This window comes from Eptatretus burgeri, chromosome 1 (genome assembly GCF_056783735.1).
Source record: "Eptatretus burgeri isolate ZD-2024b chromosome 1, Ebu_testis_v1, whole genome shotgun sequence".
Taxonomy (NCBI): Eukaryota; Metazoa; Chordata; class Myxini; order Myxiniformes; family Myxinidae; genus Eptatretus; species Eptatretus burgeri.
In genome coordinates this window covers 57,508,133-57,580,221 of record NC_140961.1, presented here as the reverse complement: position 1 = coordinate 57,580,221, position 72,089 = coordinate 57,508,133, and the positions used below count along the sequence as shown (strand labels likewise).

The 72,089-nt window shown below is 39.3% G+C and overlaps 2 long non-coding RNA genes across 3 annotated transcripts in view; both read right to left on the bottom strand.

Annotated features, from left to right (window-relative positions):
* Window positions 1–26,512, bottom strand: part of LOC147034551 (uncharacterized) — a 58,077-nt gene extending 31,565 nt beyond the window's left edge. Inside the window, exons 1-3 of one of the 2 annotated variants that reach the window (XR_015060171.1) lie at window positions 26,381–26,512; window positions 16,593–16,663; window positions 13,732–13,826 (exon numbers count right to left, since the gene is read on the bottom strand). This is a non-coding gene — a long non-coding RNA (uncharacterized LOC147034551). The remainder of the gene's footprint in view (window positions 1–13,731; window positions 13,827–16,592; window positions 16,664–26,380) is intronic. The other variant, XR_015060178.1, reaches the window with a different exon arrangement.
* Window positions 26,513–49,196: 22,684 nt separating this feature from the next.
* Window positions 49,197–53,734, bottom strand: LOC147034550 (uncharacterized). Its single transcript, XR_015060164.1, has 3 exons — window positions 53,586–53,734; window positions 52,160–52,300; window positions 49,197–51,226 (listed from the first exon to the last, which is right to left on the bottom strand). It is a non-coding gene; the product is annotated as an uncharacterized LOC147034550 (long non-coding RNA).
* Between the last annotated feature and the right edge of the window lie 18,355 nt (window positions 53,735–72,089).

Sequence of the window (72,089 nt, the reverse complement as noted above, 5' to 3'; positions counted from 1 at the left end):
GTAATTTTGACCGATGGCCATGACCCCCAAAACTTCGGACCCTACTGATCTTCACAAATATGCATTTTTCACTACAGGAATGGGTAGGATTATAAGTGACAAATAGAATAAGGTTCACTATAAGCTTAGTTTCATGTAAATCAGATCATTTTTGACGAAGTTATGAGCGAAAAACGATTTTGATCTTTTCGTGACCTTGACCTTTGATCCAATTGGACCCAAAAGTTAATGGGGTCGTCCAAGGTTCATTGCCCACCTGTGGATTAAATTTGATAGTGTTTGCTAAAGCCGTTTTGCCATAAAGTTGCTAACAGACAGACAGACAAACAAACAGACAAACAAACCGGACGATTACAATATCCAGCTCCCTCCCTCGGGAGGGGGCGGGATAATAACTTATTGCAAATTTAGCCGTCGTTAACGTTGACGTGGTCCAGGGTCGACGACAACGACGTAAAGCAACTCCCACCCCGACACAAAGTTAAAACTCAAACTATGACCAGGCATGGAAAATAATGGAGCCAGCATGTTTACAAACCAAATAATTATTTAACTACTGAACGTGGATGGACTAATGCAAACAGAATTCCCATGTGAGACCATTCAGTTATTCATTCAAAGTCAAAGCATGCTGATGTTTACTTCTGCAAAACCACAGTTTATATGGTTACACATCCATGCAAGGATTACAAGCACTTCATTTTAATGTCACAGGAAATCAGAAAAACATAGCTTTATACTAAGTGTCTGCATCGAAAAATGTGCACATGAAAAGACAAAAGACACAGATGTACAAGCACACTGACAAATTGCCAGTCTGTGAGACTTTAAACCATATCTATCCAACAATGCCAGCAAAAGGTATGTATGTGTGAGGCAGAATTCATGGTTTCTTCAACAAAATGTAACAAAGTACTCGTTCTTGGTGGTCCCTTAAACTGGCAGCTCATGAGCCACAGATGGATTACCTTCTAAGAGCCCCCAACATGGTGATTAAAGCTACATGCAGAGCACAGCATCCTCCAGACTGCTACTGTAGGAGCATCTGCTCACACCCTTGGATTTAGGTGGTTCAAAATGTATGTCCTCTGTTGTCATGTAAATGCATGATGGAGAGAACATTCCAACAATGCCAGACTCGAACCTCAGCTCCAACATTCATCAACTCATCCTCAGCACCATATGATTCCAAGTACCTGCCTATGTATTTCTGTCTGTGTTTTATAGCAAAATGGCTAGCCTGATACAGTCCCTTTCAGCACCAGACAACCTGGAGCAGCAACCTCTCCTGACAGGTGTAGTTCCTTTTCGCTCGGTCAAAAGACCCTTCAAGACCATTGCATCACTTCTTCCTCCCCACCATATCACATGACTCTTGCATGATGGGAATGTTCCATGTGGAGAGAGCCACCAGTGTGTTTTTATCAGTCGCTAAATAGGTTTTTATTAAATCTTCAGGAACTGTTTATGCAGCTATTGGGAAATAATGAATGGGATATTTCAAATTTCAAAATTACATTCCAGATGCGCATCATAATATCGAGATAAAGGACAATGATGAGATAAAAGTATATTTTAATCTCATTCAGTAAACATCTAAAGTAAATTCCACAAAGTAAAATCTATTGTCTACATGCTATGTACAAAATTATTAAATCAGATCACACATAATATCAAACTCCGAAGCTCGTAAAACTGTATGGGAAAAAAATTGGAAAAACAGAAAAAAACTTTGGTCCTCTGTATCTCTGAAACCCACCAAGGAAAAAATTGAAACTTGGCACATTGCAAGCAGTCCTCTTGGGGAATGTGTGATTTTTTTAAAAATGACGTCATAGATGCCTTCTTTATAATGTCATAATTGAAGATGTAGAATGCTACTACATCCGATAAGTATGAACATTTTTGAGGGTCAACTTGAGATAAAATAGTCCACAATTTTTTTTTATGACATCATCCGTCACATGATTCAGCAGCCACATTGTTTAAAAAAAATAATCTTCTCTGAAATGGCTGAACCAGTCACCACTGCCAGCAGTTATAAAGTGGAGGTTTTAATTATGTCTCATTAACGCAACACAACAGTACACAAATTCCACACAAAATAAATCACACAAAAGTCTTGACAAGGGTCTGCAATCTCTGATTGCTCTTTTTCTTGTTCGTTTGTCTGTTTGTTTGTTTGTCCACAAAGAACTTTTGTGTTTTCCTCTGCAATCACTTGCAGATCGAGCTGAAATTTTCTCCATAGGCGCAACTACTCACACAGAATGTTTTCATAATAATTATGACATTATAGGTCATGCGGTGTGGCAGCCATGTTGGAAAAAATAGAAAAAAACTTTGACCTTTATTTTTGAAATCGCACTAAAGAAAAAATTGGAACTTGGCACATGGCAAGTACTCCTCATGGGGAATAAGCCTGATTTTTTGATGAGATCATAGGTGCCTTTGCTATGACGTCATAATTGCATATGTAGACGCTACATCTGATCAGTATGCACATTTTGAGGGTCATCTCGGGATAAAATGGTCCATAGAAAAAAAAAAAAACATAATCGGTCACGAGATTTGGCAGCCATATTGTTTTTGTTTTTTTTTAAAACAACAACCTTCAAATACCTTCTTCTCTGAAGTGGCTGATCAGATTGAGGCAAAAAAAAAAAACTTTCCACGCATGACCCCCTATCCATGAGGAACAAAAGATTCACACATATGATGTCATAAGTCACATGGTTTGGCAGCCATATTGGATTTACACGAATACCGATAATTATACACCACTCAAAAGAAGTCCTGGCGCGGGTCTGCCATCTCTGATTGCTCTTTTTCTTGTTTGTTTTTTCATGAAAATGTCTGAATGATGATGCTTCATGAAAATGTCTGAAGAGACTTCATGCAGTTGTTGCAAAATTGTCAAATGGTTCAGCCTTTCATGATGGAAATGCATTTGTCACATACATGATTGCAATGATATTTGAGTGGTCAGTGTGATGAATTAAAGGATGTGACGCATGATCGCGTGTTGCGCGGCTCGCACACGAGACAGATAAAACCGTGATGCCGCGCGGTTGGTGGGATTGTCCCTGGGGCATTGTCATTTACGGCGGTGGTTCACTTGGTGCTCGTTGAATGGTGAGAATTGAGAGTATACTGGACACCGTGCTTATGCTGGCTAATTGCTGATTTATTTTGCGGTGATCGACTGCACGTGTATTCCTTGCTGCACATGTATTACTTTATGTGCCTGTAGAATCAGCTTCAATCAAGTGAAATAAAGCCTACACTCCGAAGGTTTTTCCCTCGTATTCACTTCAGTCAGAATGATGCATTTTATCGTCATAGTTATTGTTTAATTTCTCAACAAAGAGCAATAATATTACTCGATATACTGATGAGTGAACAGTTATCATCTGCTTCATTTTAGAGAATTAACTTGGACTTGGAAAATAAAGGAGGCAATCGAACACGCAAATCATATTTAACGAAAAGTGCAGCCCTCAATTCACCATCATATTACTCAAAAGTAGGATTTTATTAAATGTTTTTGCTTTGGGATAAAGGCAACATGAGATCTCTAGCTCACATATTGTGTTATAGTGGGGCAACTTAGCATAACAATTGTGCATTTTGTGATGAAAGCACCAAATTTGGCACACTAGTAGCCTATCATATTATGAACAGATTTGGATATTGGGCCTTCTCAAATTTTTGATGGCAGTGGAAAATGGCTGCCACAGCCATCAGCGGCTGAATTTGAGATGGCTCAATATCCAAATCTGTTCATAATATGATAGGCTACTAGTGTTCCAAATTTGGTGCTTTCCTCGCAAAATGCACAATCGTTATGCTATATTTAGCTAAGTTGCCCCACTATTACCTTTGCTGTGAATAAGCTCCACACATGGTGATAAATTTCCAATAATAATTCCTCTTGAAAGTTGACTAATTAAAAGCTTCTAGCATAGCTCACCAATGTACTTTAAATGTATATGTTTTCAAGTGAAAGTAAAGGTTCTCTTCTGGCTGTCTGTAGTGTCTGACCTTGTATTCCTATAAATAATACTGAGCAGCAGTTCATCAGGAAATGTCATTGAGAGTTTCAAAATAAATAACTTTTAAAACTCTTAAAATATTTATATTATTCCTATATTCCAATGCATGATTTGAGGCAACTAACAAAATGAAGCAGATGAATCTAAACAGAGATATTGCAGTGGTTGTCTGTTTTTCAGAGTTGGTCCAGATGCTATTAAAATTAGTAATTTATATTGCCTTGTTGGTATGAAAAGAAAATGGTCTCACAGTTGTGGTCAGTGGTTGCAAGCCTAAAGTAAGAACTTTAGTAGATACTAAGTGGATGATTGACTGATATTTTGACTGCAAGGATCATCAGCTGAGCACCGTTCTTTTCTATCCGTTCTGTCCAGAATATTTTCAAACGTTTGGTCCAAAATCGGAAAAAACACACACACACACACACACACACACACACACACACACACACACACACACACACACACACACACACACACACACACACACACACACACACACACACACACACACACACACACACACACACACACACACACACACACCTGAAGTATTCCCATCTGAAACCCTCACTTGTAATGTTTGGAAACCAGGTTAAAATGCCACATATCAATTGTTTGTGGGTTGTTTACTAATGTAATGTGTTCTTGTAATTTATGTTAAAGTCTGGTGATAATTAAAATTTGATGTCCAGCATTTTTTTTAATATTTAAGATCATTTATCAGCTTGAGATCACTCTAACCAATTTATATCTATTTTTTGTTGTGGGATGGAGCCAACCACAATGTTTTGTACTTCATTGTGATGTGCTGCACACCATTACCTAGTAAAGCCAATTTATGCGGGCAGCTCTGGGACCTTACAACCTTGAGACAATTGTGCATGTCAAGTGAGTAATGGGAGAGAGCCAGTCAAACCTTGGACACCAGACCACACTCTTTATTTCTCGTGTAATTTGGAGACCACGAACCAATTTGATTTTCATTCCATTCTCCCCATCAAAGTAAGGGGGAGATTCGTATAGATGAGTGTACATTGAGGTCATTTACTGTTTAAGGAAGGTCCAATGTTCCTCTCATACAACCAATGAGATTCAGGAATAAGAAAGTCGCTCTTGCTGATTTTTGCATGGTTCATGGCAGTTTTCACTGTTTATACTGACAAAATAGATTGCACTTTCTATTTTGTGTGAATTACCAAAGATTGCTAAGATAAGCACTGCCTGCATTGCCATCCAATGTATCAAGACTAGTGAGCAAGATTAATCTTGTGCATGGAGATGCCCAATAGCCATATCTAATGACACTATATGAAGGAAAGGCATTGCATGTTACTTTCTGATGAAAGAAAACGTGCTTTCATACATTGACGTGAACTGTCTTACCTTCGTAAGGCTAAGGTCACATTGGTAGTGCTTAGAAGTTTGATGACAGAGCCATTATTTTCCAGTAAATAGCCCAGGCCTATCACATTACTGCAGATTTGAAATACACATAAAGAATAATGTGGTGAGAATGAATAGATTTTGGGAAGTTCTGAATGTAAAACCATTGCAAATGTTACAGCATTGAAATGAAAATTGACTTTGCATGGACATACACTGCATTGTAACATTTGCCATAAAAAAAACCTATTCAGCATTGCTTTCATCCTGAAGGATGAACAGAGTTGGTTTTAGTCAAATTCTATGTTGCCTTTTTTAACAGGCAGTATAAACACGTGGCCTCGAGTGGTATGAAAGTCTTCCTTACAAATGCATTATATCCACAGCAAATATGCAGGCTTCACAAAGAACTGCTTGATTTCACAATGATTTCCATCATATGAAAGAGCCTGAGCTCCAGTTTGAGGTTCATTCTTTTGCCATCATACATGCATGTGAAATTTAATAAAGCTCTATATTTTGTTAAAAGGGATTTTGGCATCGTACTTTGAATGGAATTTATTTCTGTATCTTCAAAATTCTTAATAACATAAAAAAGTGTGTTTTGAATACAATTATATAATTCAGTTTAAATATTGAGATGTAAACATGCTCCTCACCTCGCTGGACATGTCTGGAGATAATGAGCTACAGGTGAAGTGTCGTCAGTGTCACACTTACAGACTGGATCAACTTCAGGAAGTCTAATAAATTACAAAATAATAATAATATTAATAGTAATTGTAGGAATAATGATATTAACTCTGGGAAAGTCAATGGCATGCCAAGGCAAATCCCCACTGTTCCCACCAAAAGCCAAGTTTAAAGATGGCAAAAAGTTCCCAATGTCAAATTTTGAGTTATAAAAAACCCCTGTGACCCCAAGTCCCCACCCCCTGGGGCATGAACTTGGGGGTAAATTCCAAAATGTCGTTACATATTTCATGTGTGTCTCCTAATGTTAAGTGCATATATAAAGTAAATGAAATTGTTGCAGAGAATGTAAATCTTTTGGTGTTGTAGAATGTAAATCATATGTGAATAATTGTGGTAACTTCAGTGTGCTTGACATCAGATAATCCATTGTCAACGGGAGATTTCATCAATGTTTACATCTTATCAATACTGTACATGTATATTTTGTCATGAGACTGAAAGTCTTTTGAGTTGTTCACAAATGCTATTGGTTGACAATAAATAAGCATTGGCCAAGTTTCAAATTTGGTTTCAACAACAACATAATCCTGACTTTCTCTTGTTTTTTTTTAATGAACTTTTATTTCTATCTTGTGAGAAAACTTCTCTGCTAATCTCACTTCCTTGACTCACTTGAAATCACTGCCATTCAAGTCTCAGAGCAAGTAAATATCAGCTAAAAAGCAAAAATACAAAACAGCATAATACTAAATTGTCTGACACTGCAATGGAGGAATAATACCTCATTTTTAAACAAACAGGATTCCAATTATTGATTTGATACATCAGTTTGATAGATCATAATAAACTCAGTGATTAGAGCTAAAAGTTTTAATGGGGGGAAAAAACCTCAAAACGGACCAAGTTCCTAATATTATTTTTTACACAAAATGTAAGATCACCCTTTAAACTTTCATAAATCAACATAAACAGCTTGTGCTACACTACTTTTCATTACAGCATTTAGGTAAAACGGCTGCTACTGGCTTTTATGGAAAAAAAAAAATCCACGACATATTGCTATTTCAATGATTACAATATCTAACCATGATCTGACAATCTTTCTGGCAGTTCATGTCATCTTTTTGATAAACCACCTAAGTAGACAATGTAAATGTATAATGGAGATTCACCTACTCAGCTCTGGTCTTCAGCATATCAAATATGCTGCTATCAGCTTTGCCTTTTGTTTTGCCTTGAAGCACTATCAGGAATTGATGTACAGTGGCCAGCAAAAGTATTCACCCCAGACCAATATTGCCACATTTATATGAATTACAAATTATGTCAAACCAATTTTTCCAAATTAACTTTTTAATTCACAACTGAAGAGATCGAACTAAACACTGTTATAGTTGAAAGAGGTTACATGTCAGGAATACCTGCAAAAAACATGTATAAATCAAAATTCACTGGTTGTAAAAGTATTCAGCCCCTGAGGTCAATACTTGGTAGAAGCATCTTTTGCAGCAATGACTGTTATGAGTCCTTTTGGGTAGGTCTCTACCAGCTTTGCAGAGTGAGATGGTGAAATCTTTTCCCATTCTTCATGTGAAAATTGTTATAGTTCTGCCAAGTGTGATGGGGATCATTGATGGACTGCAATCTTCAAGTCTCGGCAGAAATGTTCAATTGGGTTCAAGTCAGGACTTTGGACGACTCAAGAACATTAATTTTTTTCTTATTCAGCCACTGTGTAGTGCTATCTTTGTAATAATAATAATTATTAGGTGGGCCGATTATGCCTCTGTCAAATCAAAAATTTAGTGACATGGGCGAAACACGCCAGCAAACAATGTCATAAAGATACTTGATCGAAAAGATGGTACTTTCTGGAATGTTTAATGAATGATATATGTGCTTGGGGTGTAAAAACACCTCAAAAGGACAGCATGAAGGTTAAGAAAGCAATGGGCCAGGCAGTAACCAAATCAGCTCCCTTGAAGACAAAGATGGGGTGATCATCACTGAACCTAGCAACCAGTTGGACAGATGGGTTGAGCATTACCTCAAACTTTAGGCAATTATGAATGTTGTCACTGAATAAATCTCAGCACCATTCCAGACTTGCCATGGAGGAGCCATATTGTGAGGCCACCAAAGAAGAGCTCAACAACATTGACCATATCACAAGGAGTAAACCCCAGAAAATGATGGCATATCACCTGAAGCCATCAAAAGTGGAAAACCAGCACTGCTGCAGCATTGCCATGAATCCCGTATCTCCGTTGCAAGGAAATATCTGTGCCTCAAGACATGCCTAATGGAAATATAATCACCTTGCATATAAACAAGATTTGGGTTAACGGGAGTCACAGTGACTGGAGGAATTACTGAGGCATCTCCTTTCTCAGTATTGTGGTGAAGATCTTTGCTCATGTCTGTCTGACCAGATTGCAGACCTTAGCATCATGCATCTATCCTGCATCTCATTGCTGTTTCAGAGCTGGCAGATCAACAGTTGACATGATTTTCTCACTTCGGCAGTGACAGGAGAAGCGTCGTTAACAGCGCAGCCCACTTTACATTACCATGATAGACCTCACAGAGGCTTATGATTTCATAAGCCAAGATGGACTTTTTAAACTGCTGTGGAAAATAGATGCCTTCCTGGACTTCAGGGAATCATTTCCATAAGAACATGCACAGTCATATGTCTTACATCAATATGTCTTACATATGTCATATGTCTTACATATGATTACATCAATCATAACAAACCAAAATCATATGCTTTCAAGATCAGCAATGGGGTAAAGCAGGGCTGCATCCGCATGCAAACTTTCTTTGGCATATTATTCTCGATGCAGCCATCATATACTTTTGGCGACTCAAATGAGAGTGTCTACCTGCATAGCAGAGTTGAAGACAAGCTGTTCAACTTGGCAAGACTGCTTGCCAAGATAAAAGTGCAAAAAGTCCGAGTCCATGAGATGCTGTTTGCTGATGATGCTGCACTGGCATGCCAAACTGAGATTCTTTCTTGCAGCAGCATATAGATTGGTTCTCCCAGGCCTGCAAGGAGTTTGGACTGACAATCAGACTCCACCATCCATCAACAATGACAACCTCACTCTGGAGATTGTCAACAGCTTTACATAGCTTGATTTACCAATTACCAGTAACGTGTCCCTTGATTCCGAAATCAGCACCAGAATTGCCAAAGCCACAGCTGTCAAATCAAAGGTGAGAAAGAGAGTGTGGACCAACCGCAGACTAACTGAAAAGACAGCATTGTCCAGGCTTGTGTTCTCAGCACCCTTCTTTACAGCAGCAAGGTATGGACAACTTATGCAAGTCAAGAAAAACGTCTGAACAGCTTTCACTTCCACTACTTCAGACAAATACTGGGCATTTCATGACAGGGCAGAGTAGAGGAATCTGAAAGTATATCAATGTGCAGGGTTCCCCAGCATGTTTGCTCTCTTGAGTTAGCGGCGACTTTGCTGGGCACCGAATGGATGATGGTGCATTCCCAAAGACATGCTGTATGGTGAGCTTGCTATTGGCGTGAGACAAACAGGTCACTGACGTCCTGACATCTGTGATACAAGGATGTCTGTGAGCGAGATCTGAAGTTGACCGAGATTGGAGTCGATGCATGGGAAGTCCTTCCTGATGATCGCAGTGCCTGTAGACAAGAAGTGAGGTAGGCTGTGGAAAAGCGACCATGTGGCAAAAAAGAGAGCATGGCAGAAGGAAAAAACATCATTTGACCTCGGGCCAACGTTTTTCATCTGTGAGAGCTGTGGAAAGGATTGCCACTCTTGCGTTTGCTTCTACAGCCACAAAAGACAATGCTCAACACTGAAGTGGCATACACCTAGGGTGCAGTCCATTATATACCAAGACAGACAGATGCTTATCTATCTTAACAAAGAGCATTTAAATCATTTGTTTGAACTACATTTATTTGAGTATGAAGCACATCTAGTATGAAGTACAAATTTTCATGAACTATATACAGGAGGGAAATGGGGACTGATCCAATGAAAAACAATTTTACCACAAATCATAGTTTCATTATGTGATTGTATGGATTCCATCACCTGACACACAATGTTGGGTCTATTTTTAATTGTGTTTGTACATACAGTACAATGAGGAATGTAGGTAGACCTTTAAGCATTGAATTGGTCACGATGCTTGATATAAAATGGACAGGTGCTGTAATGCAGAAATTGGGCCTGTTTATTGGTTGGCCTTTTCTTGTCACCATCTGAACTGATGGCTTACGATGCAGAGAATGCAGTTTGAAATCCCATATATCATGTTTGTCTACTATTCACTAAGCCCATGCAATTCATGCAAAATGACACTGAGGTCCACTCGTGTCAATTTTTCATGCATGTGACTTGTGTGCAAGTTCCTCCACCAGCCATAGAAAAATCTGTCTCACCACAAATCGGATGAGTTAAGGCACAATAATTTAACAACACTACATTTTCATTGCTGTAAAATAAGTGAAGCTAAGAAAAGGTTAGATCATCCATCACAACAGATAAAGCAGGTTTCTAAACATACTGGGAAACCACTGAATCGACAAAGCAGCAACACAAACAAAAACGTGTGAAACTATCTATCTTAAACCCAGCGGAGATTAAAATGGAGACAATTTCTGCATCAGCAGGAGGTGGTATGAAAGCATATGTTACTTGCATGCCATTTATTCTTTCATAGATGCACACAACAGATTTAAGTGTGTTGCCTTCGAGTCTCCATGATCTTGTCACTCTGCCAGAGCAATGTGCATCTTATTGTGTTTCTTGATGATATATTTAATGCAATATTATGCAGAACAAAGAAGAGGAAGAATTTTTTTTTAAAACTCCTTTCACGTTTTCAGACACATGGGGTTTCCGAGACAGTTTTTCATTGGCTGGGGGCACAATCTTGGATGGGTCACCACTCAGACATAAGATATAGAGCACAAAGAAAGTTGTAAAATGAACTGTATGTCATAGTGCTCCCGTAACTGAATGGTTGATATATATATATATATATATATATATATATATATATATATATATATATATATATATATATATATATATATATACAGTATATATAAAACAATGGATCGGTTTACACAACAAAATAAAGCAAGCTTCATGGAAGGTTGAGCCAAGTAGTCCCTTCTTGGCTGAGATCCATGTATCTATCCATCCATCCATCCATCCACTGAAACCATACCCTGTGCAGAGTATTGGTGCTGCCAAAGCAGTTTCCTGGGCTATTGGGCACAATCCTGGACTCCAACATCGGATACCTGCAAGCTGGCGCTCATTTTGCCAACCTCAGAAGGATGACAGGCAGAGTCAACAACACCTGGAATTAATTCAACAAAGTGGGATTTGAACTCAGGATGCTTGGATCCCAAGCTCACTATCCTAACCATTAAGCCAACACCAGGCATATTGGCTGAAATAAGTTACCGAATTTGTCACAACATTGCGAATTGTGATCATGAGCTCAAACGGGGGATGGATATGAGTAAGTCTGAATGAGTTAAGTTTTAGTCTTTGAGAGTCTGATTTATTAGGTATCAAGCCCAAGTACAAGTCGGTCATACTTCAAATCCAAGTAAATGTCCAGATCATATTTTTAAAAATAGAAATAAGCCATGCATTTAGACATATATGAACTCAATTTAGATGATCCACATATTGGTGATGAGGTAACTTATTTGCATTCTTCTTCAAAAAATTAATGAAAGATGCAAATAAGGTTTGGTGTTATATGATAATGATGGTATTTATTCATCAAATATTTTGAGTCTCATGGAAGAACTGGAGGACCAAGTGACAGGCAAATGCTTTGACAATGAAGCCTAAAGGGAAACCTGCAGACAAGGGAAGACCAGACAAATGGCAGTGCAGACATAAAGCTGCAAGCAAATCCCGGATCGGATCAGTAAGGATAAAAAAAGGTCGGGAATGGATATGGGGATGTCAGAAAATGGTGATGGCTGCCATATCCAAGAAGAAGGGATGGAGAGTGAGAGACTAAATAGACTCAATGAAGTAATTCCACAGAAAAGATAAGAGAAGGGAGTATCATTGAGCAGTAAGCATATATTTCAGGATGGTAATATGTAGTGTGGAACTGTATGAGAACATTTGATCAGTTGTGGCTGGATAAGGTGGAAAGGCATCAGATAAGGTGGCAATGCAGGTGTAAAGCAGGCATGAGTAGAGGAAGGGGTAGGATCATCCTCACTGGCCTTTGATTGCACATCCTCCAAGGATGCAAGATGGGATGTTGCCATAGCCCATATTAAAGAGACACATTCTGTGACACTTGAGTATGAACATGCACATTGTTATGAGCTAAGCAATATCAAGAAATGATGTGACTCTGTGAATTACTCCAAGTGAAGCCCAACCTATTGACATGATCGCCAAAGCAGTTGATGGTGGAATGTAAGGTGAAATAGCCATAATTAATGTAGAGGTTAATCAAAATGGTGAATTAAACGGTTTACAACATGATATTAATGTAAAAATTATTGGTCTAAATGTGGGAATTGCCAGCATGAAGTGACATCGAACACAGCAACTCGGTGGTCGACCAGGTAAAAAAAAAAGTTTATAACCAGGCTGACAAACATATATGCAGCTGCATGCTATTTACCATCACAATGTGGAGTCATCTGCAATGTGGTATAAAATATTTTAGAGAAAAGCAATGATATCATTTACATAAATCAGGAAAAAAAATGACATAGGATACTTGCTTGGATGACACCAGCCTTCAAGCATAAATTATAGAAAAATTATGTTAGTCAAGGCAACATGCTGCTTGTGTGCATGGAGAAAATCTGTCAGCACAGGAGGAGAACTTGGACTCTACTGTCTCTCACCAACTGATCTTCTAACTCGACAACGGTTCTTAAACATGATCTCAAGGTAGTCTTACTGGACATATCCAAAGAAAATTGACATTTTCTGGCATCTTGTCTTACTCATTAACCTGTTAATTCACTCACTCTGAAGGCCTGTCAGAGGAGAGGAATGTTCATATTCATAGCATCAAGAGATGTAAATTTGAACCAGTCATATTGCATAAAAATGAAAACTATGGGAAAGCCACAAAGTAATGGAAGAACACTGACTCCGACTCCGACACGGGAATGCATTTTTTGATTATATACAGCAAAATCATTCAATTTAAAATGCAAGTATAATATACTGGCAGGAACCCGTGGAAATTACAAGTAATGTAAAATATGACTTCAAGTCTTCATCTCTCCCCACTCCCTCACAAACCCCAAGTCCTAAACCTATGCCTCCCAACCTCAAGTCCTCACCCTTCCACTCCCAACACTGAGGCATCAATTCTCTCCCCATTCGAAGACTTCACCATCCCTCCCCACCCATCACAGATGCCAGTCCAAATTCTAATTGCACATACTTTATACATGCACTGATGCACTCACATTCTAATTGTACATATATCTCATATGCAAAGCTCATTCTAACCACAAACTGACTGACTGACTGACTGACTGACTGAATGACTCATGGACTGATTGAATGATGTGAATGTTCGTTACCTTTCGGGTGATGTATAAAGCCGGAATTTTGCCTACCAACGGACATCGAAGCTGAGAGTACACTGGGAAAAAATCACAAAACCAGCAGAAAGCATCTGGAAATGAAAATATCCGAAAATAAGTGCAGCCTTATTGTGCTCACTGCAGGTGAGTGACCGAAAACAATGGGATATATATATATATATATATATATATATATATATATATATATATATATATATATTTACACACACACATTATTATATAGATGCATTTATCAGTTAATTAAGATAAATCATAGAGCCTGGGAGGAGATCTTAGAAGTATTCATACTCGTCTTCAAGCTGTCTCACCTGGGCTTACTTGGGATCCGAGGGTCCTGAGTTCGAGCCCCGTTGGCTGCTGAATTAATACCAGGTGGGGTTGACTCAGCCTGTCATCCTTCCGAGGTCAGCAAAATGAGTACCAGTGTAATGGTAATAGGGACACTGCATCAGCGGCATAGCCGCATCCCTAACCAATGATGCAACCAACAGCCATAAGGCTGCACTCGAAAGAGAGAGACCTAGGTTTGAAACTCAACCCAGCATTAAACTTTCTGTCACCCTCTTCTTTCCATTGCAGGACAATGCATCAATGTATATGCCATACATCAAAATGATGTTAAGCTGGTGGACCCATCTGTCAGAACTGGTTGTTGCTTGCATATTATTCAATTATGCCACCTGGCATATGGAGCTTATTATGAGCTTTCATCACTTTTTTCTGTCTTGGGCTCATGTTCTGATTCCATTGCCGGGGTATGTTCAGTTACCAAGTTTCTTGTAGAGTGCTCACCAAGTAGCATAAACACTAAAGCAACCACTCAATTTGAAACCGTTGATAATGGAATGGCTAGCTTGGTAAGTGTTAACTAGCTGCTTAGTAAATGAACACATACCTTGTCTCTCTTGGTCATCCAACCCTTCTCTTCCCATCAACTGCCCAGCATATTGCTCTTTGCAGTATATCTACACATCCTCCATGTCCATGGAGGATGTGTAGATATCTATCAAACAATGTGACACATGACCAATTCATCTCTACCTGATAATTTTGATCTCATGGATGATGTTTCTCCTCCCTGTTAGAACTTTCAACTTCTGTCTTACAAGCCATGTCGGGCTAGAAGATTTTCAAGATTTTTTTGTGGCTGCTGCAGATGAAAGAAGGGAATCTCTACCCTAACAGTTCCCAAATGAGAATGGCGCATGTAAATAAGGCAAATTAAACTAAAAACAAAACACTACTTGATCATCCCCACCCACTTCCTTTGTTGTTTTTAGATCCTCGTGGAGGATCTCTAAGTCTTACTCATGTTGTTGTTCTTCATCTTCTTCTTGTGGACTTTTTTGTTTCACAACCTACAGTTTTCATCGAAACTTCCTGAAACTTGGCATATATATATATATATATATATATATATATATATATATATATATATATATATATATATATGTATATATAAAAATACCCTTCACAGACAGTAACCATCTCCGATTTCGAAAATTCCTCCTAGAAAAAAAAGTTGACGTCAAAATATCTCCGCTAATGGAAATCGCCTAAAAAATTATCTCCGAAACTAGGCAAGCTTTTTGAATTGTGTTTGCGGGAATCGAACAGGGCATTCACAGAGATGAATTACCACACATATGATACATCACTCTGACGTCATATCAATTTTTATGACGTCATTCATATTTTTGACATTTTTTGTTTTACAACCCAGAGTTTTCATCGGGTCTTCATGAAACTTGCCATGTATATGCAGAAAGCCCACGTGCAGGCAGTAACCATCTCTGATTTTGGAAATTCTTCCTCGAAAAAAGTTGACGTCATAATATCGACTCTAATGGAAATCGCCTATACCATTATCTCCGAAACTCGGCAAGCTGTTTGAATTGTGTTTGCGGGAATCAAGCCGGGCATTAGCACAGATAATTTATCGCAAACCTGATACATCACAATGATGTCATTTTCGTTTTTGTGACGTCATCATTAAGAGGACGAGGATCTTAGCTCATTTGAGCTTGTTGGTGGATGTTAAGGAACTATTGTTGTCTTTTGTGACGAGTAGAGGAGTTATCGAAGACACAATGACTAAATTCCAAATTAAAGACTACAGTCTAAAGGTTTGAGTCTTGGTTCCTGTCAAGCTTTTGGCCTCCAGATTTTCTAATTGATTTGTTGGTTGTAAAGAATGACACTAGAGTCTGAATAGAGTCGCAATGACTCAAGTACTACAGACATGTTAAGTACGAGGTACTTACACACATCTTTTAGCCTTTTATATAGTACATATAAAATAATTGTTTGGATTTACACATCTTCATTGAACCATCGCTGCCATTTAAGCTCCAAAGCTAAAATAGTTACTGTTGAAGCACCACTACACCAGGGTCGATGACATTATAGCATTTGGCCCTACATACTCAAAATAAATGGACTACAAACATAATTATGGGGGAATCCAATGCCTTTCATTTTTACAAAGAAAATCTACAACTGCTCCTTTATTGGGAGTTGGAAACCTGAACAACAAAGTTTCTTCGAGAACCATCAGCATTTTCTAGTGGATTGTGTAGTAAAAGGTCGTGATAAATAGAAATGGAGAGACACTCTATTGAGAAACGGCCCAATTGTGGTGCCCCTCTCTCCTACAATGATGTCATGAGTTGATTGCCAACAGATTGCCGACGTGGAATTTCAAAAGCCACACTTATCTACCAGCCTGCTATATTTAAGAGTTTCTAAAGAAATGGCATTTAGATTTTATCACTAAATATCATCCTTTGAAACATTATTCTTTCAAATTGCCTGAGAAAAAAAGTTTTGTATCTGACCTTTCAAGTGTGTTTTGAGAGGTGGTAGAAAATGGGTTCCAATACTCCTAGATCAAGCCACAACCCAGCATCTGCATATGAGCATTTTAGAAAGATATTTCTCAATAAATATGCCTGCTTTAAAATATACATTTCTCAATAATTACATATATAAAATGCACAAAAGTAACATAGACATGTTGAATAGGGATGTATATGGAGTGTGATATAAAATCGTGCATATAGCATTCATCAGAATATGGCGACAATGTTACTTGCATGTAAAAGAGGTGAAAACAGAGAAAAAGATTGCACAGTTTGAAGGTAAATAGAACATCCATAAGTTGTACATCAAAATGTAAAGTTAAATGTGGTGCAAAAGGCTCATTATCCTTGTTAAAGCTACAAATTTAACATTTCTCATTAGATAAAACATGTATAAATTTGAAATAATGAAGAAGGCATGTAAATTTGTGATAGTAAAAGCCATTGTAGAATCTTATAGTGGGGCAACATTGCTAAATATAGCATAACAATTGTGCATTTTGTGAGGAAAGCACCAAATTTGGCACACGAGTAGCCTAACCTATTGTGAACAGATTTGGATATTGGGCCATCTCAAATTCAGCTGCTGATGGCTGTGGCAGCCATTTTCCACTGCCATCAAAAATTTTGAGATGGCCCAATATCCAAATCTGTTCATAATATGATAGGCTACTCGTGTGCCAAATTTGGTGCTTTCCTCACAAAATGCACAATTGTTATCCTAAGTTGCCCCACTATTATATTATGAACAGATATATTCGATGCACTTATCATTGCATCAAAATTCCATTACACCAGAATTTACTTTCAGCACTCAGTCCCTACCATCCCCCCCCCTTTCATCCCCATCCACTAAATTCACCCCAAGTGCACCTTTTCAAAAAAGCATGCCCCCAAGGATTCATGATACTTTTGCATGACGTACTGCCATGGCACTGTCAATGGTGCAGTTTTAACCCACCTTTCCTGACAAAATGTGTCAAGGCAACACAGTTCAAACTAGAATGGCACTCGGTAGATTTTTCAGTCATGAAACATCAAAAGAAATGGATTGTATTCTTGCTTTCAGGAATAATTTGGTGATTCATACTTTTTGAAAGAAAATTAATTTGTTTTGAGGGTGGGCAATAAACAGCAAATGGTTGATGTGCATAAAGCAAAAAGAAGAAAGTGTGAGAAATTATACAACATATTGTGTGAAATGTATGTTCACAACTGGTGTAGAAAATAAAATGACTCTCAAGTGTTACGAAGGATTTTGTGAATGGAAGAATTGGGGACAGATGCGTAATCTCAAAAGTTAGATTAATGAAGCATTGTGAATTAGGGATAAAATCCCATGCCGGGAGAATGGGAGTAGAGGCTCATACATGAGTTCATAAAAAATTGTGAACGTTTCCATGTCTAAGAATAAATCATGATCAAATTGTTGCTCAAGGCAAATGTGATACAAAAGAAATTTCGGCTAAAAATATATAAGAATACAACCCACAACACTGATGGTAATGAACCATAGCTTTATGTCTGGATCTGATAATTATATAATTTCAAAAGCTGTTTTTCATAATAATTGAGAGATAGGGCCAAAAACGATAATATAGCAAGATATTTCAAAAGTTGTGGATGGGTTATGACAAAACTTGGTGGATGAGTTGGAAAGGTGACAAGAACAAGCTGATTAGATATTTGGTTAAGATCCGGATCCAGATCCAGCCCATCATTAGGATACAAAAAAGTAAACTTCAGATTGGCCGAGGTATGTGCTCTTCCGAGTGCCATTCTAGTTCTACCTTTGACATGCTGCTTCAACTCTCCAAACAATGGATAGAAGGCTTCATTCTCAGACATGAGATCATGGCCATCTCTATTAACATATCTCGAGCACTTGAAACAGGCTGGCATCACGTCTTGATCTCCAAACTCTTTGCTTATGCCATCCAAGGCCACCTGCTGTAATGGAGCATTGACCTCATCCACTCCTGTATTCAGCATGTAGATCTAAACAGTATTCTCTCATCTACTCTCCCTGTCAAGGCTGGAGTGCCCCAAAGTAGTGTCTTGGGTCTAGTCTTGTTCGTCATCTCCATCAAGGATTTTTCTCATTCCCGGGAAAATCCTGCCTATGTCTTTGCTGATGATTCCACCCTCTGCCCTATATTTTCTCATCCGTCAGACAGGCAGACAGCAACCGCTTCCCTCTCTGCAGACCTTGATCAAATTATGAGCTGGTCCAACACTTGGAATGTCTTTCAACCTTGACAAATCCTACACATTCACCACGTCTCTCCAAAAGGACATGTGGAAAACCCTTCAACCTACTTCTTAAACAAACCACTTGAAAGAGGTTAAGTCACTCAAACTTTTGGACCTCACTATCAGCCATGATCTTTCTTGTGCTGACCATATTTCCAAGATGGCTTCCAAAGCCAGACACTGAATGGACATCCTCCAATGTACATCTTTCCTTGGCCAATCTTAACCTTTGACAACCTACAAGGACTTTAATCACAGCTTTATGGAGAACTGCACTCCCCTTTGGGCTGGCACCCTGCCTCACACCTTTCCCTTCTTGATGCCATGGAAAGCAAGGCCTTCAAAATCATTGGATCTCCCGTAATGAAGCTGAGTGTGTCAGCCTGTTACTTTCACATCACAAGGTTGGTGGCCTTTTTGTACTCTACTGCCTCCTTTTTGGTCTTGTGCTCTCTTCCCTCTATGGGCTCTGTTATTCTCGGATTTCTGCAGGGCGCACATGGTCTGCCAGTAACCCTCTCCTTGTTAAACTCAAAAAATTCAGGCTCAATGCTCACCTCCACTCATTGGTTCCTCTTTTCTCTCACCTGTAGAACAAAGTTCCCCAGGCTGTTCAGTGTCATTCTTCCCTACAGGACTTCAAGACAGCTGTTCACGATTATGTGAGATCTAACCCCATCCATACTAATGATCTCTTCTGCCCCAAATAACCTAGTCCCAAGCACTCCATTTTTCTAGGTTATTGTGACCACCGCCCCCCCTCCCCCTCACCTCTTTTCGTTTATTCGTTGTCAGTTGGTTTGTTCCTTTTTCTGTTTTATTCCTACTTCCCCCTTCCTCCTCTGGCTGTGTTTCATTCAGCTTTTATGAAGTTTATTCACCCCACGTGTCCTCCCCCACCCCCCCTTATTCGCTCTCACACACTTTTTCTCTGCTGTTGTTTTTTTTTCTCCTTTCCATTTTGTTCCCTTCCATCCTGCTCTAATCTTGCACTAGCCTCGACCATGGAAACAACAAAAAGAAGAAAAAAAAAAAAAAGATAATATGCATTTGAACATAAATTTAGAGGTGAGAAGGCAGATGGAAATAAAAAGGTTGAGGGTTATTAAATATGTAAATTCACATAATGTATGCATTGTTTAAAGGATGTAAACATAAACAGAGTGCAACATGAAATGAACCTGAACTCGAGACAGAACTGATGCTCGGAGAATGTTATGGATTGCTTTCAGGTAGAAAGAGAAGCGGAATATGAAAGTAATGCATCAGATATGAATCGACGGGTGGAAATGTGATGCAAATGGAAAGGCTTTTAATTTGTTATCTTGTGGGCACATACAGGCAGAAAGCAGGGGGCTTCCCCAATGATGGGTAGTGGCTAAAGAAAACATAAGTGGTTATGCTAGATGCAGGGAATGGAAGGAAACTAACTTTAAAAGCAGTGTGACATGAATGAAAAACTGCAGGAAGAATAATTGTAGCAAGGATTAACTTGGCAAGTATGACTGAATGTAAGGATGCATGGAACATATTTCATGATTGCTAGAACTTTGACTCAAAATATAAAATAATTTGAATGCATGGTGTGCAATGACAAATGAAATATAGCTGCGGTAAGAAATGTGGTGCAAAAAACAATGATTTGGGAATCGTTTGGAATGGTGTAACTTGTATAGAAAAGATAAAACAGAAAAAAGAAGGAATTTCATTGTCGTCATACGAATGATTCAGGTGATAAATAGAAAGAGATGATTTTAGCAAGTTATTTGACATTCAAATACTGCGTGGATTGAGGAAAATTATCACAAAAATAGGAGCCAGGATAGAAAGATGCAGAACTAAATAGGAGCAGCACAAAAGAAATGCAAAGTATTGATTTCAGGGGTTTCAAATAAATCAGCCATTGATTGGCTTGCAGTACAGCATGAAGGGGTTCACACAGGATCTATGTAAGTAATTCAAGACTGTTACTTATTTCAGTTTTTAAAATGGCTTCAATGAGGAATTTGTTCTTAATTTATCTGACTCAATTGGGCTGTGCATGTGGATGTGAGAAAGCACTTCAGTTTCATAGTCAAAAACATTGCTGGAGGTGCAGTTCTATGAAAGTTGGTTGAAGGTGTTACCAGCATTAGAGGATAGATAATATGATTGTTCCTTGATTTTATATAAGTGCATGAAAGCGTCTTCAATTCACATCTTTATGGTGGCCGTTTTGGAACTTTGGCCAAGGAACCAGGATTATTCCTCCATCTTGGCCTCCTGCTGAACAAAAATGACCATTCATTGCTTAACTGCAAGTGGAAGTAGTGACATGAGAGACTAGGTGTGGAGGAAAACATCCTTTATTTATCCTTTGACACCACTATCTTTGCTGCATTGCAGTGATTCGGAACAATTAAAGGATTTGAGACGTGCAAATAATCACGTAAGATCGTAGAAGCTAAGTGGCATTATGAGCCCAGTTATTACTCAGATGGAAGACCTCCAGGCTCAATGGAAAGATGGGTGTTCAAGGTTGAGAGACGGCAGGTTAGCTCAGTTGGTAGTATGCTCACATCTGATATACCTCGTCATTGGTTTGTTCTTCTGTGGAGTCAAACAATAAAACTTCCATCTTAGAGAGGTATCTGCAGGGGGTTCTTCAATCTCAGAACATGCCATCTTTCTGATGTGGATGTATGCCCACCTGTCCCATCTCACTGAAGGGTATATACTGCTAATCAGATCATAAATATGTTCCTGTGTCTTCTGGTTCATACTTACTTGTCCCTATTGTATCAATTTCAACTTCATGTTTGTTTAAACCTCAGCGAAGCCATGTGATTGTGACTCTTAAGTCTTAAATATTTTCTCCATCAGTATCCTTTTCTTCTGCCCTTTAATGCTTCCATTTATCAAGCTCAATTTTATTATCCTTCTCAGTTCTCACCTTTTCACTCAAAACGCTAAAAAAAAAGAATTATCCAACAAATACTTCCAACAACCCGCCTCCTGCCCCTCAAATCATTCATCTGTAATTCTTCCTTTCCTCCCTTTTCATTATCCATCACTCTTTTATCATGCAAAACTTTTCTTACAACTCAAAATGTCTTTTAAATGCAATTTAAAATGTATCATTTCTCTGTATTGTCATTCCCAAATGGCCCCCTTAAATACAGCTTCTTCTTCTTCTTCTTCTTCTTCCATATCACCTGGATATCACCCATGGCCCATGTTTTGGATTTATACCGTTCTACTTTATTCATGTTTTAATCAACTCTCCATCCACCATGAATGCAATGTTTTTGTTCGTTAAGCTGAACTTGGGATCCAAAAACGAACACAATTTGTAGATAATGTGGGACCTCAGGGGTGGGTGCAGAAATTATTTTAGGGGGGGTTCACTTAAGGTTAAGATGTTCTCATTTTGTGAAATATACCACCAAGCCTTATTCAAGTCAATGTAATTACTGCTACAGCTTCAGACATTATACGTTTAACACAATCGTGTTTCTCATTCGATGTCTCCAATTCGTTTGTATCTCTTCCTGGCTATTCTCCTTTCTGTTTCTTTCATGTTTCTTTCACGAGCAGTGGTGTTGCTGTTTATGTCAATAACTCCATTCCTCACTGTCCGCTGTCCAAACAAACCCCTCCTCCACCCCCTGGAATACCTCTCGCTGCATATATCTCTCTGCAACCACCAATTTTGTGTAGTGCACCATAGACTCAATGAAGAGGACTCCATATATTTGACAAATAGGAATATGGATCAACTTGTAACCATCCATTCCAACTCTCTGTTCCTTATTTGTGGAACCGGCAACTGAAACATGCAAGCTGGATGGGTGATAACTCTGCAATAACCAGCCATGACATTGCAACTAAGGATTTTTGTGACTCTGTGGGTCTGGAGGGGGTACATTCACTTTCATGATATGGGGATTTACCTACACACAACTCATTCATATACCTTATAAGTTGGGTCACCTGGTTCACATCGGGTTATCTAGACTTTCGCAAACCATCAGTAAGATTGGTATTTGGAGGTGTCGAAAAAAAAATTAACCCAGGCATGCAACATGGCAATGATGGGCCAAATGGCCTCATTTCCTTGTTTGAGGTCATACAGGATCATGCGATGACGATTTGCACTCGGTGTAGTCCCATGGAGTCTGTGGGACCTTTGTATATTTATTTTCATTCTGCATATGGAATAGAAATACTGTGCTTAACCATGGTCCTACCAACATGGGATCATTTTGTACCCTGACACAAAAACAACTCGATTTCACTAAATCTGGCAAAGTTTCATATCAATGACTATAAACATGGTGTTATTTTGATAAAGTCAAAAAACAAAAAAATAAGTAAATAAATAAATAAATATAAATTCGAAAATTAACCTTCCAACTGGGGAATTTTATGACCCCAACTCAGAATCACTAACTTTCATTCAATCTGCTGAAGTTCAACATCAATGAGGAAACATCATTATTTTCATTGGATAATGTTTTAGTGTTAAGTAAACAAACATAAGCAGAAAAAAAAATTGGAGGACTTGCTCACGACAAATATTTTATGAAGTAATCATGGATGCAAAAAAAATGAACAAAACCAACTGGGGTCGTTTTGGACCCCAGAGAGGATTTGCTTGTAACTCTGTGCATCAAGTAGTCTAGTTGCCAGGTTGAGTACCTTGTTGTTGCGAGAAGTGTATTGTTTTTTGATGGTTTCGTACTCGCATGGGTATATAGAAAAAATTTAGCTTGGTTGCCGGAGTGGCAAAGTTGGGGAACTCCGATAATTTGCATAAATCCAAGATGGCAACCGCGGACGGAGGTGGAAAATAACTTTTCAACCAATCAACCTACAATCACGTGTGATACATTTTTTTTCCGTATAATTTCGAGGTGAGGAATCGATTTCTGAGGTCAGTTGTGTGTGTGATTCGGGGGTCAAATTCAGGGTCAAAGGTCAAGTTCAATGTCATTTTTGGACTAATGAGGGGTTTAAAACGCTTTGACCTCTGCATCAACTGCAGATCACTCCTACTCGATAGTTGATGAACGATCCTATTGATTCTAATCTCACCTCTTCTTCTTTTCAGAGAAACGTATGATGGCTGACTCAAGGTGTCTTCACCCAGTGTGTCACGGAGAAGAAACGAAATTCACTGAGATCGGGATCAAGAAGCTCATCTCGTGCGCCAAATCCCGTGGAGATGGGGACCAGCAGGCTAAGCTACAGAACATTATTGATGTTGGTGGAGATGCGGCAAGCATATCCTGCCACAAAGGTTGCTACTGTACTTGTACATCAAAAGAGAAAATTGAGGGAGTGAGAAAGTCACAGAAAAGAAAGGCTGAAGATGAGGGTGTAAGGACAACTACAAGGCCTCAAACAAAGGTAGCTGACAAAGGTGTGTTTGAATACAAACGTGATTGTATGTTCTGTAGTGAGGAATGTTTACCCATTGATGATAGACACCCAGAAAGATGGGACCGCATTCGTGAATGTATGACCAAAGAACGTTTTGACACAGAACGTAACCCACTCCCAACTATGAAAGATATGCTCCCTGATGTTGCTGAGCAGCGTAATGATGATGTCGCGAGAAGGGTCAAGTTGCACCTTGCTTTTGTTCCTGATCTACCTTCTGCTGAGTGCAAGTACCACGTCCGCTGCTGTAACAGTTTCACGAAAGTCCCCACATATGCCGATTTGCCAACTGGTAGTGCAGATGAAAATGCTCTGAAGGAAGTCGTTGAGTACATGAACCGAGACAGGTCCAGAATATGGAATAGTGTTGAACTGCATTCCCTGTACTTGGATCGAGGTGGCAAGCTCGCTCGACGTGACATGTTAAGCAAGTTGACTGACTGCATGAGTAAGGATGTTATCGTTGTTCGGGTAGATGGCTGTGCTGCGATTGTTGGTTTCTGTGAGTCCGTTGCTAAAAGTCTCAAGATAGTTAAGGTAGATGATACGGATGAGAGGAGCATTGCTTCCGTGGTGAGGCAGATCAAGCATGAGGCACGGTCGGTCAAGTACAGCAGTGCCAATTATGACTATCAGAGTTTACACAGGCCAACACAATCAAGGCGACCAGCCCAAGTTTGTTGAAGTTGGTTTCGGACGTGGTCTCCGGTGGTAAAGTGACCAAGAAATCTCTGAGCCTGAGCCAGTCAACTCAGAGTCACATTACAGGAACTAGAAATCAGACAACATTAGGAATGGCCATCAAACTGTTGCACCGGCACGGCAGTTCCGAACTTCTCAAACCCCTTCATGAACATGGCTTCACGACCTCATGCGATGAGGCCCTGAGATTCCGAAAATTGGCCGCTCGTCTACTGGGTGACAATGCACAGGTTCTCCACCAGTTCATGGGGTTGTGTAGAACCGTCAGCACCATCTTCGCGTGGTTTGACAACTTCAATCTCCAGGTATTCACACCCAATGGTCGACGCACTACCCATGTCCTCTCACATGAATTCCAGCAACCTCATCCCACAGGTATGCTGGAGTATGGCCACGCTAAGCCAGGGATGCATACCATACTTGCAAAATCTGCTGACGAGCAGGCTCCACCTGAACTTGACATCACGAAGTATGGGTGGGAAATAAAAGATGGCACCCCAGTACCAGCAACCTCCGATCAGCCCCCAGGACCCCAAGATCTCATGGATGTAGTGCGGTGCGGCTGTAAGGCGGCGGTGAAGGCGTACGGCACTGAACGTTGCAGCTGTCACCATGGAAAGATATCATGCACTGTGTATTGCGCTTGTGTTTGTCATGACGCCTGCTTCAACCCATTCAAGACAGGAGACGAAGACCAAGATGAAATGGAAGAGGAAGGAGAAGCAGATGTGGAAGATGAAGAGGAAACTGAACATCTTGATCTTGCATTTGGCTCTGATGATGAATGGGAGTGATCGACGTTACTGAATAAATGCTTGACCACCATCGCTCTGAAAATGTCATTATTATTATTTTATTTCATTTTTGGCCGAAAAAGACCTTGAACTTCACCTTTGACGCTGAATTGACCCCCAAATCACAAATTTGACCTCAGAAATCGATTCCTCTGGTCAAAATTATACAGAAAAGAGGTATCACGCATGATTGTAAGTTAATTGGTTGATAAGTTATATTCCACCCCCCCCCCCCCCCGTCCGTGTTGGCCATCTTGGATTTATGCAAATTAGCGGAGTCCCCCAAGGTTTCCGCTTCGGCAACAAAGCCAAATTTTCTCTATAGACCCATGTGAGTACGAAACCATCAAAAAACAATACACTTCTCATTACAACAAGGTTGGGTACAGAACATATACGGGTGGAAAACGGACTAAAGGTGGGATCCTGAAACATCATCAATATTTATTACCGTCACATATCGGGAAACAAATTAATAAAACATCAAATACATTGCGAAACGAATATATAAATAACACATCAGAATGTATGTCAGGGGTCCAAAAAGACCCCTGTTGGTAGGACTAGGGTTAAATGTCATCCGTTCCATACCCGACGTGAAGCTGAAGTGCCTCGGCGAAAACCAAGCTCTGACGCTCTCTCTGCCCGATGTACTGCAAGATCCTCGATCGCCCAGAGCACCATTATTTCTTGTTTTAATATTACTTCGATTAATAATACCAGTACGTACCCGTAAAAAAAAAAAAAAAAAAAAAAAAAAAAATAATAATAATAATAATAATAATAATAATAATAATAAATAAATAAATAAATAAATAAATATTAAAACCGCGAGCAACAAACAACAACCACACAGGCCGTTTCTTCGCTCTCACGTGCGTGGCCCGGAAGTTCGCATATTATTCGCAGTTACGATTATTCGCAATTTAGTTTTAATACCCAATTATTCAATTAGCGCCAACGTATTTTACCTTTTCGCAATGTCGTGGCAAGGAAAAACAAAAAGAGAAGAGATGAGAGAAAAAAATTTACTTCCTGGTTCGGAGCATACCAGCACTCTGATGTTCCCGAAATTTATACACCGTCTAATATGAAAACGATCATAACTTGGGGCATTGTGTTTATCTATAAATGCGCATAAGAAAACGAGAAATTATTAGAATACACGAAGTCATCACTCTCCGGAAGTCCGGATGTTGTAACCTGTAATGGGGAATGCGGCTGAGCTTCCCTTCTCCATCGGCCACGCCCACATAACAATAGAGAACATTGTACTTTACGGTACTTCTACATATCGACGGTCCCCTGTGCCAGTGCGCATGCGCAGCCTGAGCCGGAGCCAGAGATGTTGTGGGCGTTTCAACCTGTTCAATACTTGTTTGATTATTGTCGTTCCACGTTAATAAAGTGGTCGAACAAATTGAACTCTGTTCTTATTTAAACAACGTGTCTTGTCATTGGTTTGGTAAATAAATGGCCATAACTTGGGAAGCACTTGTCCGATTAATATCAAACCTTGAAAAGGCACATCCTCAGGTCACCAGCAATATACCTGGCAAGTTTCAATTAGATCGGACCAGTGGTTGTCGAGAAACAGCGGTCACAGACGCACACACACACAGATTGCTGGAATTATAGATAGATACGAGCTGAAACCCCGTCACAGACGGATTCCGTTCATTGAACCACCCTCACCAGCTCATCCACATGGACTGGACAGGGCGTGCTTGCCCCGCCGACTCATCCCCCCCCCCCGCCATCAATTTGCTTACCCCCACCCAAAAATTTAATTACCCCGGCACCGCCCCCCGTCTCTTGATTTCCCAACCCACTTGCCCCCGGGCCCCTGCCCCTTGTCCACCCCTCACACTCAATCCTGCCTAATTCACCACAGCCCCCGCCCACTCATCCCCTGCCTCATTTCCCCCCCCCCCCGTCTCCTGCTTTCAATTTGCTTACTCCCCCCCCCAAAAAGTGCTTACCTTGACCCTGTCTCTTCACTCCTCGTCCCCGCCTCTTCACTCCTCGCCCCGCCTCTTCACTCCTCGCCCCGCCTCTTCACTCCCCACCCCCGCCTCTTCACTCCCCGCCCCGCCTCTTCACTCCCCGCCCCCGCCTCTTCACTCCCCGCCCCGCCTCTTCACTCCCCGCCCCGCCTCTTCACTCCCCGCCTCTTCACTCCCCGCCCCCCCCTCTTCCCTCCTCGCCCCCGCCTCTTCACTCCTCGCCCCCGTCTCTTCACTCCTCGCCCCGCCTCTTCACTCCCCGCCCCCGCCTCTTCACTCCCCGCCCCCGTCTCTTCACTCCCCGCCCCCGTCTCTTCGAAAAGTGTTGATTCTGCTTCAGAATTGAAGGTTGACCATTGCCACCATGTGCGATGCACTCTCACAGGTACGAAGTTTCTTTCAGTCCAGGTCACTGTACAGAGAAAAACGTGACGCGACCAGTGGGAGGAGCACAAAATTGGTCCTTCAGTTTTAATATATAGAAGATACAATGTTTCTTGTTACATTTTTGTGTCAAATTCACATTCTGAGGTAGTCAGCATGTGCAGAAGATGGTTTTACATTGCAGACGCTATTTTCGAGGAGTGGAATTACACCTCTCAGCGGTAACGGTCTGTCAACGAAAAACGTAATGACGTCAGTGAATGACCGATGATGTTATGACGTCCTTACGCCTCTCAGCGGTGACGTCACACGTCACCATGTAAACGAATGTAAAACGAAAAGTGTTTATTCTGCTTCAGAGTTGAAAGTTGACTCTTGCCACTATGTGTGATGCACTCTTACAGGTACGAAATTTCTTTCAGTCCAGGTCACAGTACCGAGAAAAAACGTGACGCGACCGCTAGGAGCACAAAATTGGCCCTTCAGTATTAATATATAGATAATTGAATATTAATAATATATAGTAAGTGAAGTTTCTTATTGTGATGTTGACCGACCATGTGCTACAATAATGTGGCAGAGCAAATTTCAGGGAAATTGGCCCAGGGGTATGGAATCGTGTGACAAACAACCAAAAAACACAACAATGTGACACACACACACACACACACACACACACACACACACACACACACACACACACACACACACACACACACACACACACCCACCTTGCTCTTGCATATACTCCAATATATATATATATATATATATAAATATATATATATATATATATATATATGTATATATATATATATATATAAATATGTATATATATATAAATATGTATATATATATATATATAAATATGTATATATATATAAATATGTATATATATATATATATAAATATATATATATATATATATATATATATATATATATATATATATATATATATATATATATATATATATATATATATATATATATATATATATATATATATATATATATATATATATATATATATATATATATATATATATATATATATATATATATATATATATATATATATATATATATAAATATATATATATATAAATATATATATATAAATATATATATATATATAAATATATATATATATATATATATATATATATATATATATATATATATATATATATATATATATATATATATATATATATATATATATATATATATATATATATATATATATATACAGATTACATAAAACTCTTGGGCACATTCTTCATACATGAAACAAGGAACATAAAATATATCTATAAGCAAACATTTTTGAATGACAAAGTATTATAAACAAAGATAATTACATTAAACTATTCAAAGAACATAAGATGCAATTCTAAAGGCCTGGTCACACCTTGACGTTTTAGCCAACGTATGCTGATTTTTGAATTTTTTTTCTAAAACGCTGGCACACGTTGAATACGTTATGGGTAAGTTTTGATAACATTGAGAGCACGCTGAAAAACACTGCCATACGTCGTTGTACGTTGGCTTTAAACGTTGTACTTTTTGGTTGTCCTCAAATTTTTTCATGCTTGAAATTTCACGACGTATGCCGGCGTATGACTCACACGTTCCGCTACTGGCCACAAGTTGTATGCACGGTCTGCGATCGTTGACAGACGTCAACACATGCTACTTGTAAGTTAATCATAAGTTGAGACACGCCGAGGTAATGTTTAGCGTACCCGAAACTTATTTCTAACCTATGATTAACGTGTTGTTGGCACGTTACGCGATCGTTGCCACACATCGACAGACGTTACTTTTAAGTTACTCATAGGCTGAAAGACGTCGGTATAATGGATCGTCCTTGCGTCAGCGTCCACGGCCACGGCCTGGACACTTATTTGCAGCATTCTTCAAACTTTTCTTCGGCATGACGAGGATGTTCACACTTCGATGTCTAGCTTGGCTATGATTCCAATTGTCCATCGGCAGCGTCTATTTAAAATAGTCGAGTTTGAGCGTTTTAACACGTTCAGAAGAAACGCTTCAAATTTCAAAACCTCAGTGTCAAAAAACAAAGGCGAGTGACAGCAATTTAAATCGTTCATTGTAAACAATGAAAATAGCTGAGTGGTACCGTTTAAAAGTCGTTGAGTGTAAAAAAAATCCAATTGTTGAGGCAAGCGTCTACTTTCAATAGTGGAGATGCAGCCATTTAAATCGTTGAGTGGCAGCCTATGAACCTACCCGTGGACACGCGGACGCAAGGAGGATCCATCATAACCCACACCCTCCCCCTCACACTCACCTACTACTGCCAACATGAACAAACTACTACTAATACTAATACTAATACTGATACTGATACTGCTGACATGGACATCGACTCAAAAAGGAACTCGAAAACACTGTTGGGTTCCCTTTTATGAGCAGCATTTTTATATACCAATTCCCAAAACTGCTGGGAACACGTCTTTATATGGCAGTTGTAAGCTAGAAACACGTTCATTTATTTTTTTTTTGTCGACCGGAAGACGTTATTGGAATACGTCTACATACGTCGATGTGTGTTGGGACTACGTAAAGAATTGGTTCAAAGCACGTCAAACACAAGTTAGAAATAAGTTTCGCATAAAAAAGACATTACCGCGACGTGTTTCGACTTATGAGTAGCTTATAAGTAGCGTTTGTGGACGTGTGTAAGCGTCCACATATCGTGTGTAAAACTTATCCCCATCACATGCGGAACGTGTGTCATACGCCAAGTACGTCGTAAAATTTTGAACATGTTTAAAATTTCTTGACGTACTCTACTTACTACGACGTATGATAGCGTACTTTAGCGTTGTACTCACGTATACCAAACTTACTCATACCGTATTTGACGTGCCCCAACGTTTTAGACACATTTTTCTTAGGTCGGCATACGCTGGCAAGATCGCCAAGGTGTGACCGCGATGTTGACACTTCCATTTCTACGGCAGTTATGATTCGAATCGTTGTGCGTCAGCCTTTTAATAGGCTACGTCACGACATCGTCGGCGATGCGTGCAACGCGCTATGCCTAAGTTAGACTATCGTTGGGCATCGGTTGTGTAGGCCAACAACAGGTCAGCATTCGTTGGTATAAGTTATCTATAACACAACGAAACGTTCTGTGTCCATTACTAATATGTTATGCATACGACCAACTCGTTATGAATACGTCCGAATCTTAAAAAAAAAAACATCAAAAGTTCAACGTCAGCCAGCGTTTTACATACATTTTAATACGTTGCCATCGCTGGCTAAAACGTCAAGGTGTGACCGGGCCTTAAGCCTGGTTTTGGCTTCGTGGTTAGGGTGGTGGCTTGGGATCCTAGGGTCCTGAGTTCAAGCCCCGTTGGCCACTGAATTAATACACCAGGGGGTTGACTCACAGACTCAGCCTGTCATCCGTCCTTCCGAGGTTGGCGAAATGAGTACCAGTGTGTACGGGTAGAGGGGCACTGTATCAGCAACACAGTCATACTTCCAAGAAATGATAGCTACCCTGGCAGCTAAGCTGCCACATGCAAGAAGAAGAAGTATAAGCAATTCCATACATAGACAACATCATCGTCCATTCCAGTTCATCTCCTATTGCTGTCCACTTTTCAAAATTACAATTTTAGATTCTTCACTATTTCACAGAGGTCATTTATCCCTCGATCTGTGTGTGGTCGGCATGCTCTTATGTGATATGTTATCTGCTTCATATTGATTCACCTAATTTTCGATGAAATTGGCAATTTTCCAACCCAAGCATTCCGTCAACTTGATTTTCTAACCTTTTTTTGGATGGGAATTTAAGTTTGTTTTTTTGTTCTTTCTTTGGTGTATATTCATGTCATGGTGTGTGCTAATATCTCCAGATGGCTGTCTCCTTTCCTGCACCTGAATGAACTTTTATTATTTGTATAACGGTTTGTATGCATTTGTGCAGAGACTCCATTTGTTGATTTTTTAATGTCCAGAGGTCAACGTTTGAAGACAGAATCAGGCCATCCAAGGATTTGAATTATTTGTTTTCATTTCTGTTTTGTTTTCTTAGACAGGTTATTATGACATGGTTAACACCACATTGTGAAAATTCCTTCAGTTTGGAGCCTTTCACATTTCCTTTTATACAGATTTATAAGAGCTCCATAAAGCTAACCAACAGAGGGTACAAGGATTACATACTGATGATGGAGAGATGAGCAGGTGGGCATTGGACAAACAGGGGACACATGGATGAGAGGAAGCAGGTGGACTCCACGGGTAGCAGAAAGACATTTAAACATGGGAACTTAAGCCTTCACAGCAGTCCCACTGGCAACAACAGCTGCATTGCTCTTACCTAATGAGAAGCACAACTAATGTTTGGTAGAGATAACACTTGTCTTCTGGCCACCTGAACGTGTGTCGGGTATTTACCTCCTTAGAGACTCAGATATCTTTCTTTTTGTACCCTTCATCACGACATCTAATATTTTTGGTTACTTTTCTCTTTCATGGGACAATGGTGCTTAAACAACGGGCAAACGATCAGCCTTGGATTACGTGATTATTTGTTTAATTATAGCTGAAAAGAGTGTAAATGGTCATCATGTCCCTAAATTTCTTTTCAAATGTTAAAAATGTTGAGGTTACCAGGTTTTATTGTCTCCTTACGAAACATAGATTGGCAGCATTTTAGCAATTTCTGTTTTAAATTTTGCTTTTCATGATAACAGTGATGATCAATGAGTTTGTAAAGCAGTATACTAATCAAGTTTTGCATGTTTATCAGAAAAAATGTCAGGATTGATCATTGAGTTGTTGGGATTAATTACCATTGATAACCTTGAATGAAAAATTAACTCTTACCAAATTTGATAATGAGAGGTCATTCGGATTTGACCAAAGAAGAAATATTGGATAGAAAATGCCGATAGCTATTACTCCGTGGCAAAGTGTATGGCCGTGTTTAAGTGCGAGTGTAGTTTCACTGACAAACCATGTTCAAACTGGCTCACCAAAACACCACTCAAAAGAAAATTTTCATGTCGAAAAATAATCATTGGATAAGGATTCGAGAAGATGCCAAAAAAACCTCTTTAAGTTTCCTGATGCAAGTGCTCACCAGTCTCATCTTTAAACATTTGCTAATGCCAAAATCTTCCGCTATTGGGACCCTTGAAAAACCATTTAGCAAAGACGTGCTGAATTGGTAAAGTTGAATCAGACGATCCTTACGTTTTCAAAGATAATCTTTGTGACCAACATGCTAGGATTATGATCAATATGAAATATAGATTCACCACTTAACCAACTTGATAAGAATCAACTGGAAAAATCATGGGAGCGATCCACCTTTTGAGACTCAAAAATTGTCAAAGAGAAGTGCCAACGAAAATGTAGAGAGTTGCACTGTCCTACGTCTGCATCAGAACATGCAAGTGGAGAAGTAAACTAATGCAGAGGTTGCTAGTCAGCAGTTTACTGTACTTTTGAAATAATGAAGCGTCAATTTCTTCAATTCACACCTCGTCCCGAGTGGCTATTCTCAGTTCTGAAACCTGAAGGCATACATGTTGAAGACAGTGCTGAATAAAGAAATGGAGGTGTACTCTGGGGAGGGAAGGGGCTAATGGAAGTTATCGATTGCTAGAAAGATTAGTGATGGAAATGTATTGATGTATTGAAAATAGTTGGTTTCATTTCAATTCAGGAAAGTTAACCAGTCTGTTCTCAGAACTTGATTTGCACTCTCAAATGTATAATCTTTATCTGACTTCAAAATTTTTTTTTATACTCCATTAACTTATTGTCAATCAAGAGATGTAAGTAGTTGTGGTATTACTAGCGGAGTATCTATGTTTTTTCATCTTCGCAACCAAATCCCTTTTTTCATGAAAACATCAACAAGGCCAAAATGAGTCGAATGGTCTTTTTTGTGCCTTCTGCATCAAAAATAAAGTTTCATCTTTATTTGGCACTTAATCGATTGCATTATTTTTACTGTCTAGTTCAATCTCCTGGTGATTACTTTTTCATATTTATAGTTTTCAAGGCTCATGAAAAACAAATATGAGATTTTTCTTTCATTCAAGCTTTACTAAAATCAAACAAAACAAATCAAAACAGAAAGATGGTAAAATACAAAGAAATATTATTCACATAATGAATCATACAAGGAACTTAATTGCAGGAGGGCTGTTCAGCACATCAAGTTCATGCAATCCGGCCAACACTCATGTATCCTTGACTTCTATCACCACTGCTTCAAGGGTACCCATCCCATTTAAATCCAGGCACTGTATCTGCAGCCACCACCTTTCCAGGGAGACCATTCTATGTATTAACCACTCTCTGAGTGAAAGACCCAAGCCCGAACATTGTCCTAACTCTCCTTCTTTACTCTCAAGTTGTGGGCTCTGGTCTTATCAGTCAATTCTGCAGATTGTGTTTCTTTAACAACCTTTCTAACTCCTCAGATAGTTTTGTATTTTTCATTTTTCTGTGTTTATTTTATTTTCTATAAATAGCAGAGATAGAAGGAGTAAGACCAAACGAGAGGGCGTGAAAAAACAGAGTGGCCAATGACCTGTCTGTGATACGAGAGCAACATGCCATATAAGGGATATGAGAACACAGGAAAAGTTCATTTGGGTCATCATGCCTATGTTTTATTAACACCACATTAAATCAATCTTTCAGTTTATTTAATGAATTTAATTTGAAAGGGGAGGGGGTGCGGAGCAATGGGGAGGACTACAGTGAGACAGGCACAAGGACATGACAAGGAGTTTTTAGGGGTGGTTGAACATTAAGATGGTTATGGTTATCAGGTGAGGAATAAGGATGGTTATGGTTATCAGGTGAGGAAAGACACAATTGTCAACACATTCACTTTTTCCAGAGACCCTTTCAAAGACATAATCAGCACACGTATACGCAATAACCCATCCATGCACAAGCTACCTAACAGGCCTGCTAAAACTACAATTTTAATTACTCTACAACAGCAAGAACCCTTCAGAGTAAAGTGAGACACACACACACACACACACACACACACACACACACACACACACACACACACACACACACACACACACACACACACACACACACACACACACACACACACACACAACCAAAGTATACCTATGTTTAATGAGGCTGATCCTGAAAACATAGTCTCCCTGAGAAACAAAATCAAAGCCATAAACAAACATGCAATACCAGTATTTCAATACAACTGCGGAATAATAAACTGGTCACAAGCGGAACTCAAAAAACTACATATCAAAACAAGAAAATTCCTCACTATCCACAAAATGATTGACAAAAACCAATGCATTGAGAATATACCTGCTGAGATCAGAAGGAAGCAGTGGCATGATGGAACTCAAACAAGTGCACAGAATGACGACTGTAAGATTAGCTGAGTAAGTGAAAAGTCCAACAGACAACCAAATTAAATTTGGACACAAACATGAAGACAGCAAGCCAGAGAAGGTTTCCCCAACCCACCCAGCAAAAAAATTCCAGACAGGTATGAATAGAAGGCATCACATATGAAACCCAAACAGCAATTGATACAACCCCAATGATTGCAAAAAAGACAAAAGAAAACACAAGAAAGATGTGCATAACACGGTACATGCAAAACTACAAAAACAAATTTGACTATAAAAATAATTGGTGGTTGAATTTATTGACCTGATATGCAAATCCTTTTCAAATGTCAAGTCAATTGGATGAAAATTGGGGATTTTAGAATTTCCACCAAAGGTGTTGACCTTTGGTCTATTTTGACCTTTAGCCCTATGTTGACCTCAAAATAATTGGTGGTTGAATTTTGTGACATGATATGCAAATCCTCTTCAAATTTCAAGTCAATCAGATGAAAAATTTTGAATTTTAGAAATTGCACCTGAGTTGTTGACCTTTGGCCTATGTTGACCTTTTGACCTCAATCAATAGGCTTTTTGCTTTTGACCAACTCCACCATTTTGTGTAGTTTCATGGAGATCAGTTTGAAATTGTAACCTGTGGGCAATTGACCGACAGACATACAGCCAAAAGAGACAAGCAGACAGAATCACAGACCAGACAAACCAATGTACTTGCAAATCTTCACATTCTCAAGTAATAAAGCAAAATATCAACAGATACACAACGACAACTGTGGAAATGATAAAAGAGCAGGGAGATATAAAAAAAAAAGAGTTGGACAGATTGGGCATTGACAAAGAAGGCTCATTGGAGTGGTTAAGAAGAGGTCAGCTCAACTGGGTTGGAGAATGAATAATAATAAATGCCCAAGACCAAGGACACTACACCAATGGCTTCAACAAAAATGACAGGACTGAGTCAATTGGACAAGTATAGATTCTGCAAGGTAGAAACAGAAAACACGAGCCACCTCCTATCGGGATGAAAAAAAAACTAGTGTTAGAACAGCTGCACACACAACAGGCACAACAGAATATGTGGAATAATTCACTCTCACATCTGCAAAAAATTCAATATCCCAGTTCCAGAAAACTCATGGATACATGAATCAAATGAATCAAAAGCAATCATTGAAAACAAGGAAGTAACGTTCACATATGACTGAATGATCGCACCAAGTGAGAAGAAAGAAAACAAAGTTTTGCGACCAGATATCGCCCTTGATATAGCCAGATATACAAAAAAAACTGAAAAGATGGTATTGCTAATTGAGGTTTCAGTACCAAGAGATTTTGGCCTAAACAACGTAAAAATCAAGAAAATGACCAAGTACCAAGACATGAAGAATGAAGTGAAAAGATCTTGGAAACTAAAGAGCACCAAAACGGCACCAGTGATAATTGGAACAACTGAATGATAAAAAATTGATTTAAGAAGATATTAAAAACCATCCTTGGGAAATGATGACAAATAAACTACAGTTGAGGCTGTCCGGGGCTCAGTGGCAATCATGAAAAGAGCCCTCAGAACAAAACTTTGAGAACAAGAAAACTTCATAACTTGGTCCATGAATCATGATTCCTTACTGGAACAGAGATGGATACTTCGAGACATGGGAGGACTCAGTTGTATCTTCTGAAACTAGCATATGGAGAAATCAACCAAAGCGCGCGCGCGTGCACACACACACACACACACACACACACACACACACACACACACACACACACACACACACACACACACACACACACACACACACACACACACACACACACACACACACTGCTCCTTTTAGTAATAGATAAAACACCCTATCTCTTAGCAAACTTCAGAATCTATCTAGTCACTCTATGCTGAAACCTCTCCATGGCAGCTGTCTCTTTAGGGCTAAGTCACATTTGCTCTATGGCGAGGATACGGCGGCCGTACGTCCTCTGAATTTACAGAAATGTGCGGCGGCCGCAGAGTTTCTGCGGTGGCCTCAGGATAGCCCTACGCCATTTGGCTATCTTTTACAGGCTGTAGGGGTCGCCGTGGAATTATAACGCGGAGTTATAACTTTTTTCATTTATACGTTCGCCGTAGCAATTCGACAAGCCGAAAAAAAACACTGGTAAAAAAATAAAAATAAAATAAAAATGAACCCACTCGTTACCGTCCGTCTGGCCGCACGTTCGCCTTAGGGCCCCCTGCGGTCGCCTTGCGGGCACCTTGAGGCTACCTTGCGTCTGCCTTGAAAATTCTATGGCCGCTGCAGGGCCCCCTTAAGGTCATCGTGCGACATCAAATCAAAGACCGTATGGCAACCCCCGTTTTTGGTCTCCACAATTTCAAAATACGCCATGCGGCTCCCCGAAAAATAAAAACATATGTGACTGCTACATTGTGTGACCGTGGAAATACTGCGGCCGCCGTATAATTGCTAGTGGCCATAGATTTTGGAGACCCCACGGCCGCCATGGCAAATGTGACTTAGGCCTTACTCAGATATGGTGACCAAAAGCGGACACTATTCGAGATGAAGCCTCACTAAGTTCCTGTGCAGTGATAACACTATATATTTTGATTAGAGATATTATAGAGATATTAAAAAAAAAAAAAAAAAAAAAATATATATATATATATATATATATATATATATATATATATATATATATATATATATATATATATATATATATATATATATATATATATATGTGGATGGGGGAGTTAGCAGAGAGAATATGTTATGCTTTATGAACAACACCCACATGAACACACACACACGAACACACACACACACACACGAACACGAACACACACACACACACGAACACACACACACACACACACACACACACACACACACACACACACACACACACACACACACACACACACACACACACACACACACACACACACACGTGCTTGTATGATATCGGCAATTTTTCTAGAATTGGCAAGTTGGAGTCAGTATGATTACCAACTACAATATTTACTGTATGCAACTCAGAAACCTTGAGGTGCTTTCACCCAAAAACAACGATGCATTTATACAAATAAACGTTTCAGGGATATGTTCACAAACATTATTCTTTATAAACAGCTGTGTGGCGGGTGGAAAAAAAATTGGCTTGGGAATTTAGAAAATACGTTAATGCAGCAAACAGTTCAGCAATCGGAGGTTATTTCACAACTCGCTCACAATGACGGAGCATAACCCACTGAACAAATGATGGTTTAATGAACATAAAATCAATGAGTTGTCATCAAAATAAATCAACAGTGAAAATGAAACATGAGGTAAAACTAAATCCTAATTTGAGATGTCTCCACTCAGGTACAAAAACAGACAAGGGGAAAGATAAAAATAAAAGAAATTCCTCCCTTAATGCCGGTACTCAGCTTTGTGTCCAGAGATGGCCATTTAGGATCCTCGCAGTCATCGAGCCTCAAAGCCACTGCCTGGGAGATGCACACAAATGGCTCAAAGTCACTCTCTGTGGTCACGTACATGAGGTAGTTTGTGTGGACGGTCTTCAATGCCAGGGCCTACAAACCGCCATAGAGTTTCTTCTCACTATCGAGATTGCCACACCACTCCTCTCACAGCACCAGTTCCGCTCACAACAAATGGCGCCACCTCCTTCCTCAAGCATACAACAGGAGACTGCCGAGTTATTACTGAGAGACACGCTCCTCTTCTTCTCCTCCCAAAGTGTACAAACTTCGCGACTCAGCCAAACAGACAATGGCTAGTGTCTCACTCTCGGAAGTGAGCAAATTCACACAACATGAACAACGGGAATCGCGCAGCCTTCTTGACCATGTCGAGGAAAGCAAGCGAGAGAACCTCGGTGTTCTGACCGCCGTCTCCACTCAGTCATCTCTCTCTCATGTCACACTGACCAATCTTCAGCCTCAGGGGTGTGGCCTGCTGGTATGAAGAGGGGAAGGTGGGGGTTTTGCCTGCTTGGAAACATTCGGCTCTGTTGTTGTTGTTGTTGTTGTAAGAATGTGGTTCTTTTATTTCCGGCTTTGTAAATGCAAAAATTTAGGAAAGGGTCACAGAGGGCAATCACATCCTGGGATCAACTAACCTTAAACCCTACATAGTTAACACAGGACCACCCCCATGTGGTAACATGTAAACAACCTTAAGCTCACAATTTTCGCAACTTAAATTACATCAAGATGTCTCCTACTCGTCGACGGACCATGCTATGCTGTACAATCCTATTTTCACTCTGATATTCCTCCTCCTACCCCTACAAACATAACATTATTAAACTGCATCTGCCAATCTTTTGCATAATCAATGAAAGTATCTCGGCTTTGCAGAATCACCCGCTTTCTGCTATATACCTGCCACTTACTGCTTTGTCCCTCTGCCTTATCACAGGAGATTCCAATGATGTTGAGAGCTTTAGATGCTGCAGAATCTTGGAGTGACTGATGTGATGCTGGGGTGCCAGCCCATAGCAGAGAGCAGTACTTCATTGAGCTATAGATAAAGGCCTCGTGGGTTTAGTGTAGTTCTAATGTTTCAAGACATGACTTGCAATGATGAACGATGTCCTTAGCTGGGTTTGGAAAACAACTATGCTGTATGGTCAGCCTAGGAGAGGTCACGGTTTATGTTGAGGCTCTAATGCTTAAGAGACAAACTCCTACGTTGGATGATCATGGAAATAGATTGGTGGGTTAATTTGACGATTCTTCTGAAGAAACATGGTGAGACTGTGATATTTGCCAGGATTGTGAACTTTGTTGAATATGAATGTTGAAAACATAAAGAACACTAGCTGTATTGAATGTGAACATTGATAGCACAGAGGAATTAGTACAGCAAAAAATTGGAATTTGTACAATGATTCAAATATGATTTCAATGAGGGATCAGAAAGGTATGTAGATGTACATTTGCTGTATCTCATGCATAATGTCTTTATTTATCATGAAACTTAATCAGATTCAAAGTGATCTCAGGCCATGATGTGCCCATTACAGTGATATCGTGCTGCTATTATACTACTTGTTCAGGTTCCCAAGCGTGCTGCTAAATAATATGTTTCTTTGTTCATTGACCATGGGGACCTGCCAAGGCACATTATTATCTTGTGTGATTCTGGTGACAAATTTATCAAATTGTGGAGTTGGCAACATTGGTAGTGTGCTGTTTCACACAGTACATTTTATAGTTAGGAGCACACTGTCACGCAATGCACACTGTGTTCCATCATTTGTGTATGCTTTTATCCTTTGCTGTAACGTGATGATGGGTAGCTATCAGTGTGCTAATGGTTTTATGAGTTCTCTTTCATGTTTTCAGCAAGTTCTGTGTTGAATACCTGGAGTGGTCTGGTTTGACGTTTCTCCCACTGAGTCGTCCTCAGCTGGGACTGCACAGGTATTGCCCACCATGTTAATTTCCCCTCCAATTGGGAAGGGGGAGTCATGCAGGCGTGTTTCAAAAGTAACAGTGCACTGAATAAAATACTTGTGTTTCATGTGTTTGTTCATCTTATAATTAAAATGTATAAAAATATTAAAATAGGTATTAAAATATAACTCGCTCAATGGAGATACCCACCAGCTGAGAGACAACTCAAGTGAGCTTCTGTTAGCCAATGGTTGCTTCATAAAGCAACTCATAAAGAAGAGTCCTATCTTTGGAAAAAGAGTGTTTTTTGGTGCAGCATGATTTTCGATATGATGGAAAGTACAGCACTAAGGTGTAGGATTTGTTTCAGGAGAAATTCGGAGAAGGACGATGACCTCATCAAAATTGTGTGAAAGCATTGATTGAAAAGCTTTGGGAAACTGATAGCCTTGCAGACTAGTCTCAAAGTTGTCGGCAAAAGGTTTTGACAGATGTGGTATTGTGGAATATTGACAAGAGTTTGCAAAGAGACTCAAGAAAAATCGCTTAGAATATTGTCACAATAAGTCGGTGTCTCATTATCCTCCACATACAAAGCTGTACAGAATAAATGTAGTTTGTTCCCTATAAAGTGCATGTTGTTCAAACCTTTCACTCGGAGACGCAGAAAAGTGGCTGAAACTCTGTAAGTGGCTCCAAAATTTCATAGCACAAAAAGGAGATCAGGTTTTTGACTGCACCTTCCTGAAGGAAGAGGCATGGTTGCACATGTCTGGCTATATGAATAGCCAGAATACAAGAAATTGGCCCACACAGAATCCCCAGAGAAATCTTCATTGAATGATAAAACTAGAACTGCACTCGAAAGAGCACATACCTCCACCAAACTGAACAGTTTGCGGTTTGTACCCGCACTGATAGGCTGGATCTGGATTCAGACCTAAACCAAAATTGAATCGGCTTGTTCCTCGTCACCTAAAGCCTGTATCTCACTGGGCTGCGTCAGCTCGCGACTAGTTGGAGACACCAAATTGCGATAAAACCGATAATTTTCACTTGGAATCACACTGAATTTATACTAAAACACATTTGCCTATGTCTCATGAATATCACACGAATGTCCCACTAACTCCCGTCGAAATTTGGGATGAACTTCGCCTGGAGTTCGCATACATGTCGCACGATATTCGCGCGACGTTCAGGTGACAAAACTGAGATTTTTTTTGGCACATGCAACTGTCGCGCGATGGTCACACGACGGTCGTGCGACCATCGTGCAAATGTCGTGCAACAGTCGCACGACAACTGTGTGTGACAATTGAGAAATCGGGAGCATATATATGTATGTATATATATATATATGTGTGTGTGTGTGTGTGTGTGTGTGTGTGTGTGTGTGTGTGTGTGTGTGTGTGTGTGTGTGTGTGTGTGTGTGTGTATGTGTGTGTGTGTGTGTGTGTATGTGTGTATGTATGTATACATATATATATATATATATATATATATATATATATATATATATATATATATATATATATATATATATATATATATATATTGTTGTGGTTGAGGAAATTCGCAAACCACCATTCAGGTCCCATAGGTGAGATATCTCTGTAAGTACATGTGTAGTTAGCCCCAAACCTGTTGTTTAGAGGGAATAAATGTGATTCATTCGGGCTGCGACCCTTTAAGATAGCCGTTTTTCTGTTCTATCTTTATTTTGAACCAACCACATCTCAACCGCCATCACACAACAACCACCAACCGCAACTCCACTTCACAACAACAACAACGCCAACAGCCACGACCTTTACCGTCACGGCTCGCTCCCGTAAACATCCCATCACCGCCACAATAAACCCTCCACCACCTTCACCTCTCCTCCTTCTGCCACCATTCCCGCACCGCTTGTGGGCACCGAGCGTCAGGCTGTCCTGGCCTCGTGCGGGACGCGCACTGAGCCGCGGGTGCAAAAAGCGGCCTTTCCGAGGAAAAGTCGGATCAGGAATGATACACGCCCACTTCTGATCCGTCCTATCAGCGGGCGCGGGGCGATTTGGCCCCGCCTCCGGGCGCGTCGGAGGAGAATCGATATATGCAAATTCGAGGATCAGGGGAGGTTCACACCCACTTTTCCTCCGTCCAATGGGTGAGCGTGGCTCCGCCCCCGAGCTCATCCTGATCCGGAAATTTGCATATGGGTTCTCCTGCCTTATTATAAAGCGCCGAGCGCGGGGCGAATTCAGTCAGTTTTTGTTTTGGGTCGGAAGCAGTTGGAGGCAGTCGCAGTTTTTTGGGCTCGGGCGAGTTGGAGAGGTGTGGCGGCGGTGGAGTGTGGCAGCAGCAGTCAAGACGAGTCTGGAGGAAAGTCAGTCTGTCGGAGGTCGGAGTCTGTTGGGGTTCGGAGGCTGTCGGGGAGCTGCAGAGAGGGGAAGCCGGGAGCGCGGTCGAGGTCGCAGTGGAGTCGCTCGTCGCGGGACCCAAGCAAGCCAGCTATCCTCTTTCCCCAGAGCATCAACAATTCCCCCCTTCCCCCCCCCCCGCGCTGAGATAGTGCGGAAAGGGGGCCCCGTTCCCACCCCATTCCAAGCAGTGCCAACGAAACCCGCGGAGGAGCGCGGAGTCAGGGCACCGCCGCGATATTTGCGGCTCATCACAAGACGGGTAGGCTCCACGCGGTCTTGGCCCACAGGCCCGTCTGCCCCCTTGTCATTGAGGGTAGCCCTTTTCTTTTGCTTTTGAGTATATGTGTTGTCGGCGCCGTCTGTAAAGTAAAACTGTGTAAGTGTTGCCGTGTGCTCGCGTAGTCGGTAGTATCTCTGCATTGTTGTGTTTCTTTTGTTGCAATTGCTTTTGGTGCATAATTGTTGTAATTGTATATGTGTGCTATCCGTGTCCCGCGGAATAAATGTGCCTCATGTTGAACTGTTTTCCCGTTTCGCTTCGTCTTTTCTTTAATTGAATCTCCATCTTACTTCACGTAAAGGGTTGGTAGTGGGCTTCATACGCCCGATAATTAATCGGAACCGTCGAGGTTGACGATAGCACCGCTCGGTTATCCCGATAGTACGGAACGGGTCGCTTAAGTGGCCCGTGTCCGGGGTCGACCTGCGGCGAGGTGCGATCACCCGGTCTACCCTCCGTGTGGGTACTTAGGTAGGTCGAATTTGGCGAACAACCCTATCCCATGCGGGGGGCCGATTGGCACGATCGTGGTGAGGCCGAACGGCCCACCCGTGACTAGTTCCCGGCGTTAGTCCGAGAGGGTCACGACGGAATTGTCCGTCTGGTGGGCGACGTGCCGTGATTCGAGTTACGTGGCCACTCGCACGCCGGCAGGCGCGAATTCGCAACAATATATATATATATATATATATATATATATATATATATATATATATATATATATATATATATATATATATATATATATATATATATATATATATATATCCCAAGCCGCTGCCCTACCCACTGCGCCAACACCAGGCTCTATATATATATATATATATATATATATATATATATATATATATATATATATATATATATATATATATATATATATATATATATATATATATATATATATATATATATATATATATATATATATATATATATATATATATATATATATATATATATGTATATATATATATATATATATATATATATATATATATATATATATATGTATATATATGTATATATATGTATATATATATATATATATGTATATATATATATGTATGTATATATATATGTATATATATATATATGTATATATATATATATATATATATATATATATATATGTATATATATGTATATATATATATATATATATATACATATATATATATATATATATATATATATATATATATATATATATACATATATATACATATATATATATATATATATATATATATATATATATATATATATATATATATATATATATATATATATATATATATATATATATATATATATATATATATATATATATATATATATATATATATATATATATATATATGTATATATAAATGTATATATATATATATATATAAATGTATATAAACATAACATATATATATATATATATATATATATATATATATATATATATATATATATATATTTATATATATATATATATATATATGAGCCCTCTCCCTTCCAGCAATCATATTGTCAGTTGGGAAACGAGTAAGAGTACCTGACTGAGTACTACAATGGTGTGGGAGCTGTGCCCTGGCAGAACAGGATGGTGGGATTACAGGAGAATGCTGACCAAGCCTGAATGTTCAAAGTGTTCTGTTACTTGTCAACGTTGCACCCACAAACATTGTGTCTGACCCAATTGTTCATCTACCTTGATATGGGCTTGTGGGTGTGACCATATTTTGTGTGTGACCTAATTTATGTAAAAATATGTGTGACGTGATTTAGGAATGATGGGAAGGTGAAAGAATGATGGGAAAGTGAAAAGTTTGCATTGAAGGCCATTACTCAGAACAGGAGAGAAAGAAGACAGACAATGCTGGTTTTACAATTTGGACTATGAGGTTTTTTTTTTGTTTTTTTTTAGTCATATCTGGATTGAACTATTGTGAATCTATCTACATTACATTGTATGGATAACATGTGGATTTCTATGAATATATTACATTGAGTAGACAATACATTGTGCAAATTTCTGATTAATTTCTTTTGAAATAACAGAACAACATATTGTAGCAAAAGACTTTCATCAATGAAATAGTCACATGAAAATATGCAAGTATCACGTGAAAATATGCAAGTGCAAACAATGCATACACTGACAAGTTACAAATACATACAAGTTTTCATACAGTATCAAAAAAATAAACATCAGTTATGTCGCAATTTCTTCCGAAAATATTCTCTATTGAATCGCAGTTTTGTCGTGCTCTCAGAGGTCCCAGGACAGATTATCATTTTTTTCTCCAATCAGTCACAATTTAGTTTCATAGGTGGCCAATTAGTGGGGAAACTTAACATAACAATTGTGCATTTTGTGAGGAAAGCACTAAATTTGGCACACGAGTAGCCTATCATATTATGAACCGATTTGGATATTGGGCCATTTCAAATTTTTGATGGCAGTGGAAAATGGCTGCCACAGCCATCAGTGGCTGAATTTGAGATGGCCCAATATCCAAATCTGTTCATAATATGATAGGCTACGAGTGGGCCAAAGCTGTTTGCACAAAATGCACAATTGTTATGCTATATTTAGCTAAGTTGCCCCACTAAATCCCTCACAAAGTTGTCTCACATTTGTCGCACCTTCTGACTCACGGAAACTAAATTGAGAAGGGTTCGAGACTGGTTCGAGACAAACGCGCCGACTCTGTGACTATTTTGAGAGAAAATATTTCGCACTAATTTTTTGAACATGTTAAAAATTCAAGCGACACCAGAGCGACGTCCTGCGACTCACGCGAGGAAATTGAGAACCACCGCGAGTGTTTCCAGACATTTTGGAGAATCCTGTTCGCATTTTGTCGCGAGCTGTCGCAGCCCAGTGAGATACAGGCTTAACCTACTCATCTCCCTAGTTTTGTCATAACTCGTCCACAACTTTTTGAGATATCATAATAAATGTCGTTTTTGGCCCCATCTCTCAATGGTGAAAAATCACTTCAAACATTCTCGGATCCGGATCCGGACTCGGATCTTCACCGAAATTGAATCAGTTGTTCTCTGTCGTACACTCAACCTGTCCACTAAGTTTTGTTCGCATTCGACTCACTTTTTGAGATGTCATGTTATATATCATGTTGGCCCTATCCCTCAATGGTGAAGAATCACTTGAAAAACTCTAGTATCTGGATCTGGATCTTCACCAAAATCGAATCATTTCAGCCTTGTCACACACCCAACCTGTCCACACAATTACGTCCGAATCTGTCCGCAACATTTTTAGTATCCTGTTCACAGGCAGACAAACAGACAGCCAGACAGATCGACATACAGGGGTGAAAACACAACCTCCATCCAATATTGGTGGTAGTGGTAACTAGAAAGAGCAATCAGAGATTGCATACCCTTGCCTGGGCTTGTTTTGTGTGGCAAATAAATAAAAGTATGTACTTTATGAAAGGTCATTGATTGCAAATGAAAGGTCTAAATGGTCTAGTTGTAAAGGCATAAAAACTTTGAAAGGGCTGAGTAGGTCAAAATGGTCTGACGTGTCTAAAGGATCTTAAAAGGTTGAAGGGGTCTAAAAATGTAATTTATGGTCTTAAGTGTAAAACATTTCTAAATGGGATCTAAAGGTTCTTAAAGCATTGAAAAGGGTCTGCAGATCAAAGAGGTCTAAAGGGTATTAAAAGGTTAGAAAGGTGTGAAGGTCTAAAGGACTAAAGGAGTCTAAGGGAACTTTGGGATTCTAAAGGGTCTAATGGGGTAGAGAGTATGAGGGTTCCAAAGGGTCTAACAGGATCTAAAGGGTCTGAGGGGGTCTAATGGTTCTAAAAGGTGTAATGGGATTTATAGGGTCTTAGGGGTCTATATGATCTCCAGTGTCTTAGGGAAGTAAAGTGTCTTCGGGTTATAAAGGGTCTCACAGGATCTAAAGGGGTTTTAATTTTCTAAAGGGTCTCACGATCTAAGGTGGTCTTAATATTTGAAGGTCTTAAAGGATCTTAATGTTCTAAAGGGTCTTAGCAGTCTTTATGGGTCTTAGGTATCTTAGGGTTATAAAGGGTCTTCAGGGTCTTAATCGTCTTTGGGGTCTAAATAGTCTTAAGGATCTTAAAAGGTATTCAGGATCTCAAGGGACTTAGGGATTTAAAGGGTCCTACAGGTCTTGAGGGTCTTAGGCATATATACAGTATTAGGGGGTCATCAAGGTGTTTGGGCTCTGAGGGTCTAAAGGATTTCAAGCGGTCTACAGGTATATAGGGGTCTAATTGTAACTAATACACCGACTCACATTCTGTGTGGACAAAAAGACAAACAACCAGACAAACGGACCCAAATGCAATACCCTCTCCCCTGGCGAGGGTAACGATAGAGTTCATAGAACACCTTGTCGCACACACAGTGTTCAGGTATATAATTCAACTGAGATAAAGTAATGATTTTAAACGTCGTATAAAATTCTGGAAGTTTCGTGCCATTGGTGCAGTGTCTTATACACCACCTTGTTTAACACATTGCATTAGTTCTTCGTGTCTGTTATTTGTCTTTTATGATGTCCTCAAAAATGGTTAAGTTTCTTGTTTGGAAGGATTTTCAATTTTGTTTGACTGCCAGACAGGCAGAGTGAAAAGATCATCTCACTCCTGTCTCTGCACATGTGGGGTCAGGACAACTTCAGAGCCAAAGGACTGCTAAACTACAGGTTTGTTTTCCGATTCATGTTCAAAATATAACATTCGATTGAAATTAAGTTGTTCCTCGATCATAAAGTGATGTTTGTAGATGGACGGACGGATGGACGGACACAAGTGAACCAATTGCTTAACCCGGCTTTTCGCTTCGCGTGCCTGGGGTAAAAATTGGTATGTGATGTGCCCTTTCAAAAAGGCATGTTATTTGGACCAATATCTTTTGAAGGTACCGTAAATTCCGAACGATACTTTCATGATATTCTCCAGCATTTTTTCTACGAACTAAGTGAAGGGGAGAAACGAGATGGATGGTCCCAGCAAGACGGTACAACTGCACACACAGTACATGCAGTCAGTTCAGTTTTGAAGATCGCATCATTTCTCGTAGTTTATGGCCACTCCCAACTTAACCACAACAGACTTTTATCTGTGGGGATAGCTCAAAAACATGGCCCATGCAAAGAATCTCCATACGAAAGAAAAGCTGAAGGCTAACATTTCAGAGGCTATCCATGGCATCTCGGCTGAAGAACTGCCGTGAGTGTTTCAAAACACGCGTAGACACAGACTTTGCCTACAAATATACGAGTCGCCCTTTCAGCATTTTTCTAAATCAAATCTTCTGTTACTTCTGATATGTCTTTGTTGTATTGACAATAAATACTTTTTTTCTGAAAGACATCTTTTTGCACAAGAGGTGTTACCTTTTTACTGCAGTGTTTATTTTGAAACACCTGGTGTTGTTGCAATAAACAGATGAGAAGACTGAACGTCATTTTCAAAATGTACTTGTGTGTGAGACTGTGGCTGGGTGTGTGTTTTTGTGGCATGAAAATTAGAAAAACTTCAATAAAGTCACTATTCTGTTCTGAGGAAATTACAATGTTTCTATTTTTTTTGCTTAAAAAAAAGGAAGTAATTGAAGAAGAGGTCACATGATGAAGAAACATGAAAATAATAGCCACAACACATAAACACAACAACACGAATCTGTATTAATTGTATAAATCTGTTTTGACATATGCTGTGCTAAATTGACATGTTACACCATAGTGCATCAACTTGCATCAGGATACATAACCAGGACCACTTGGTGATTGGAACATCCGAGATGAGCCTCTTCTTGCCTGGGAGCCTTGAAAGTTGGTGGCGTTTACATTTTTTAACTTGGTGAATAACAGCATACGGTCATGCCAGTTGCTTCAAGTTTATGAAACAGCCAAGATTCAAACTTGTGAGTAGCAGTGCATGCTTTTTCTTTCGAGCAATTTCAGTGCACGGACTGTGAAAGCATGTTTCAAACTAAAAAAAGAAGTGCCAAATTGGAAATTTGAGAATATCGTCAACAATATAACTCAAGGTGACATTGAAATAGAGGATGTCCTACAGCCTGTTAGGGCAGCAACATGAAGGCAGCAGTGCATGTGCAATTTCCCAAAGCCATCTTCATCACTGTGCTTGCCGAAGCTCAACAGTGAAGCAATTGCACTGCCAAGCGATGCTGATTGTTGAGGCTCTCTGGGCCTGGTTTTGACCTGTGGTGTGTAGGTCCTATTGTTTGCCACAACTATTGTCTTAAACACTGATAGGGCAAACTTTTATGTTGGATTCTGGTATGCACCTTGGATAACTCAGAAACTCTATTCGTTTTCAATTCCTTTTTAAAACCACCAACTTCCTCTGCCTATTCTTCCAGGTGATCACGATGGCTAGGCCAAAAGTTTTAGGTCAAATCTGAATATATAGCAGGGTTTAAAAAAAAAACTCCAAACCACCATGGACTGTAATTATATGTAAAGAAATTTTAAAAAACAACGAAGATTATTTCAATATCTACAGATGAGAACAATCTCCAAAACCATTAAGAACAATGCTTAGAAAATTAGCATTGAGTTACATTCATCAATTGATTATGAAACAAAACCAGTACAAATATTTGATAAGTATATCCATCCATCCATTGGGACCATACTCTGTGCAGAGTGTTGGTGTTGCCGAAGTAGTCTCCTTGGCTATTGGGTACAATCCTGGACAGGTTTCCACTCCAACACAGGATACCAGCAAGCTGGCACTCATTTTTGCCGACCTCGGAAGGATGACAGGCAGAGTTAACCCCACCTGGTATTAATTCAACAGCAGAGTGGGATTTGAACTTGGGACCCAATAATCCCAAGCCCACCACCCGAACCATTAAGCCAACACCAGGGGCATATAAGTGTATGAGGTAGGACTTATATATTAATGCATACACAGTGATCACTGGACTTTCCATGCAACAGGAGTTTCACCTGCCCTGCTGGTGAAACTGGTGATGTTTTCTTTAACCTGCCACCTCTGACAGGGGATTCCATGTATATATTCGGTTAACAGTGCTGTATTTCTGTTGATGCTTGTATTTCTTGTGTATAAGCACACAACGAGGCAAATTCTCTGCATTTCTCAATGTATTTTGAAGTTAATATTAGTGCACTCTTCGATCTAGAAGTGCACTCTTCGACGTCGTCAGATGTGCCTCCACCCAAATTATTACATCATGACACAAACTTGGACCAAGTTTGATTTAAATCCTTGAACTCAGAATCAAAATATTAAATAATTCTGGCTGACAGACCATGTGTCCGATGAAGTTGAAATTTAAAACATATATTTCACATGACTACTGGATCATAATTGTAACGTTTCACGTCGATTGATGAAGCAGTTCAGAAGAGTGGTATTTTTAGATTTTCGTTCAATTTCATACGACTGCCAGCTCTTGTGACATTAATTATTTGTGAACACCTTGGTATCCCAAAGTCTTGGGGAACATGTCGGTGAAGATTCCCCTCGATCTGTCCAGCTGTTCTGCAGAAGAAAATAATTAATGTTTTATACTTAAAAAAAAATCATAGCTGCCAAACCATGTCTCCTATGACGTTAAAGGTAAAGAACGTTTTGTTCCTCATGGGTAGGTGATCATACCAGTAAAGTTTCGCCTCAATCTATTCAGTCGTTTTGGAGAAGATTTTTGAAGGTTTTTATATTTAAAAAATATGGCTGCCGAACCACATGATGGATGATGTCATGAATTGTTTCCCCCTATACAAAGTTTCATTGAATGTCATCAATTTGTTTTCCCCCTATACAAATTGAAACTTGCCATGTGCCAAGTTTCAATTTTTTTTTCCATGGAACGGTTTCGGGGATAGAGGTCCAAAGATTTTCCTTTTTTCCAGCATGGCTGCCCCACCATATGACGTATGACATCATAATTATCATTAAAACATTCGACATGAGTAGTTGCACCGATGTTGAAAATTTTGTGAATCGGATAAGCTGTTGCAGAGAAAACAAAGAAAATTAGCATGGACGGACTTACATCCATACATATGAGCATATGTATGTACATCTGGACAGATGAACAACACAAAACATAATGCCTCTGGTGACTTCGTCAGCAGTTGTATTTTCGTTTTTCAGTGTGGACAAAAGTGTGGAGCTATTGTGCCCTGCAGGTTTAAAGGAAGGGTTGCTAGTTAGTTATTTGTAATTTAAATGGATTTTTGCCATACCGTTACAATCTCCTGCCAAGGAGACCACACAGTACTTTGGCCTTAGGGGAATCGTATGGAGGATCCTCATTGGATGATGGTAATGTCAGAGAGGAATTATCTCAGTGATTGGTTGAACCTGCGACGGTGGGTAATGTGTTCCACACTGAAAAATGTCTTGCTGTTATCCAATAAACCCCTTATACCCCTCTACCTGCAAGGCGTTTACAGCATGGAATACATTTACCGCAGGAAGATGTCATCCATCCAAAACCACCTCTGCCTGGAAGAGACTGAGTGGGCTGCAGCTTCTTGCCTGGGCCTCTTGCAGCACCACAGTGTCTTGCTATGAACATGATTGAATACCTTTGGGAACATGGATCGGGAGCTGTGGAAAAGTCGACCAAGTATTACTGCAAAGTAATATGCAAAAGCTGCAACAAAAATCTACATTTGGCAAAATCTACAAAATCTGCTACATTTGGCAAAATCTGGATCATGTTGTCATGCAGAATATCATCAATTTGATGCCTTCATTGGTTTAAGCATTGTGTAGTGTTAAAGTACTTGCTACGGGATACTAAGGTTTATAGTCCAGTTCATCGTGTTCATGTCACACATTGTTAAAGTGAAGTTTGTTTACAAACAGGAGTGTTCTTTTTATTCGGGAAGGGAACTATCCATAAATCTCGAATGTAAATAATGCAAGGAAAAGACCACACACAGTATAAAGTGTACAGTGGTGCAGAAGACAGGACTAAGGGTGTTGGGGATGGGGGTGGGGATGGGGGTGTGGATGGGGAGAGAGATGGGGGAGATGGATGGGGATGGAGATGGGGAGAGATGCAGAAGACATGATCGCATGTTTTTTGCACATTATGAACTTACAAGAATGCATGTTACATGACATTAATTCCAGTAGTCTGACTGTTTCAGTTGAATGTGGAGCTTTGGAATACAATATAATAACAGTATAATAGTTTCACGAAAAACTTTTCATCAAGACGTCATCAAATTTTAATGCAAAGAACTCCATGAACGGGTGGTGGCCATGCGTGTATAGCGAAGTTTCTCCCTCATATTTGACCACAGCCAAACGGGTGACTGACTAACTATGGATTTTTTTTTTTTTTTTATACCTTGGTCGAGGCTCGTATGAGAGCGAACACACAACTCACAGCAAGGAGGCATGAGACAAGAGGGGCGGGAGTGGAAGGGACAAAACATTGGGGAACAGACACAGGTGAACTGTGGAAGGGAGAGGGATGGGGATGGGACGGGGAACATGGCGAGGGGAAGATGGACATTAAAGGGACTTTCAGGAAGGAAAGCAGGAGAATTGAAGGAAGTGGGCTTGGGTGGATTATCGGGGGTAGAAAAGATCGAGGATTTGGATGGGGGAAGATAAGAGGTGGTGGTGAACAGCTGTTTTGAAAGCCTGAAGGGAAGAATGGGAAAGAATAGAGTGAGGAAGTTTATTCCAAAGGCGGGAAAAAAGAGGAATGAAAGAGTGAAGATGAGCAGTGATTCGTGATTTTGGTAGTTTTACCAGAAGGGGGTTGTTGGCGGACCTTGAGCGCCCTGTGGAAATGTGGTTGGGACAAATCGCAGAGAGAGCAGGGGGGGCAAGGCTGGAGAGGAGTCGGTAGAAGACAGAAAGACCACCGACCAACCTGCGGTGATTGAGTGAGAGGCCCAAAGACTCAGCTTCATTGCGGGAGATGCCAATGATCTTAAAAGCCCTGGTTTCGACAGCGTGAAGTCGAGAAATGTGGGAGGCAGGGAGGCAGGAGCAGGATGTGAGTTGCGTGCAGTTAACACCAGGTCAGGATGGCTGGAAAGATGTGACAGATTCACAAACTGTTGCTCATATCAAGACATATCTACAGATGTTTACAGCATAATCTAGCCCATGCACTAAACCGCTCATTGGGTGATTGGTGATGAAACGTGGTTTCACAATTGGGATCCCAAAACCAAATTGGAATCCATGCAATGGAAGCACAGGGGATCATCACTATCCAAGTATTTCAAACCCAACCCTCAGCTGGGAAGATTATGGCCTTGCTTTTCCCAGAAACCCAATGATTTCTACTGATTGACGATACTCCTCCCAAAACATCAAAAAGTGTGCCATATTCTGATGGGGCACAAAGCTTGGTGTTCTGTCTATGAGCATTATTGGTGGATGTTAAAGATAGCAGTGTCTTTCACACAGAACAGGCAAGTTATTGCTGGCAGGCTGAAAATATTCCCAATTGCTGCCCTGACGACTGCTGAGAAAGCCAAGGCATAACACGCAGTTGAATCTCTGCCATGGGGCTGCTTCGACAACACTGGAACTGCGGCAATGAAATAAGTGCATTTCAGCTGTTGTGCTGTCAAACAAGCTGACGGCACATCAATGTGCATCTCAACCTGAAGTGGACAAGACTATCAGCACGGCCAGCAATGGTTATAGCTGGTGCTTTTGTATAGCTGACGGACAGAATTGGTGATAGAAAGAATGTTTGACAGAGGCATTGATTATCGCTGTGAGCATTTGCTGCAGTTGGCAGTTACAGTTGACAGCCTGTAGGAGCTGCGGTGAGTAAAGGAGAGGGACACAAAAGGTGATGTTGATGGAACAAATTCCTATTTTTCAAATTGGATCGTCCAGTAGCCAAGTTGTATATGACTTATTCCATGTGAGGTTAAGCACAAATATGTATACTGCTTTGACTGAATGTGTCAGAGAAGGCAACAAGTGCATTTTGAACGCTACCTGACACTTCACAAGCGTTTGTCTCGAGGCTTGAATGACATTTGAGCCTCATTGGTGTTCCTTAAGCATCTGTTAGCATCCTTTTTCAGCAGGGTTTCGGGCTTAGATGGGGTCATTCATTCATCCTCAGAAATTGTTTTGCACCATGCTGATCTGCCGGTTGCTTTGCCAATTTTCCGACTCATATGTTCCTCTTGTACTACTTTGAGTTGCTGTCAGGATACAACTAAACTGTCTCATGATGAATGTGCACTTATAATTACACACTCATGTGCGAGTTTTTTTGTATGAGGTTCGTCACGAATATATGTGTTTTGAATATGTCGGAACAGCCAACTACTGCAGTTCAAACATGGATGGACACTTCACCAGCATTTTGTCTTGTGGCTCTAAAGCCACAATAAAGGCTCCTCCACAACAAGATAAATGTGAACAAGATCCATGGTGCTTTGACACTGGGACTACTACTACTTTATTGCATTTAATTGAACTGCACTCAACTACAGTCAGAAGTTCATACATGAAACCAATAATTATTTGTCACCCACCAATCAGAAATTGCAACACCAGTTTTAAGCCGATAAAAGTACATGTTGTACTCTGCTCCGTAGTTAAGTGAATTAAGCAGTGACCTCCAGGACTCCTGTGTTACGGGATAAATATGTATAAACCGGTTTTGCTTGGTGACAAATTCCCCGATGCACCATTCTCTGTTGCAGAGCGTCAGTGCTGCAAAGCAGTTTCTTGGCAAGGGTCATACTGGGCGATTTGTCATCCCTCTCCCAGCAGTAGTTAGGGCTGGAATTTGGCAATAGCGCACCTAGTCTTTGCGAAGGACATCGTGGGCTATTTAACATCCACCAACTAATGCCGGCGGAATGGATGCCCAATTGAACATGCATCTGACGGGCAGTAGTCTACACCCATTGATGAATCACCCTGCCTGTGAAACACTGGATTGACAGTTTATAATTGGGTCAGGATTCGAATACAGGTTAAAGGACTTTGAGGTGAGTGGGTGTACCTCGAGGCCCGGGATGTCAAACTGCAGTTTATATGATGGGCATGATCAGATGTCATTGGACTTAATGCGGGCCTTACATACCATAAATTATTAAAATAGGCACATAATAAAACTTAAGAGCAATGCCATCTGCTCGATGTCAGCAATAATCATAGCAACAACAATAACACCACCCCTACTACTACGAATAATAATAACAATAAATTTATGTCTAAAAAATACAGTGCTATTTACTTTAGTTACTGCTGCTTCCTGATATCTGGCAACTCTTAGTTTGGGTCACCATCAAAATTTTGAGCAAGTGACTGGGCTGGGGCAATCTTGAGTATTGTGTTCATGTGTGTAGGGAAGTTGCGAGTGTAGTTTAGACTTGTTTATGTTAATTTCAGAGAAGACATGTTCACATCCGTACATTATTCAAAACATAGAAATAATTCCTGATGTTTGGGATAATTTGGTCCTGATGTTTGGGACTTCAGTTTGGGATAATTTGGTCCCAGATGTTGGTAAAACATGCTCATACCAACATTGGAAAACTTATCTTTTAAGTGGGTCACACTGCAGCTCGATTATTTCCATTTGTGGCACTTCTTACATATCTTGCACATTCACAGAAAATGGTGTGCGAAAAATTACAAACTCTCTTTCAAGCTTTCTGAAGTCAGAGAATCGTTCTTGAAATTTTTTTCAGAGCACAGCAATTTTTCCCCGGAGTTTTCTGTGACATCACACTGAGACCCAGCAGTGTCAAGTATAGATTTCAAGGGGGAAAATGTGTCGAATTACTCTCAGAAAGTTGCTTCTTCCAGAGCTGAAACTTCATCTCAAAGGCATAAAATGCTGTCATAGTATTCTGTCACCACTTTGTTGCACCCATGCATCATTGTGTTGAGCTAGTTCAGGTGCTCTTTAATATCCACCATAAAAGCATTGTCTTGAAGCCATTTATTTTTTTGCAATTCAGGTACATTTTTCATTTTCTGATCCATGAACAGTTGTATCTCACCATGGAATTTATACAAACATTTCTGTAGAGCTTCCCGAATAAACCACTGATCTTCAGCATGATATGGCAGTCTACAATGAATGTCTTTCTCCTCTGGAAGGCAGTTAAGTTGCCTGGAGTCGAGACCTCTTCCATCCATCCATCCATCCATCCCTTGGGACCATACTCTGTGCAGAGTGGTGGTGCTGCTTAAGCAGGCTCCTTGGCTATTGGACAGAATCCTGGACAGGTCACCACTCCGACACAATATACCATCAAGCCGGCACTCATTTTGCCGACCTCAGAAGGATGACAGGCAGAGTCAACCCACCTGGTATTAATTCAACAGCCAAGGGATTTGAACTCAGGATCCAAGGATCCCAAGCCCACCACCCAAACCATTAAGCCAACAACAGGCATGTTGAGACCTCTTGCTCAAATAAAATTAATGGTTTTAATGACCACATCCATAACATGATTCATTTTCAGGGTTTTACTACATGGCATTTCTTGGTGCAAAATGCAATGGCAACTAAAAAGCATCTGGAAATGCAAAATCCATCCACATCCGTTTTGACGTACGTACTCAAACTAAACTTGACGAAAGTGACAAAAAAAAATGTACATTTTATTCATTTGTGTTCTCCACAATCTCATAATAAAGGTTTGTTTAAGATTTGATGGCAAGCTCAATTGGTAAAAATGTTATGGCCTGGACATTCACACTTAATCTCAATAGTAAACAAGGATTTCGAATAAAAGCATTGATGGTTGATATACCATTTCACTGATGAGATCATCCTTACAATCCCTTATTCCCCATTGGGAGTAGAATGCGATGTGCCAAGTTTCAAATTTTTCTGATCAGCAGTTTCAATGACATAATGTTTTAATGCTTTGCATTTAATCCAAGATGGCTGCCAAACCCCATGATCTATGACATCACAAGTATCATTAAAATATTCTCTGTGGGGGTCACTCCTACTCTGAAAATTGTGACAATCAGGCAAGTGGTTTCAGAGGAAAAAAAGTCTATAAAAATGAGAGCAAAAAAAGGCAGAAGAACACCAATCATAATAATTAATTATAATTAAAATTATTTCAACAAAATTATTAATTTGGCTTCTCCATGTTCTCATAATAAAGCTTTGTTGAAAATTTGATGACAAAATCTCAAATGGTAAAAAGTGATCCTGTCTATTACTGTGCAGGGGACGGGCTAATTACGAAACTGTTGGATTGGCTTGACAGTTTTTCTTTAAAATTTGTGACACCTCCAGATTTCTTACCCACCATTGAGTGTGTCCCATCTGTGGCCAAACTCGCAGCTCCTATCCAGTCTACACCTAATCTGTCCAGAGCTCTCACCAAATTGTTGAAGTTGGCTATTGTGTCCTTCATCGGCACCAATTCTATAAACTCTCCTGTTATATGCCCTTTTTCTTCATGTCCACAAATGAATATTTAAAACTGCGCCACATCAGGTACACCCGTACTTTCGTCAATTGCAACTGAAAATGCAGAAAAAGACTTCAATTTGTTCCGGAGTTGATTGTTCAAATCCTTATCAAAATCACTGATTCTCTCTGTGACTGTTTAGTGAGAGGTATATATTCGCTAAAGATTGCTGATTATCTGGACAGACCAATTCTGCAGCTTCGAGCATGCAGTGCTTCAATAATCCTCCTTCCAAAAATGGCTTCGACGATACAGCTATTTTTAGTGCAGCAGATAACTGCAAAAATACTTCGGTTTGTGATGCAAGCATGAAATTTGGCACAAATACTCTTTGAGGTCCACTTTTTTCAAAAAAGGTGCTGGCCACACAAAATTCCAAGATGGCGACCATTTTTCAAGATGGCCACCATATGCACAGAAAATTCCTCTTCTGCAGCTAAATATTTGAAACAAAACACAACATTAAGGGTGTAAACCAAAGTTTTTTGTGTCTAAGATTTTAGCATGATTATTCTTTGTAATGTAACACCTCACAGCATAAAGATGTCATCCAAGATATCTGCCCCAAAACAAAAACAATGCTCATATTTCAGGAAATAATAGACATAGACTCATTGATTTTTGGATCTATACCTAGGTTTTTGGGATCAACTAATTAGATGGACATGGTTTTAGATTCCTCGTTCCCATGCATACTGCTGAAACAAAGATGGGAGTTCAAGATGGCTGCCACAGTAGCTATAAACCATTGTTCACGAACTAGCGTTTGGAACAAAATCAAGATTTTTTTTTTAAGGTTTACTAACTTGACAGATATGGTTCAGATATGGACAGAAAAATTCTTCCCATTTTGCAAAGGGAAAATCAACCATGGACGGTTAGTTGTCATAGGAGATGCTGAGGCCATGCTCATGCAGCATTTCTACCAGGCTTCTCTTCCTGGTTTTGGCAAAGATACCCATGTACACTGGGAATGGTGTTTCTCTGTCTTTGGAGTGTCTGTGTGTTGCTGCTCCCTCTTTGTTTTGGGAATTGCAGTTATACTGCAGCAGCTGGGAAATGGCCTGGTCAGACTTTGAAGCCCCAAATCTCAGCTGTGATTTGATGTCTGCTCCATGTTCAACCATCCCGACGAATTGAAGGAGAATGGGTGGTATAGCATCTTTAACACAGCCTTCAGGAAATGTGCCATCAAATCTTGATTGATGGTCTAGTATGTGACGTCTCAAGATTTTTGCAGCTTTAGCCATCACAAGTGCATCAGAGTATTCTGATGCTTTTGATAGTGACAAAGCCACATCTTTCTGGAATGCTAAAAGCACACCTCTTCCCTTTTTGTGAGCGTCAAGCTCAGGGATTTCAGCCAATAATTTATCCTTTAATCTGGTTGTATTGACAGTGGGAGTATCAACAGCCAGTTGTGCCAGACGTTGTTGGTATAACTGGTAAATATCTGCAAGGGGGAAGACTGTGGGACCATCTGAATTCAGACTGGTTTCAACAATGTAATTCACCAATTCCGAAAGGACCAGTGGGTACACATCTGGTTCCTCCCTAGTTTGATGTGAGTCTTTCTCAAGACTTCTGAGATGGTATCTCTCCCTGTTGTACAGAGCAGTGAGACAGGCACGATGGTATTTTAGTTCCTGGGCAATGGCATCTCCACCACCCAGTTTTGCGAACAACGTGCCATCATTCAGTGTTTGAGCACACTCGTGCAGCCTCTTGTCCAAGTTCATGGTCATAACTTGCCGAAGGTCAGATTCAGGTGATGTCTTTTCACATATAATACATACTTGACCATCATGGCTAGTTCGTCGCTGCTTCACATGCCCTTCATCTGTTTCACTACCACGAGAGTCGGATCGATGTTTCTTGGCACGATCGAGTTTGGTGTTATTAAATAACAACCGACAACTCATGTGGTACTTTGTCTCATTCCTTCTCAGCGTTGCCTCTATACCTCCACCCTCATTCAGTCTAGCTGGGTCTAAAATCAATGGGAGTGCACTGATCTCATTGAATAGAGGTATACCCATCATGTTCTGGGACATGATGGGTAGGAGGGGAAGTCAGGGCTTCATTCTTTTTGGCAAAGACAGCATCCAGTCCAGTCTGTTTGCGTCTTGGCTAAAATTGGATTCGCATCTGCCATTTTGATTAAGGCCGAGGGTTTCTCCTTTTACCACCTTAATCAACGCACATTCCTGTATGGGATACGACTCGGTTCGGGTGACCTACACCTAGAACGATCATTCATCCAGTGTCATTTCAGTCCTGTTTGATCTGTACACCATTCGGGTAACTACATGAGCAAGTCATGTATAGCCCCCTTACCCTTGGCTCGGCTCTCCCGTGCTGGCACACCCTGTCAATTCAGGCGCGGCTATCTAACTAAATCTAGTAACTACAAACTACTGTTTACTAGCTACTGGATATGGGGCTGTTAAACAGCATTTGGGACACAAAACTAAACTATACAACTACTAGTCTCTTACTACAGCATTAGTAAAGCTAGATCAGATGACACTGAACCCCATGCTGAGTTACACAGCAGTGACGTCACCAGTGTGCCCTGGTTGTGCGCTGACATCACTCTATTATAATTATGCTAAGCTTTCCTCCACCCTCTAAAATGCAATCTGACAAAAGAAGTAATAATTCTAATGAAATCCATTATCTTTATTACCTATTTGCCGACTTATTGTACTTAGTTTTTCTATGTTTATTCATTGATGAGATATTTTTAAGTTTTAAGGCGACCATCTTGGACGCCATCTTTGTTGTGACAGGTAATTTTGCAATATATGACAAACAAGTGAACATTTATGCAATAAATCAGAAATAAAAGTATTTTACCACTAAATTTTGTGAAATGATAAATGATTATTACCAGCTTGATTTTTCTGGAGATACGGCTTAGCAGCCATCTTGAAAATGGCAGCCATTTTAACTTTCAGTAGGAGCAATATTTTTGCATAGAGTGATCCTTGGAGACTAGAGATCATTTATGTTAAATTTCATCCTTGCATCATAAGATATTCTGATGAAAATAAGAAAATATCTTCAGCACAGTTCCTGAAATATTAGGATTTATAGATTTAATGGTGGCCATCTTGGACACCATCTTTGCTTTGACCATTTGATTATGTACTAGAGCCCAGACAACATTCCTATGAGATTTTTTGTCTTTATTAAAATATTGTCTTTAATCCAAATACTTGCTTTAGGAATAAAACTTTTCAATTTGGATGGCGGCCATCTTGGAAAATGGTCGCCATCTTGATTTTTTTCGTGGCCAGCGCTATTTTTTAACACAGTAGACCAAAGAGAGTATTTGTGCCAAATTTCATGCTTGCATCACAAACCGAAGTATTCTAGGGATATTTTGCAGTTATCTGCTGCACTATTTGTGTGCAATCATATATCTCATCTTAACTGCAGCCTCATTTGCTTGAAGAGCATTGCAAAAACTGATTGCTGCTTTTTCAACAGCTGTGTTAATTCAGAAACTTTATCATTGCGTAACCCTCCAGTTCTTTTTGATATTTTGATTGATCATAGTTCTCACCATGGTTAGCGTCGTAGTGTTTCTGAACGTAGTCTTCTTTTGCAACAGCCACTTGTTGCATACAAACTAAACAAGTGGGTTTGCCATTCACTTCCACAAATAAATATGAATTTCTCCATTTTTCTTGAATCACACGACACTTTATTTTTGTCTTTTTGGATAAAGACATCACTTTTTGTCACCAAGAGGAGAAAATCTGTGTGGTCCCACATGGTTCCATGTCTTCACATTTGCATAAGATCCGTTCGCTCTTACGGGAACCAAAAGCCCTGGCTGGGTATGGGATGTGGTGATATGCCTTAGGTAAAGTATTGCTAGAGTCATACCGGTTAAAAACTCCGTGGTTGACGACTGCTCGCCGACAGCAACCGTGGCCTGGGAGCCGCCATCTTTAAAATGCAGTACATTGTGGGATATCTTGGGCAACATTGAATGTGCTGTGTACATTTTTGTTCTGAAAAAAAAACTTATTTCGATGTAAGAATTCAAATTGTTTGGTTGTATTACATTGGTTTGCTTTTAACACGTATAATTCCAAACTTAAAAAATATATGTACAGGGTGGCATGAAAGCGCTTTCTCCCTCTCCAGTAAACCATTCGTCATTAAACTATTTTAATATACAGGTTTTATTGTGAAGTACTTACAATAATTAATCAGTCATTGTATCTGTATATGCTCCATCATTCTCGTGAGTCAGTGTTGCCATATACTACGGCGGGGGAGGATGGAGTAGAAGGGAGGAAGGGTGGGAGGTAAGAAAAATTTAGCAGGGGCAAAGAGACTTTTAGGCCGACCTGTACAATTATATTTACCGAGTTGGGACTTTACATGTGCATTGCAGCGTGCACTTTCTAAAATATTTTTACATTCTGTCCTACAGGTAACTACGTGAAGATCATCATATCGGGTCACAAATTATACAAAGCCTGGTGGTAGCTTAAAAGATAAGGAGTGGCTTGAGATCTTACTATCTTAGTTAGGATCTTGAGTTTGAGCTTCTGTTTTGTTGAAATAACACCAGGTGAGTTGACTCAGCATGTCATCCTTCCAAGTTTGGCAAAATGAGAAAAAGGTTACTGGTAATATGGGCACTGCATCAGTGGCACAGCTGTGCTTTCAGAAATGATGCAACCAGCAGCCATAGGCTGCATACAAAACAACAACTAAATATCCAGTCACTAAACACTATCTTAAACATTTACACACGTATGAAGTGAAAGGTGGTGTTAAGCAATTCGTTCACTTTGTCTGTATGTCTGTCAACAGACATCAGTTTATGATCGAGGAACGACTTCATTTCAATTGCATTTCATATTTTGAATACTGAAGAACACAAATGGGAAGATGAATAAGAACACGAACCTGCAATTTAACAGTACTTTTTCTCTGAATCTGGCAAATTGTACAGAATCTCTTCCCGATATTTTAAGAGGTTGTAAGGTAATTTATTCAGTCTGTCTGCCTGTCTGCTGGCAGTCAAACAAAATTGAAAATCATTCCAAACAGCAACTTACTGTTTTGGGGATTAGTGGGCCCATTGGTCCATTGGACCAAATTTTCATTGCTTCTCATGGCCTTGGAGCATACCTGCCTGCTTGACTGCTTGAGTATTAGCTTGCCTTTTCACCAAATCCAGAGGAGCTTGGGCCAGGGTGGGGAATATACGCTCCTTCTTATTATTGCCAAATTATACTACTATTATTATTGTTGTTAATATTATTAGTATGAATTAATGTCTGATTTTTAGGAATGTTGTCATTGTTCTTGTTATTACCCTCGCCGAAGGAGAGGGTATTTCATTTGGGTGCGTTTGTTTGTTTTGTTTATCTGTTTGTTGGTGAAATATATTTTTTTGCCAAGTATGTTGGTCTGTAGTGTTTGTCTGTCTGTATGTTTGTCTGTTTGTCACACGATATCTGGCCACAGTTTTCAAGCAATCGTTTTGAATGTTTTTTTTGTGTGTGTGTAGGTGACCGGTCAAGGACAGCAACGTTAAATTTTTGTGAAGATCCGAATCCAGATCCGGATCTGAGATTTTCTTAAGTGATTCTTCACCATTAAGAGATTGGGCAAAAACCGATATATTGCACAATATCTCAAAAGGTTAGAGATGGATTCACACGAAACTTGGTGAACAAGTTGGGAGTGCCACTAGGAGGAATTGATTCAATTTTGGTGAAGATCGGAATCTAGATCTGGATGCAATAATTATTTAATTTTTAACTGATTCGTCACCATTGAGAGATGAGGCTAAAAACGATATTGCATGAAAGCTCAAAAAGTTGAGGACGGATTCGGATGGAACTTTGTGGTCAGGATAGGTGTATCAAAAGGACGAATCGGTTCGATTTTGGTGAAGATCTGAATTCAGATCCGGATTCATGAATTTTTCCAGCGATTCTTCACCATTTGAGAGATGGGGCCAAAAACGATATCGAGCAGAATATCTCAAAAGGTTTTGGATGGATTCACATGCAACCTGGTGGGCAGGTTGTGAGTGTGACAAGGACTAATTGTTTCGATTTTGGTGAAGATCTCAATCCGGATCCGGATTTGAGAATTTTTCAGTTGATTCTTCATCATTGAGAGATGGGGCCAAAAAACGATGTATAACAGGTTATCTCTAAAAGTTGTGGACGACTTGTGATAAAATGAGGTGGAAGAGTTGGTTATGTGACAAGAATAAGCTGATTCGATTTTGGTTAAGGTCAGGAATCAGATCCGACTTATCAATGGCATACAAGTAGGGTGAATATACTGGTTCTAGCTCACTTTTCCCCATGTAAATGAATGGGGGATTTTCAGCGATTCCCTTTTTTTTTCCCTAAAAATAAAGCCCCTTTTTATCAGTTTTTCCCTGCTGTGCAGGGGTTTGGCTTTTTGTGAGGTAATGTTTTATGGTCGGATGCCTTTCCTGGACGCCTCTTACAACACAGGGATATGGTACACCTATTCTAACTGGGGCATACACCGGGACCAGTATACTGGTACTCATTTCGCCGACCTCGGAAGGATGACAGGCTGAGTCAACCCCCTGGTGTTAATTCAGCAGCTGAGCGGGATTCGAACTCGGGACACTGGGATCCCAAGCCGCCACCCTAACCACTAAGCCAACACCAGGCTTTGTATATATATAACCAGGCTATCCCAAGGTATATTTATTTGTCTCCCCTTTAACCTGGAGGTTGATCAGCTCACTCATTGAACCTATAAAGATTTGTTCATTCTCAAATTCCTTCAATAGTTTAATTTTCTTTGCACAATAATCCCCATCTAAAATATTGACAAACAAAACATTTGAATCTTTATATTTTTTAAGATACCCCTTTTGTGCCATTACAAAATGATAAACTTCTCTTAATGATCTCATCTGACCACCGCCCGAGTTGCAAATCATTTTTATGTATAAACCACGCCATAAAAAAAGTTTTGTTTCAAATGTTTTCAGTTCATGCCGTGAAAATGAGGAAGTGTTTTTTGACACGGTCGTGCTGTGTGGTTTTAGACAGTCATGCTGTGAAAAAATAGGAACTATTCTGTGAGACAAGGTCTCGTGTTTATATTTTATCTCAGAACACGAACTGAAAACATTTGAATCAAAACCATTTTAAGTATGTTTTGTAAATGATTCATACAATCGCCCAGTTATTTTCCAAGCTGTCATTTCCTGTGGCCGCACCCAATGCTTTGGGAATTTCCTCGTCGTTGCCTTATAAGTGATTCACCAGACAAAGTTTCTGCCAGACGGGATTTTCATTTTTACAACTGAGACATGGATGATCTTTCTTCCGATGAAGGCAAAAGCTTACTACAGAGTTGGTAAGTTTGTGTTTGGTTTTCTCTAAGAACGATGAAGCAAATGATTATTAATTAAATCATGATAATTCTGATATATATATATATATATATATATATATATATATATATATATATATATATATATATATATATATATATATATATATATATATATATATATTTTTTTTTTCCCTGACAGGGCATTGGAAGAAATTGAGTTTACGTATCATGACGTGGTTCATGAAATTAATACTCTTATTGAAGAGATCAATGATTTTAGAAGAGAATTGAAAGACATTTTCAATGAGTGGCACGAAGTCTTATCACGTCCCATCATCTCGAAGGAATTAAACCAATGGTGAGACACGTGTGTGTGTGTCTGTCTTTCTACCTACCTCTCTCTGCTCTTATTGAAGAGATCAATGATTTATAATGACTGGTCTCTGATCTCGAATGAATTAAACCAATGGTGAGACACGTGTGTGTGTGTGTCTATGTGTGCGTATGTGTGTGTGTGTGCGTGTGTGTGTGTGTGTGTGTGTGTGTTGCTTTCCCTGTCTGTTTGTATCTCTCTCTGTCTGTCTCTTCATCTATACCCTTGACTTATTATTTTTTTTTTTTCAGCACTATCGCACAACATCAGCTGTTGAAGCAATCTTGTACAACACATGATTTTCTGGAGGTAAATATTTCTGAATTATTATTAATATCACTCTCTCTTTAGAATGTCGTCTAATGTTGGTTGCATCATTAGTTTGAACGCGGTTTTGTCAGTACACTGGAATTAATTTTATTGACCTTGAAAGGATGACAGGCTCCTGGTGTGTTAATTCAGTGGTCAACGAGGCTTACTCATATTACCATGTAATTATTATCCACTTTTTGTTTCAAAACAGAATATGGTGTCTGAGTTTCGAAATCACAAGACATCTGGAGAAGATTGCTGGGAAAGATTATACATTCTCGCAAATGAATATTTAATATTTTCAATATTAATAAATTATATTTGTTTTGTATACAATTACTTGATTCTGAATTACAAGAAGAGGATCAAAACATGAAGGGAGGGTAGGTGCGCCCCCCCAATGACCCATCACCCCCTCATCCCATCCCTCCCCTCCCCATGTGTGTGTGTGGGGAAGGGTGGGGGGTGGGATGAGGGAGGTGGTGGGTCAAAGGTGGGGGGCGCACAGGGGGGATGAGGGGGGGTGGGGCTTGTGTGGGAGGGGCTTGTGTGGGCGGGGCTTCGGTGGGGCTTGTGTGGGCGGGGTGTGGGTGGGGCTTGTGTGGGTGGAGCCAAAAAGGGGCGGAGTCAAAAAATTTCAATTTATCTTTGTCTTTTGTAATTCCTGTGAATAAAATGAACCTAAAATCTCTTCCCCTTCCAAATCATATATCTTATAAGTCCAAGGAACCGTATCTATTACATCAACAATTTTAAAAAGCTCGTTGGTCCATCTTTTCGTATAACCTTTTTCAAAATGAGATTTCCACCTATATATTCTTACGATATCACCAACTTTGAACTTAGGTTTTCTGACATTAATCTCTTTTTCATATTTTAATTTTGTAAATGTTTCTGATGGTTTCATATTTGTTGCCGTGTGAATCGTGTCATTATACTTATCCACAATATCCTGAATAAAAGATGACCATTGTTGTGAACCGAGTTGTGTGAATTTTTTATATAGTCTCTCTTTTAAGGTACGATTAAAACGTTCAACAACAACTGCCTTCCCTTCATTAAAGGTACTGTATAATGTAACACTGTTATTTTTTAGAAAATTCATAAATGTCTTGTTATAAAACTCTCTACCCTCATCAGTCCACAATTTTTTAGGTTTTCTCTTACTTTTATTAAATATCTGTTGAAAAGCTAACATAAGAGTATTACCTGTTTTGTTTTTTAAAGGGACAACCCACACATATCTACTCCTCAAATCAATAACGGTTAAAGCATACTTGTACCCCTTATCATTATTGAGTTCAATCAAATCAGCAGACTAGATATAATCTACTTCCTTGGAATAAACTTTCCTTCTCTGAAACTTTGTGAATATTGGTTTATGTAATTCATCAGCTAATTGCTCTTCAGTCTTAATGGCATCATTAGAGCTTACAAGTTTTTTGAATTTCCAAGTCCAAGTTTCAATTTAGCACTGATCATCTTCTTCACAATGAACCGATCAACTTTTTCTCTCAAGGTTGGATTTTGTATCAGAGACAAATTATACAACATTTCTCTATCGGCTTCATGCTTTTCTTCCAACGTTGTGGTATTCCCATAATCAATATCGTGTCTCATGCACACTTCATCAACTCTATTGATAGGCTGACTCCAGGATTTAGGATTGTCTGCCTCATCTAATCTTTTATCCAAGTTTGTGCCTGGACCACAGAAAGAATACCCTGGAAGATGTAATTCCCCTGGTATTCCAGTAGTTGTAAATTTACTTCCTGATAAAAACTTTTGTATATCTCCTCCGAGTTTGTGTTTGGAGATAAATTGATTTTTTTTTGAACCACACACCGAACATATACCTTTTTGGATAACCCTGTTATTTTTACTTTTAATCTATGAAATATTTTTAGTATTAGTTTTCTTTTTACATTTGAGACAATAACTCATTTATTTATGTGAAAAAGTCCTGCAGAGTGCAAAAACCTTTTTAGTTTCCAACATGCACATTTGAATCTTAATTTTTAAAACATAAAGAATCCTAAGAAATGCCTTCACTCTCTCCTCCATTTATTTAAGAAAAAACTTGAATTAAAATGAATAGCTTGACGATGTCAATAGTCTTGAAGAAAATATTGCAAATAGACTTGTCAATTCTTTGTTTTCCTCCTCGGTGGGTTGAGTTATTTTCTGTAATACCACCAATCTTTTTTGAATCTCACTGGTTTCCATATTTTGATATTTATTTTGTCTCACTCTTTCCTCCCTCTCCTCCCTCTCTCTCTTCTCTTTTTCCTCCTTCTCTTTCTTCTCCCTCTCCTCCCTCTCTCTCTCTTCTCTTTTTCCTCCTCTTTCTTCTCCCTCTCTCTCTTCTCTTTTTCCTCCTCTTTCTTCTCCCTCTCCTCCTTCTCTCTCTTCTCTCTTTCCTCCTTCTCTTTCTTCTCCCTCTCCTCCTTCTCTCTCTTCTCATTTTCCTCCTCTTCCCTCTCTTCTTCAACTCCTTCCTCATCCCTTACTATTCTTGAATCGTTTACACCCCATAGAATATTATACATATATTCATCAGGATTTCTTGTTATTCCTGCATCGAAAATAATTTTTTTTACAACAGGAAACCAATAAAATTTCTTTTGAATTTCTAAAAGAGCCTTACCTTTTCTTAACTTTATAATTTTTTCATTATTTAACATTCTAATTAAATCTAAAGTTGTCGGTTTATCAACATCAGCATAATGCCAATCTTTTATTGAAAATACCTCATTCTTATGTTGTAGAACATATTTATTAAAATACCGAATACCCTTTTCTTGAAGGTATGCTTGGACACAGAAATGATAATTTTCTTGAAGCCTTCTTGCTGTCATTTATGTATTAGAAATATATGTTAGAATAATATTATGGCATGAAACACCTCCCCATCTTCCCATAGTTAAATCATTTTGTATTTCCTTACTTATTATATATAATCCTGTTTTTTCTGTTTTCATGAGATAAACAAGGGCAAAACCATTATTATATTTACCCTTATTAAATTCTTTTATTTGTTGTTTACTAATCGTGGACCCACAAAACTCATTCTCGATACCAAGTGGATAATATTCTTCCTTACGAGACTGATTTAATTGTTCCAGGTCTTCGAGGTTAATTTTAAATGACCAATTATACCCTAAATCATTCATATCATACCCCCATTGTTCTATTCTCATACAAACGATACGCCCTTCTTTATAAAAATTTATTTTAATTTGAACTGTGAATTCTGTATGACCTGGAGATAATATCAACACTTCTGTATCTTTGGAATACACAGCCGTTTTATTTAAGGATATATATTGTGATAAATCGCTTAATCTCACCAAGTCATTCGCGTCAGTCGGGCTTGGATAATTTTTTAATTTAAAAGCATTTTTCATGTTAATATTTTTGGTTATATTATATTTATGTCATTCAGCCTGTGCCTTTGTGTAATAATTTGATAAATCAATATCCAGTTCTTGAGATACACCAAAGATAGAACCATCTTTACCAACATAAGTCATTTATATTAGATTAAAAATAATATCATAAAATTTTTTATTTTTGTTGAGTTGAAATAACACATATAGACATAATTGACCACAACACTTGGAATTTAATTCTTGGACTTGAAATGTTTGATAAACACCATTCTGTAAGAATTTTATAACTTCAACAGGTGGTGGAAGGCCAAAACTATCAAAATAATATTTGTCTTGACTATTAAAAATACAAACCGAATGAGAACCGTTCCCATTATTATCTTCTAAGTTCATAATAATATTCTTTGTATGTTTCGGCACATTTGTTAATTCATCTCTCATACAAATAACCACATTATGAATTTTTAATTTCTTACAATATTTGACAAGTTGTAAATTTGATGTTGTATTCCTTCCAAATTTTTCCAACCACTCATCAATGCTCATTTATTTATTAGAAAGATATAATCCATTACCTCTTTTCGTTAATTTTACACCTGCTTGTGCAATAGAAGAAAGCATATCTCCAACTAACAATCTCGCTTTATCAGGCAGACCTTCAAGTTTTTCAGCAAAATCTACAATTACGCCACTTCCACTAATTTGTTTCTCCAACTCTTTGTTATGTCTTTCCAATTCTTTTTGAGCCTGGAGTTGAGCCTTCCTTTCGTTGGCAGTTTTCACCGCTGTTGAAATACCACCCGTCAATGCTCCAACCGCACTTAAACCAGCAAATAAAGGAATTAGAAATGGGAGAAATCCTCCACTCGTCTCTCTTATTGAATATTTTTTCAACATTGGTTTTGTCATTTTAATTTTAAGTGAGCCAGTGTCATTCAAGATTTTAACCTGTTCTCTTGTGAGCAAAACATCAATTCTTACTGCTCCTTTTCTCTGAATTGTATTAACGTTAATCGTGCAAGGCTTTTGATTTTGAACACAAGATGATAGTTTATGAAGATTGATTTGATTAACATATACCCCAGTTGGTACTTTGCCACTCATTTATTTAACAAAAAATTATGTGAGACTAATCATCACACCATTATCTGTATTAATCTGCAATTCTGTTTCTTCCAAAAGCAAACAATATGTATCAACTTCTTCACTCTCTCCTCTTTCAATGTATAGGGAAGTATCCACTCGATTAGACTTTATAGTTTCCTTTTGCGCGCTCAGGTCAAACGCATAGATTGTATACAAACTTTTAAATGCTGTCATATCCAAAATAGGTTCTTTATTTCCATTACTTTCACACACCTTTTGGTAAGACTTGTATGCTTCAGCAAAATCATTTTTTTCCCAATTAATTTCCAATCTATCTCGTGGATAAAATGTTCCATCTAGAGAAACGCGAAGTTGTTTCACCTTAGCATTATCACTCAATGCATTATTCTTATCAGTCGCAGTATCACCATCTGGCTTTTTAAAAATCATCCACAGATATCGTGGCTTTCCTTCCAGAACACCCAAATTCCACGTGTAAGTAGTTTGGTTGAGTTTAACGTGTTGACATCTTCTTTTGAGGTATGATACACTGAGTGGTTTCTTTGAGTTAAGTCTTCGATTCAACATCTCTTCTGTTTTAAGATTAGGAGTATATTCACTGATATACCAACTCATCTCCTCAATTACAAATTTATTCTGTTCACCAAAAGCACTACCAACACCAAAAAGCAATCGATTTTCATTATCATTCCTCTGAAGTTGAAATCTAATTTTAAGACCATACAGAACTTTATCATGATCACAAAATCCAAATATACCTTTAAGAGGAACTGCCACAGTAAAACTATTTTCTGTTTTTGTATCATCATTATACGCTCCTTTCCTTTGAATATATCCAGGGTCTGTGTTTGTTCCCGTTGACATCTCAGGAATAAAACCTTCGACACACCCCTTTCCCATTCTATCACTGAATGTATAGAGTGTAAATTTTATCATTTCAGATACAGCAGAGACATAATCAACCGCTTCAACTTCTTGTGTTCCAATATACAAACGCACACTATCAAACATTTTCCAGAAGAAATCATTTACAAGTGTAGCGTTTGTGTTATTCCCAGCTTTAGTGAATTTAAATTTACACAACAAGAAACTTTCGGAGAGATTCAAATAGGTTTGTTGATTATTTATTTCAAAACTTTTTGTACCATTCGTATTCCAGTCTGTTCCAGTTATTGCATTTACCTTGAAGTAATCTTCTTTTTTAGTGGAGTTTGAGATAATAATAGTATCATCCAAATCATAGATACTATCAATTGCTTCCATACTTGTATTTATTTAGGAAAAAAGATGTTAAAACTTTTGAAACCCTGATCCAAGTATTTGAATTATTTTCTGTCGTTCTTGGGGGGACAACTGAGTTTTGCCTTTCTTAATTTCTTTTATTGCTTGTA